Here is a 72,089-nt window from a genome sequence, read left to right as displayed (position 1 = left end):
CGGACTCTCAGCCGCACCGCATGCTGCCCTCGAAGCGGCTGCGGGGGGGGGCGGGAGTGATGAGACTGTAACACACCTCCTTCAGAAATGTGCCTACGCAGAAGAAGTCTGGAGAGGAATGCAATAGTGTTTATCAAGTTTCATACCGAACAGAGTCATGACAAGGGACTCCATGCTCTATGGTCTGTTTCCCAGGACGCAATCCGAGACGAACATCAACTGCGCCTCAAGGATCATCAAATCGGTGAAGGACGCTCTCTGGGAGGTCAGAAACCTGTTGATCTTACAGCTGAAGGAGTTGATCCCGAATGAGTGTCACAGACTTGCACATTCCAAGGTCCAAGAATATGTGTTGAGGGACGCACTGAAGCTTAGGGCAGCTGCCGCCAAGGCGCGGTGGGGAAAGACCACCATGTAACATCTGCCTGCCAAAAAGAACAGGGGGCCCACGCAGTCATGTAGACTCCGCTGACGCCTCAGCTAAATATATGAATATATGATTGATAAATGTACAGACCTTTATTTTCAAATGACAAATTCTGATCTCTGTGTGCAAATGTTACGTATGTATGGCATGACCATCTGTACAGACCATCCAATTATTTTATGACTAAAGTATATTTTTGAAATAAAAAAAAGCTGTGTCAAATTTGTGCTTGGCGACCACAACCAGTCCCCATCAAGCAGCTGTTTCCTTTCGAGGCTGAGAAGATGGACAAACACCAAGAGGAAGATCTACACAACACGTGAACAGAAGACTGTTACCACAAACTACACCGGTCAACATGCTGATATTTTTTCCAAGAGCAGTAAACTCCTCACAACTGGCACAGATCATACATTTTTCCTCTACCCATCATAACTGAGCAGTATCTTTGTCACGAACATAAAAAGCTTACTTAAAATGACTTACGAGTTCTCAGTCGTTTGCTCTGTGACTCCTAAATTTTCCTTTCACACACCACTCTCACTCCTACTCCTTTGCTCCCATATGCATCCAATCTCTATCGCTCTCAAGGTAGCCTCCCTCCTTCTCTCCAGTGACTTAGAAATACTCCACAACCACATCAACAGCAGTCCTTCAAAGGGCAAGCACCTGTATGGAGATAGTTACAGTCATCCACTGACTGTGTCACAGCCTCACCCGGCTCGCTAAATCCCTGGCCCCAGCCCACAACTTGGCCATGTTTCTATCATCCTCCCAGACCTCCCCCTCACTGAGGATGAACGATCAGTCCTCAGTAAAGATTTCATGTTCATCCTACTATGTTCTCGTGTCTACAAATTCCATATGCATTGCTATTGAAGCTTTCTGCCACCACTTCCCTGCTTACTTTTTCACTGTGACTCACACCCACCCTCTGAGGACCACTTTCACTTAAACACCTCATCCTGATCTGTAACCCTCCCCCCAACCTCTATGTCAAACTGCTGCTGTAACAAAGACCACCTCAATCTGTCCACCTCACCTCACCTACTCCAACCTCTCACCCTCGCAAAGCGCAACCCTCTGCTCAAACTCCAATTGTAACATCAAACCAGTGGACAAGGAGTGGGGGGAGGGGGCAGTGGACAGTAGTAGCTTGGCGCACCAGCGTCTACACCGCTGAAGCCAGGCAACAACTTATGGACACCTCTCTTTACTGTTCCCTCGACCACGACCTCCTCTCCATCACCAAACCATCATCTCCAAATTCATCCACAACCTCCTCATCTCAGGGGATCTCCCATGATGCCCTCAGGTAATTAATTTGGGGGTGTTAATAAATTCACTTCCTGACGGAGCGAGAGCTCATGTGGATGAGCAGAGAGTGAAAACGGCAAGATTAGCAGCTGAAATGGCTGATGGTTATGAGTTGATACATAAATCAAAGTTTGGCTTCCAACATTAACTTCAATCCGTGAGGGATAGAACTTAGGGAAAAGAGACACCCTCATGCAGTAAAGGAATATTAGATCTTGATGAAGATCATAAAGATAACTTCCCACAGGGTAAAAAGGAAACCCTTGAAGGGGAAAGAGAAGTTAAAAATCTCTGGTGTTTTCATTGCAATAAACTGGGTCACATGAAATCACAGTGCTGGTGGGTTAGGCAAAGCACTGGGAAGACGGACGTGGGATAATAGAATAAGTCAGTGAATTGTGTTGGAGTGTTAATAAAAAGCACATTGGAGGGTAAAAGGCTGCACCAGAATGTACAACCTGGTCAGCGGTTGGTTAAGGTGAATATGCCAGATCTTAACAAATTTCCTTGCAAAGTTAAAGAATACTCGCATAGCTCAGGAGCAGTAGGTAAAGAGGTTAGAGTATTAAGAGATACAGAGTCATGTCAATCTTTGACGTTGAGAGATGAGGAGATATGTAATTCAGACTATAGCCAGAAAAAGTGCTAAGAAGTGGAATTCAATTATGTCGAGTGAGGCTAGCTTGTCCAGTGAAAAGTGGAGAAGTGGTGATGGGAGTAGTGGAAGGACCCACGGCACCAGCAATATAATCTGTCCTTGATAACGATACAGCTGGGTCACAGGTCCAAGTGCTCCCTACTGTGGTTGAAAAGCCAGTGTGGAATCAGGCATCTGAGGTATTGCAGGAAGCATATCCTGGGATTTTTCATGATGGTGCGGTAACAAGATCACAAAATCACCAGCTGAAACCGGAGGAGAAATCACAGAATGCAGATAAGTGAGTTGAAGTAGAATTATCAGAGACAGTGTTTGATCAAATGGTTGATACAAAACAGGTTATTGGGGAGTTACCCATCCTATGCTTCCTGGGACTGAGTGGATTTTGCCGGAAGTTCATACTGAAATTTTGCAGTTGGCTAAGTTTTTGAATTACTGCAGAAATGAAGGAAGTTTCAGTGGAAGGCAGACTGTCAGAAAGCAGCGCACACCATTAACGCTGTGTCAACCATTGCCCCAGTATTTGCCATACATAATTACGCAAAGCCATTCAAGGTAGCGTTTGATGTAAGGGACGTGGATGTACTCTTACAAGATATGACAGGAAGATAGAAAGATCTATCGATGTTTCTCCAGGAAACTGAACATTCATCAAAAGAAGTATTCAACAACTGATAAGGAGACATTTAGATTGGTGTTGGCATTACAGCATTTCAACACTTACATCGCCAGTAATGTATCTGAGACAAGCATATATCCTGATCATAACCCACTAAAGATTTGTAGAAATTTAAGGACAAAAGTTTAAGGACAAAACGTATCCTTGGATTTGTTATTGCATCCATTCAAATTGAAAATTATATATTTGGCAGGATGAGAAATAAAGTAATTTCTGACACATTGTGTAGACATCAAGGCGTTCAGTGGCAGGAGAAAACAGACTGAAATAGAATGTAGTAGGGCATGTTTGCATGGTTATAGTCAACATAATGTTGTGTACTAACAGAGTAAAACAAAGTGGTTTAAGATGAAGCTATCTTTGTATTGGAGGTGTGACGATGCTGTCACTTAAAAAAGGTTATTTTGTCCTTTGTTTCCAAGAGAGGGCGTAAAAACATAGGCGCCAATATATCTGGGTTGGTGTCTAGTTTAACAATGGCATGGGAGTTCTTCTATTTCTAGGTTCGTTTAGTTGTAACAGTAAGAAGCTGCCTGCAATATCAGAAAATTTCCATGTTTCACCCAAATGGTTCCTTACTGTCTTCCTCTCTGAAATCTCTCTTGCTTGTGAGAACCTGTGTTTGAATATACCTTTTGCCAAAGGCTGTGTTTATGGGAGGTTGTGGGAATTGGACCAGTTCCTCAGTTAAGTCGCTGCATCGAGTTGGATGGTTTACAGATTGTTAAGTTCTTCTAAATTCTGTTTTCCTTTGTTCGTCTTTCAACTGTATTGTTTAATTAAATAGTGTTTTGCTTAAAGCCAAGCGGTTTGACAAGCTGCATCACCTGGAATATCCGCTTCCCATGTACCTTTAAAATAAGTGAAAGTAAGGATCCAGGCTAGCTATTTGAAATATTTTGACGGGGCCTGGCTTGATAAGGATTCCCAGAGGTATGGACCAACTATACCCATGAGGGTTAATAGCAATATATGATCCCTCCATTTGGAGTATCATCCGCCTGCGCCATGTTTCAGTAGATAATGGAGAATTCTGCCGTTTCTCGAGTAGTAGCATCTACTTATTGATCGAGGAAGTTTTCTTGAGCACAATGAACAAATTCCTCCACATTGAAGCCCTAAATACTTTGATAATTCCAGTCTATATTTGGACTGTTAATTTCCCAGACTATTACAACACGATTCTTCTTACAGCTGTCTGCGATCTCCCTACATAGTTACTTCTTAATTTCCCACAGACTATTGGTGGGAGCTTTAGTACAACCCCGTCAAAGTGATCACCACCTTCTTTTGTTTCAGCTTGACGCAGATATCTTCACCGTTTTGTCAATAGAGCGATTAAAAACATTATTTCTCTTTCCTTATGGGGCATTACTGAAGCAGCTGGGTTGTTACGACAATTGTTGATAGTTTTCTGGTTGACAATAGAGTCATAATTCTGTATATTTATTAAGTTGAAGTTCTGTCATGGTTGGATTTTTCCTGGGTCCACAATAATACTTCGCAAGTGTCTTGATGTGGAGGTGATTCAGTGACTGGCTTGCTGGCTATTTAATAATCCCAGATAAGATTTCTGCTCCAATTACCCGATAAACCTTAATTTTTTCACTTATTATTTAGTCAAATACTAATTTGTCTCTGTTTGGTCCTTAGAAAATGGGAATACAGACAGGCGACGTGAGAGTGGTCGACCATGTTAATTTGAAATCACTGATAAATTATAAGATCATCCAGTTTGCTTGAGATGGGGACGGGTTAGAACATGCTCTAAGGGAACATTGAAGGAACTATGTATGAGCAGAGTCAATTGTGTCTCCAAGCAAGGGAAGGAATTCTCATAAAAGGTTTAAAAATTATTTACAGGTGTGTGTGTCTATCTGTGCTTTGTGTGTGTGTGTGTGTGTGTGTCTGAACTGCATGTTTGTGTATACTGCGTGTGTCTGTGTCTGTGTGTACAATGTGTGTGTGGCTGTGTTTGTGTGTCTGTGTGAACTGCGTGTGTGTGTTTTGTGTGAATGCGTGTATGTCTCTGTGTGTGTGTGTGTGATTGAATGTGTGTGTGTGTTTATAGAGCTCTGTAAGGTCAGCCCTCAGTCTTTTAATCTCCAGTGAAGAAAAGGCCCAGCCCATTTAACGCTTCCTTATAATGCAAACCTTTGAGTCCATACAGCTTTCTAGGAAATCTTTTCTGCACTCTTTCCAGTTTAATCATTTCATTCATATAGTAAGGCATACAGAACTCTATGTAATATTCCAAATGTGGACTCACCAATATCTTGTACAGCTGCAACAAGACATCCCAAATACTCAATGTTCTAACCATTGAAAGAAAACTCTTTGTTCTGTCACACTCCCCAAGGCCCTACCACTGACTGTCTAAGTCCTACCAAGATATCTGAATTAATCTCAATCTGTCTCTCCTCAGCCCAATGGCCCAGTTGTTGAAGATATGATTAGATTAGCTACAGTGTGGAAACAGGACCTTCGGCCCAACAAATCCACAACGAACCGTACCCACCCAGACCCATTCCCCTAAATTTATCCAGGCAATTTAGCATGGTAAATTCACGTAACCTGCACATTTTTGTACTGTGGGAGGAAACCGGAGAAAACCCACGCAGACACGTGGAGAATATGCAAACTCCCCACAGTCAGTCGCCTGAGGTGGGAATTGAACGCACGTCTCTGGCACTGTGAGGCAGCAGAGCTAACCACTGTGCTACCGTGCTGCCCACAAATACGTCTGCATTTCCAGATAACTTTCTTCACTGCCCATTGTACCATCAAGTTTGGTGCTATTCACAAACCTACAAATGGTGCCTCTGAAGTTCTCATCCAAATCATTGATATAAATGATAAATAACAGTGAACCCCAGAACCTGTTGTACATGGCTGGTCAGAGGCCTCCAGTTTTAAAAACAATCATGTCACACCAACCTTTGACTCTTCCATCCAATTGTCTAGCTCTCCTGGATCCTGTGAGATTTAGAGTCCAGAGTATAGTGCTGGAAAAGCACAGCAGGTTAGACAGCAACCGAGGAGCAGGAATGTCGACAATTTGAGCGAAAGCACTACATTCTCTACTTTGATCTCCATCACCTGCAGTCCTCATTTTCTCCCTGTGAGATATAACCTTACTCAGTAACCTACCCATGCGATACCTTGTCAAAGATCTTGCTAAAGTCCATGCAGACAATGGCTATCCCACTGGCCTCATCTACCTTCTTGGTTCCAACTTCAAACAACTAAATCAATCAGGGCTTTGTTTAGGCCAGATTTGGAGAACTGGATGCAGTTCTGGTTACTGCACCAGAGGATTGATGTGATTGGACTTGAGGGAGTGCAAAGGAGATTCACCCAGAATGTAGCTGGAGGGCTTGTAGTGCAGCTGTGAAAAGGGTGGCTCATAAACTCAGGCTGCTTTCTTTAGATCAGCAATCAGGGTATATAATACTATGAGGGACATAGACAGTGCGGGTAAACAGTAGCTGTTTCTCCTTTGTCGAAGGGCCAATAACAAGGTGGTATAATTTTAAATTGAAAGGCTAAGAGGGGACATGAGGAAAACACTTCTCTCCTCGCCGATGGAAGAGGCCTGCAATAAACTGACCGGGAGGGTAAGTGAGATGGGAAACCTCACAACCTTTAAATAATACTTGATGACCACTTGAAATGTCGTAACATTCAAGGCTATGGGCGAAGTGCTAGAAAATAGGATGAATGGAGATTAAGTGCAATTTTGTTGGGACAAACATAATGGGTCTCCCAGCTTCTTCTGTTCTATGTGATTCACTTTCTCTATTATTCTGAAGGGAAGGATCTGAATTAGTTTCTTTTCTCATATTTGTTTGGTTATCAGTTCCAGTTCTTGTTGTGATCAGTATCAGCTTCAAGTTCTGTGTTAGGGTACTCTTTCACAGATAGAATTTCCCACATGAGTTGAAAAATTGAATGAGCAATTATATCAGTGGGATAACAGTGTGGAGAAGAACAGCTCTCAATGAGCTTGACAGCATGAGATACTGAAAGACTGAATAACCTCAGCAAAACGAAAAGCATCTTGGTAAAAATATCAGAAGATATTTAGATATTTATGACATTCTTAGAATGTGGAATACTACAAGTATTATCATTTGAAGACAAATTGAAATTAACTTTCATGCCTAATAGGATCGGATCTTTGGGGTATTCAATTACAGAGGAAAATCTTAATGATATCACATCATTAAAATAAACCTATCGACATAATTTGTTTGTTGAAAACGATGTTAAAAATTTGAAGATATAACCATAGTATCCCAGTGGAGATGCCATACAGTATATTAAAAACAAAATCACTGGAACTGTGTCAGTTCCAATTTCGAGAAAATTCACCCGTTCGGACAGATTGCTAGCAGCAGCGACAGGTTGTTTCACAAGCAACAAAATGCATCTTCCAATACAAATGGTCTCCAAAGTATACCACACAATCCTTGCTGTTGTCGGTATTCCTGGTAAGTCTTGTAACAACTTAGGTTGTACACATCTCTGCATTGAATCAAACTTATTCCACTCCGACACTTAATCAATTTATTTCCATTTGCCAAGGCAAATGCTGATGCCAGATGCCAGTATCCTCACGTACTGAGCTTAAAGGAAATAGTTGTTTGATTAGGAGGTTCCTCAGTAATGTGCAGCATTGTCTGTTTCTCTATACTGTGCAGAATGGGTTTGCCCTGAGGCCACACTGATGGGGTTTGGCTGCGTACCGGCCCTGGTTGGTCTAGAAAGTGTTTAACAAGACGACACTCTCGCTGTGGGAGTTCAAAGCCCACTATTGATCAGATGGGTTTTGTAAAAACCCATCTCTTAGTGATACTTGGTTTTTCCCATTTCTTGATGTGAAAGAATTGCATTGGTGGGTCTTGCTCAGGCAGCTGGCTCCAAATGGGAGCCCAGATACAACAGGAGGGCAATGATCGAGTTGAGCAAGTCATTACAGAGTGAGAAGTGAATGTCAGCACGGATAGTTTTGACCATCATGTCTGTTTACTTCAGTCAGTGGTTGTGTGGAGGCATGATATTTGTGAGGACGGTTCACTGGAACTGGTGTTGAAAACAAGATTCCAATTATGATGCGTAATGTTGAATTATTTGATTGTCAAAAAGGTGAGAGAGTTGTCCCTTTGTAAAACTTTGGATAGTGCTGTGGTGTTGAGTGCATTCGGACAGACATTGAGATCTGGAATATATTGGTAGCAGCTCTAACACAGAGGATCAAACAACTTCGTCCACTGGGATGTTTCGCATGTTGCCCTTTCTTGCTGTTACCTTTGATGCTCCTGGAAAAATATTGGTGAATGTGAAGAAGTTCCCATGAGCATTTGTTTGGGACTGTTATTTCGTCTTTGACGACAGGATTGGATAATTATTATCGGTATTGTTATTAGTTTGACTGTTGCAACTACTGCTATTGCTATTTTGTTGGTACTGACAGATAGATCATCTGGAAAAAATTTAAAACTGATTCACGATAAGGCCATAGTGTTACATCATGGAGCGCAGTACTCCATCAAATTTGTGAGACCTCTGTTCTTCTACATGCACAGCAGGGCTCAGAACAGTGTGGCACAATAGGATTTTTCACTGATGAAAGACAACTTGGTTTGGGGTGACGGGTGTTTGATTTAGGATATTTGATATTGTTGTGTTGCTCCGAGTGTCTAATCGGGATCAAGGACACCTGGTGATATGGACTGATAGTTAACCCTACTGTTGGGATGTCCAGTTGACCTGCTGTTCAGGACTCAGGAACTCGGTGATTTGTATAATATATCTGGGTCACCAGTTGATTTGTGACCATCATTAACACACTGCTAAAACGATAGAAATTATGATGTGTATTGCTAAATTTCATGTGGTATCCGATAAGACTGGAAGATTCAGAAAACATAACTGCCATAGTGCCAGTGGTTAATGCAATACAAAAAACTGACTCAACAACAATACCGACAGAAAAAAAAACAGATGCTACTGGAAAAAGTCAGCAGGTCTGGCAGCATCTGTGGAGAGAAATCAGATATATGTTTCAGATCCACTATCTGTAGCTGAAAGTTTTACTGCGATTTCTCTAAACAGATGTAGCCAGACAAGCTGATGTTTTCCCGAGATTTCTTTTTCTGAATCTCATTTCAAGCATCCGCAATTCTTTCAGCATTTTTTAGTAGACAGAGTGTTCTGTAGCACAAGAATTCTGTCATGGGCTGTACTTGGAGATTTTTTTTATTCTTCTCTTGATGTTCAGTCTTTACTTCCCCAGAGGATCCTCCTTACTGATATCGGGTGCTGAATGATTCAGTTGTCTGCATGATGGATACATTTAAACGTTTACTTACGGAGTACTGGACTGGGGCAGTGTTGAGCGTGTTGTGCTGGAAAAGCACAGACAGTCAGGCAGCATCCGAGGATCAGGATAATCGACATTTCAGGCATAAGCCCTACATCAGGAATGAGGCTTGGGGGCCAAGGGGGCAGAGAGATAAATGGGAGGGGTGTGGGGATGGGGGTAATGTAGCTGGGAATATCATAGGTAAATGAAGTTGGGAGTGAAAGTGATAGGTCGGAGCGAAGGGTGGAGCAGATAAGTGGGAAGGAAGATGGACAGGTAGGACAGGTCACAAGGGCGCTGTCGCGTTGAAGGGTTGAGACTGGGATAAGGTGGAGAGAGGGAAAATGGGGAAACTGTTCAAATCCACATTGATTCTTTGTGGTTGGAGGGACCCAAGGTGGAAGATGAGGGGTTCTTCCTCCAGGCGTCGGGTGGTAAAGTTTTGATGATGGAGGGTGCCCAGGACCTGCATGTTCTTGGAGGAGAGGGAGCGGGAGTAGAAGTGTTCAGCCACAAGGCGGTGGGGTTGGTTGGTGTAGATATCCCAGAGATGTTCTCTGAATTGATCTGCAAGTTGGCGTCCTGCCTCCCTGATTTGGAGGAAACCACATTGGGTGCAACAGATAAAGTAGATGATCATTGGTGGAAGGACAGCTAATTTATTGTCGGTTGTGGAAGGATCCAATGCAGCCTTGGATGCAGGTGAGGAGGGAGGTGTGGGCACAGGATTTGCACTTCACACCTCTGAGACACTTGTACTCACCAATCCCACTGCCACGTGGTTGAATACTTCAACTCCCCCTCCCACATGCAGGTCCTAGACTTCCTCCATCTCCAAACCCTAACCACACGACGTCTGGAGGATGAACGCCTCATCCTCCTCCAATTCTTGCTTTTTTGAAGTTGGTTCAAATTTGGAGTTGATCATTTCATATTTATGAGAATGGTCTCAGCGTGTGTATATCCAACCCCAGAGAAAGCTCTTAAAAGGGAGCGAAAGCTGCAGCAGGGAGTTGGCTGTGCATGGGGAGCTCCATTTTCTTCTTTTCCTTGAAGGGATGTGGGTGTTGCTGGATAGGTTACCATATACCAACGTTCCATAATTGCCCAGTAGGCAGATAACAGTTAATGAGGTTGTCATGGGTCTGGAGTCATATGTAGGGTAGATGAGGTAAGGAAGACAGATTGCCTTCCCTGAAGGACATTAGTGAACAAGATGGTTTTTCTTCTTTCCAACCTTCAACAGTTTCATCATTAGACTCAGCTCCCCAGACCATTACCTAAGTCTATGAATTGATAGTCTTGTGATAGGTCCATTAGGCCATCGACCTCCAACGTCTTTAGTAATGTTGTGAATCCGCAGAGATTTAAGGGTGGCACGGTAGCACAGTTGTTGACTTTGCGGCCTCACAGTGCCAAGAACCTGAGTTTGATTCCACCCTTGAATGACTGTCTATGTGGAGCTTGCATATTCTCCCCGTGTCTCTGGTTTCCTCCCATAATCGAAAGCATGTACATTAGATGCTAAATTGCCCTACAGTGTCAAGGATATCAGTTCAGGTGAGTTAGTCATGATTGGGTGGGGTCTGGGTAGGATGATCTTCAGTGGTTTGCTGCAGACTCAATGGGGTGAACGACCCCTTTCTGCACGGTACGGTTTCTATGATCCTATGCAGAAACAGTCTCTGATAATTGCCATGGAGAATGCTGGTTAGTTGATGCAGATTGCTTGAACAGTGTGTTTTCTGAATCTGAGAGGATGATTTCTATTTACAAGGAGTGGAGTTTGGGATCATGGGACTGGACATCAACTAGGAAGCTTTGCTTAAACTCTGACGAAATATGTGATTTCTAAACCAGCAAGTTGCGATGAACAATGCGGCATGGATTCAGGTTGTATTTGGGTCCGGGATGTGGTGCACGGACATGAGGAGCGTCCACGTCAAATGTTGCAGAACTTATGGTTTCAATGGGTATGCAGCTTGGGACATGTTGGTTGGATTCATTACTGAGTACTTCCATGGTACGGATGGTCAGGATGTTCAATCCTGTCAATGTGGAAGGGACTCAATGCACATTTTCCTTTTCATCCACATTGTGGAGTGCATTCACTCCTGAACACGGTGGAGTGATTCAATGGCCTCTATTGTCGTTCAAATAGTGTGGATGTAAAATGCTGGGGGAAATCCAGCTGTGGAGGCTACAAAGCCAAAGACATAAATTTTGCAATCAACGTCTGTGCTAGGTGCCTCCTATTCATTGTTTTACTGATTCGAGGTGTCATTGTGTGAATATTGTGGTCTTAGGGTGCTCTTCAGCTGGTCTGAGTAACCGAAAAAGCAGATGAAATCAAACGCTGCCAATCCCAAAAAATCATTGAATACATGACATATTTAAGTGAGCAATCTGCTGCTCATGTTCTTATTAAAAGTACAAATGATTCATTTAGAGCGGGATTGCTGCTGTGGTTCACATCTTTATATAACATGGAGCAACAATTATCATTGCGCCAATATTGAAGTCTGGGCTCAGGCATCAGCACGTTTGATCAGGAATTTCAAGTCTGTTTATTCATTTCTCTCTCTTTTACAGTCAGTATAATGGTGATTGTAATCTTAGTTCGATGGAATTGTGGCCTTTCTACATGCACCACTCGCTATCTGGTGGCCATGGCAACATCTGATCTGCTGTTCATTGTTTTCGACGTTGTACTTCACCGATTCCCATATTATTATTACCCACAGTGTTTCCTGGACATTACTCCTGTTTGTAGTGTTATCTATGTCCTGGTCTGCTTGACCATTGATTGCTCTGTCTGGTTCACTGTTGCTTTTTCTTTTGATCGATTTGTTGCCATTTGTTTTCATCAGATGAAAACTAAGTATTGTACAGAAAAAACTGCAGTCAGGATTCTAGCAACAATCGGCATTTTCTTTTCTTTAAAGAACATTCCCAACTACTTCAGATATAAACCTGATAAGTTTATCAACAATATTCCATGGTACTGTAAAACGAGGTCCAGTTATTCTGATGACCGGTGGGTTCGTTTTAAATTCTTTGAACGTCTTTTAACACCAATGTTACCATTCACTTCTATTCTCTTTCTCAACATTCTGACAGCCAGACACATCTTTGAAGATTTGAAGATGCGTAAGGGACTGAGGGCTCAGAGAAAGATAAAGGATGACCCAGAGACAGACAACAGAAAGAATTCTGTGATTTTGCTGTTTTCCATTACCACCAGCTTTATCCTGTTGTGGTTTCTGTATGTCTTAAAATTCTTTCGAGTTAGCGATTCCTTGGATAAAGCTGATTATTATCTCTTTAAAGAAGTCGCATATATGCTGCGGAACCTAAGTTGCTCCACCAATGCAGTGATTTATGTGGTGACGCAGAAAAACATCAGACACCATTTAAAGTATGCAGTGAAATATCCAGTTTTAAAAATACTTCAATTGGTGAATAATTCCAAGCAACTGAGAGTAAACGTTAGCTGCAGCAGATAATGGAACGAGGAGTCTACGTGAGGAATGGCCCGAAAGGAGAAGGAGCAGTAACATGATAACACTCCTTTGCTCATGGGCAAGGAATGACTCTATCTGAGGAATAAATTGAAAGGGACTGCAGGAGTAAAGCCAGTGTAAAGTGCTGTTAGCAAGGAGCAACAGTTAGTAGAAAGCAGAACAGCAAAAATGAAAGAGGAGTTAGACATATACGATAAATACATTCATTCCAATCAGTTCCCAGGAAGTGATACGGATAAATAAATGGGCTAGAGGAAAGGATCGTTGTTGACTGCAGGTCCAGATTGGGAAATGCAGCGACAGAGTCCTCTCCACTCTTCTTCACTGAATTCACTTTTCCACACAGCTTGACAAAACAACAACAAAAAAAATCAGCTTCTGTGATAAACAGTAAATAATGAATGCCCTGTAATAAAAATTCTGTATCTTTTGATTGCAAATTTACTTTTTACAGTAATTTACTTCATTTCCATTCAATCCCTGGTGCCATTCTGTTTCTTTCTTTCTTCCATTCCATGAATCAGCTAAGGGGTTGGACATGAATCCAAGCCCAACCAGGGAGACACATGGACTCTCTGTCTGCACCATCCAATGATGAGCTACCCCTCCAATTTAAGATGCTCCTTCAAGTCTGCCTCTTTATATCAGTAACTGTCAGCTGACCTAATATCACCTTCGGTGGGTGAACATCAGCTCTGTTTAATTCGTCATGATAAAGGTCTTTATAAAATGTGTTTGCGGATTATGTTAAAAATCACACAACACCAGGTTATAGTCCAACAGGTTTAATTGGAAGCACACTAGCTTTCGGACGACACTTCTTCATTAGGTGATTGTGGAGGGCTCACAGAATTTATAGCAAAAATTTGCAATGTGATGTAACTGAAATCATACATTGAAAAATTGATTGTCTGTTAAGCCTTTCATCTGTTAGCGGATTATGTTGAGTTAAAGTGGAAAGTGATGGTACTACCGTGGTAAGTACAGCTGCTTTCCAAACAGGAGACATTGGTTTGATTCCCGGCAATAGCACGTTATGATTTTGATATTGATCAGTCGGAAAACCCAAAGACAAAAGGAATTTGATCAGGCTGAGAACATATACAGCTTTCATTCCAAGACAGTAAAATGCTAAGCAGAACTCGACAGAGGGCCGTCTCGACTAATATATTTACCTGCTGCATTCTTGCACACCTTCCCAATTTCCTCCCCACCAAAATGACTCTGGCTGTATTCCATCTCTGGGGGAGGTTTGCCGCAGGGAGAGGAAACTGGGAGCTGACTGGATGAGCTGGGATCTTGGTGGAATGGGCGTCTAAGAGTGACAGATCTGGGGGTAAATCAAGCAGGTTCTGGCAGCCACTGTCCCTTTCACAGTGTGCACTGAGCAGGGAGTGAGTATCTGTGTTGTTCTTTCTGCCTCTGTGTGAGAGAGTGTGGGGATTGTTTGAATCTAAATACCCGTTTCATCCTCTAATACCCTCCATTCTCTCCCAGGAGCAGCCCTGCAAAAAGCAAGGCCCTGGAGCAGGATCTGTCCCCAATGGGAAAGAGGATGTGTGAGACCATCTAGGGAGCTGGAACCAATTTGAACGTAGAATATCACCACTTTAATCTCATTATGTCTTTCCTTAACTCCTGTTTATCTTCTCTGAGCTTTTCACTTTCCTCTCTCATCCCCATCTCTCTCACACTCCACATCTCTCTCTCAATCTTTTTTTTTCTCTCTCACACTATCTCTGTATTTCTTACTGATTGCCTTGCTTTTTGTCTTTTTCTCTCCTATTTCTTCTTTCAAATTTGTGGATATTTTTCTCACTCTCTTCCCTTCATTCTTCTTGTTTCACTTTCTCTCTTTCTTTCTTTCCTTCCCTATTTCTGTCTTTCAATCCTGAAAATGCAGCCCTCCTATGCCAATTTTACACACCCCACCCTGGCAAATTTGCAGTCTCACAAAATTAGCACCTTCCCCTTCCATGGCGCCTCCCTGTGTGTCTTCATCTCCCCTAATCCGCCCATTCTGTCGTTCGTCCATTACACATCCACTCTAGATAAGAGACCATATGTGTCTCTATCCATCGACAATACTCCCCATGCCGTGTCCCCGCCACTGGGATAGACGACAAAGGGAGCATTGCAGAGACTGACCTGTCTTCTGACTGCTGACTGTAATTTCATCGAGTCACAGAGTCGTAGAGCACAGAAACACACCCTTCGGGCCAACCTGTCCACTCTAACCACCTTGAGAAACTAAATGTCACACCTGCCTAGAACAAAGAACAAAGAACATTTACAGCCCAGGAACATGCCCTTCGGCCCTCCAAGCCTGAACCGATCCACATCTACTGTCTAAACCTGTCGCCCAATTCCAAAGCATCTGTATCCCTCTGCCTCCGACCTACTCATGCATCTGTCCAGACGCCTCTGAAATTAAACTACCATGCCTGCCTCTACTACCTCTGCTGCCATTGCGTTCCAGGCATTTACCACACTCTGTGTAAAGTTCTTGCCCCCTTAAACTTTCCACCTCTCACCTTGAAAGAGTGATCTCTGGATACTGAATGCTTCACCCTGGGAAAAAAATGTCTCTATCCATCCGGTCTGTAACCTTCACGATTTTGTAAACCTCAATCGGGTCCCCACCCCCATCTCCTTATTTTCCTAATTAAAACAAACCTAACCTCCTTTTTTTCCTAATTAAAACAAACATAACCTACTCAACCTCTCTTCACAGCTAGCACCTTCCATACCAGGCGATACCTTGTTAACCTTCTCTGCACCCTCTCGAAAATGTCCACATCCTTTTGGTAATGTGGCGAACTGAATTGTACACAGTATTCTAAATGCGGCCTTACTAAAGTCTTGTCCAATTTTAACATGACCTGCCAGCTCTCATACTCAAAACCCCGTCAATGAATGCAAGCATAACAATTGCCTTCTTGATCAGTCTATCCACCTATGCGGTAACCTTCAGGGTAAAATGGACCTGAACTCCCTGATCTCTCTGGTCATCAACTGTTCCAAAAACGTTTCTGTTTACTGAGTAATTCGCTCGAGATTTCGACATCCCAAAATGCATCACCACACATTTGCCTGGAATAAAGTCCATTTGCCACTTCTCCGCCCAACTCTCCCGTCTATCTGTATTCTCCCACATTCTTTGACTGTCCCCAGTGCTTTCTGCTACTCCACAAATATTCTTGTAATCTGCAAAATTGCTGATCATACCAACAATACCCTCTTCCAAACCATTTATGTATATCACAAATAAAAGTGGCACTGGCATTGATGCCTGTGGAAGACCACTGATCACCTTCCTCTACGTCGAGTCCCTTCAACTACTACAGTTTCTCTCCTGCTGCTCAAACAGTTCTTTATTCACCTGTGTAGAACACCTTGCACACCAGGTGGCTTCACTCTCTCTATTAGAATACCTTGTGGAATCTTATCAATCGCCTTACAATCCATCTATATGACATCCACAGTCGTTCCTTCATTTATCAACTTGGTCATTTCCTCAAAGAACTCTATTAAATTGGTAAGGCACAATCCCCGCGCAACCCCCGCTCAAAACCATGCAGGCTATCACTGATAAGCACGTTCTTTTCCAAATACAAATAGATTTTATACTTCAGTACCTTCTCCAGTAATTGTTTCACCACTGACGTCAGGCTGACTGTTCTATAGTTACTCGGAATATCCATACAACCCTTCTTGTGCAGGGGGACAACATGAACAACCCTGCAGTTCTCCAGCATCTCTGTACTTGGCCCGTATCCCTCCAAACCTATCCTGTTCATGAACATTGCTAAATGTGACTTTTCAGTCTATTTTTATATCTTAAACCCTCTATTCCTGGCAACATCTTGGGAAATCTGTCCTGAACTATCTCCAGTTTAATCCTTTCTATAACAGGGCAACCACAATTGCGCACATTAAAGCAGAAGAGGTCTCCCCAACACTCTGTAAAACCTCATCAAAACATCTCAACTGCTATATTCTGTGGTCTGAGCAAAGTAGGCAAGCATACTAAATGTCTTCCTAACCATCCTGTATACCTCTAACACATATTTCAAAGAATGATGTAAGTGAACCCCGAGGCCTCCCTGCTCTGCAATACGATCCAAGGCCCGATCATTAAATTCTATCCTTGCATATTTTACCAAAATACAATCACTCACACATTTCCAAATTAAACTCCATCTGACACTCCTCAGTCCAATGATCCAATTGATCAAGATCTCTTTGTAATCTGAGGTAACATTCTTCATTGACCACTTCATTGTCAATCTTGGTGTCATCCGATAACTTACTAACTGTACCTTTTAGAGTCTCATCAAAATCATGTATATAAATGACAAACAAAACTGGATCACGTACTGATCCCTGTGGAATGCCTCACAGGTCTTCAGTCCAAAACATAGATCTCTACCATCCCTGTCTGTTTCCTGCCATGAAGCCAATGTTGTATCCAATTGACAATCTCACCCTCAATCCCATGTGATCTAATTCTCAACAATAAAAACTAATGCAAAATACTCATCTCCTGACTTTCAACATAAAAATAACCTTGTTAATCCTTAACGGGTCTTTCTCTCTCTGGAGTTACTTATGGCTCTAAATGTCATTGTAGAATCTTTTCGGAATATCCTGAACATTATCTGCCAGGGCTATCGCACATCGGTTTTTGCCTTCCTGATTTCTGTCCTAAGAATGCCCCAATACTCTTTAGAACCTTCAACAGATTCAGTTGATCCCAATTGTCTGTATCTAACATTTAGGTAAAAACAAGGACTACAGTTACTGGAATCCAAAGTCTCGATTAGAGTGGTTCTGGAAAAGCACAGCATTTGTGGAGCTGGAAAATAGTCGTTTCTGGCAAAAGCTCTTCATCAGGAATAGAGGCAGTATGCCTGTAGAGTGAAGAGATAAATGAGAGGGGGTGGGGGTGGGGAGAAAGTAGCATAGAGTACAATAGGTGAATGGGGTGAAGATGATGATCCTGCTCGTCATGAGAACTCTGAACTACCCTGTCACCTTTCCATACAGTCAATTATCTATCTGATTGATCTTGCTGTGTAATCCCTTCTCTAAATCTACTCGGATGTCGGGGAGCTGGTGTTGAACTGGGTAGACAAGGTTAAAAATTACACAACCCCGGTTATAGTCCAAGAGGTTTATTTGGAAGCATTAGCTTTCGGAACCCCGGTTCTTCATCAGGTAGCTGTGGACCACAATCATAAGATAGAGAATTTATTGCAAGAGATTAGTGTCATGCAACCGAATTGATATATTGAACAAACCTACTTGCCTGTTAAGTTATTCACCTTTTAAAGTTATTTCGGGAATGTGACGTAAAAGAAGCTCTGGGATTTACATATTAATGAACTGAAACTTCCAATCAATTCTAAAAGGCAGTATCTCACTCCTGGGTATTTGTTATTCTATATATAAACTACCCTGAAATTATATCCCAACCTGGATCTCTCTCCTGAGTGTCCGTTATTCTATAAATAAATGCTTCAAACCCCTTGACAAAATTTTGATCTCTAACTGATTTTAATTTACCTGTAATTCTGTACAGAACACCAGTCTCCGAAACTCTCCATTAGATTCCAGTCCATATTTCACTCCTGAGTACCTGAGATTCCATGTCTAAACACCCTAAACTCCTCAGTTAGATTGCAGTCTGTACCTCACTCCCCAGCATTGGTGAAACACGCCATATCTTTCGACTATACTCCTATCTGTAACTTATTCCCTGGTACTTGTTACTTTGTATATTAATCTCCCATCCCCCAATTAGATTTCAGACTTAAACTCACTCTGCGCTGAATTATGCAAGTTATAAACGCGCTGACACCATCGATTAGATTCCAGTCCCTAACTCAGTATAAACCAAGTGGCTAAGTATTAAATTGGGAGCAGAAACAGAGCTAGATGTAAATTTGTGCTACATTTTGTTTCTCTAAAAATATTAGTTTGTTGGAGTGCAGTGGTTCAAGAAGGCAGCTCACTGCCAACCTCTCAAGGGCTGATGGGAATGGGGGATAAATGCTGGGCCTAGCTAGTGATGCTCACATCCCGTGAACCAATGAGAAAGAACAATTTCTTTGTCTTGCTGATCACTCGCTGCTCTGGTAGACTAAATCTGCAGATGAAGCAAGGCTTCATCACTTCTCTAGTCCCATGCCCTCGGAATAATCATCAAACCAGCCTAATACTTGGTGGCACTAGCACATTAGATTATTGTGATTTGTAAACAAGGATGCAGGAAATAATTTTTAATACTAGGTATTGGAGTGAACGAGGACTTGACTCAATATTGCACGGCCCGCGTAACAGGCAGTCAGACTGACAGACACACACATGCTCACTCTCACACACAAATACACACACACACACACACGTACACACTTGCGCGCGCGCGCACACACACACACACAGATATGCACACAGATACACACACTCACTCGCACGCACACTCACACAGACACACACGTGCTTGCACACAGGCAGATATGCACACAGATGTACACACACTTACAAACACAGATGCACACACACACGCACACGCACTCACACACATACTCACTCAAACACACACACGCTGATATACACATGCAGGCAAACACAGATACACACATAGACATATACGCACACACACACACAAACACAGATGCACACACAAACATACAAACACACACATGCACACATACACAGACATACACGCGCTCCCAAAGTTACACAGGGACACAGAATGATAAAATAATATTGGCATTGTCAAATATTAAAACTCCATTAAATGATCCCTGGGTGTCAGATGAACACAGGACATTGACCCACCTTGTTCAGGCTCAAGACTCACCACCTTCTGATACTGAGAGGCTCCTGTATCATACTCCAGATTGGAATCAGATGCTGTGTTCGGGAGCAGGACGTGGCGCTATGGGATTAGGACGACTGACCATGAGGATATTCAGAACCAGCAATCTAAAGAAATCAGAACAGATCAGAGAATCAAACAAAGACATTGGTTTTGAATTTGTTGAGTAGTTGGGCAGTGAATCCCAATTTCCAAGAATACAGATTTACAAATATGAATGCATACAGCAGCTTCAGAACATCTAATGCATTGCTGAAACCATGTTGCTTGGCATTTTATGGACAATGTCTATTCAGCGAAATGATCTTCCCTGGAATCTACCAGCTCTGCATGATTTTCACTAGTATCCAGCTACTCAGCATGATCTTCTTAAGAGTTCACGTTTTCAACCAGATCTTATCGAGAATTTACCTGATCCGCCTGATCTTCCCTGGAATCTATTTGCTCCCCTTTAGCTTTCCTGGAATCTACCTGCTACCTCTGAACTTCCCTAGAACCTATCTGCTCTACCTGATCTTCCCTGGAATCGACATGCTTCCCCTGATCATCCCTGGAGTCTACCTGCTCCCCGGATCTTCCCTGGAATTTACCTGCTCCACCTGATCTTCGCAGGAATCTACCTGCTCCCTCTGATCTTCCCTGGAAACTACCTGATCCCCCGATCTTCCCTGGAATCTACCTGCTCCTCCTGATCTTCCCTCGAATCTACCTGATACCCCAGTTCTTCCCTGGAATCTACCTGTTCCACATGATCTTCCATGGAATCTACCTGCTTCCCCGATCTTCTCTGGAATCTATTTGATTCCCCATCTTCCATCATGTCCACCTGTACCCACTTATTTTCTCTGGAATCTACCTGCTCCCCCTGATATTCACTGGAATTTATGTGCTCCACCTGAACTTCCCTGGAGTGTACCTCCTCCTCCTGATCTTCTCTGGAATCTACTGCTCCCCCCGATCTTCCCCAGAATTTACCTATTCCACCTGATCTTCCCTGGAATCTACCTGCTTCGCCTGATCTTCCCTCAAATCTACCTGCTCCCCCTGATATTCCCTGGAAACTACCTGCTCCGCATGATCTTCCCTGGAATCTACCAGCACTCCGATCTTCACTGGAATTTATCTGATTCCCTTGATCTTCCCTCGAATCTACCTGCTCCCCCGATCTCCCCTGGAATGTACCTGCTCCACCTGTTTTCCCTGGAATCTACCTGGTCCCTGATATTCCCTGAAATCTATCTGCTTCGCTTGATCTTCCCTCGAATCTACCTGCTCCTCCTGATCTTCCCTGGAATCGACCTGCTCCGCCTGATCATCCCTGGAATCTACCTGTTCCCCCTGATCTTCCCTGGAATCTACCTGTTCCCCCTGATCTTGACTGGAATCGAGATGGGATAATCATCTGAAGTTGTTGAATTCAATGTTGAGACTGGCAGACTGCAACGTGCCCTATCGGAAGATGTGATTCTGTTCCTCCAGTTCGCGTTGAGCTTCACTGGAACATTGGAGAAGGCCCCAGACATTCATTTCAGATTAAGCAGCGTTTCACTTGTACCTCTTTCAATTTGGTCTATTGCATTCGTTGCTCACAAAGTGGTCTCCTCTATATCACCAACTGGGTGATCGCTTTGCTGAGTACCTTCGGTCTGTTCGCAACCAGGATCTTGACCTTCCCATGGCTTGCCACTTCAACACACAATCCTGCTCCCATGCCCATATGTCTGTCCTTGGCCTGCTGCAATATTCCAGTGAAGCTCAATGCAAACTGGAGGAACAGCATCTCATCTTCTGACTAGGCACGTTACAGTTGGACTGAAGGTCTGTTTCTGTGCTGCACATCTCTCTGACTATTGCCTTAAATATACCAAATCTTTGCCTGCATCACATTGTTCTCAAAATCCGAACTGTTGATTTCTTCAATAGCTTCAGCTTTTACATTTTGTTTCCTGAAATGCCGTTTGCCATTAGGTAGAGCTGGTTGTCAACTTTGTTTTACTTTTGTTGTTCGGAATTGGAGCTGGTGGGAAGGGGCGGCATGGACCAGGGATGAAGTGACAACATTGAGAGCGAGTGCTGAACATGCAGAAAGAAACAAATGAATCGGATTGTAGAACAAGTTGATTTGCACGAAGGCAAGTCCGACTTGACTAACCAAATACTGTCCGTATTCGGATCAGAAGAAATCAGGCAGAAACACTGAATACGACGATGCGCAAAATTAGTGGAGCAAGCTCCTGACACAACTCCTTCCTGAAATAATCAGCTAAATATTCAATCCCTAAAGCAGAGACATATCAGATATTAAAACTGACACGATCAGAACATTTTTTAAAATTTCAAAAAATATACTTAATTCATAAAATATTTTGATGGTCTGTACAGTTAGTCATACCGTACATATGTAAACATTTGCACTCAGAGACCAAAATTTATAATTTATATATACAGCTCTGTTCATTTATCAATTGCATTTTCATATATTTAGCTGAGGTGTCAGCGGAGCCCATATGACTGCGTGGGCACCCTGTCCTTCTTCGGCAAGCAGATGTTGCACGGTGGTCTTACCCCACTGAGCCTTGGCAGTAACTGCCCCAACCGTTAGCACGTCCCTCAGTACGTAGTCCTGACCTTGGAATGCGCCAGTCTGCAACACTCAGTCGTGGTCAACTCCTTCATCTGGAAGGTAACAGGTTTTGGACTGCCCAGAGAACGTCCTTCACCGAGTTGATGGTCCTCCAGGCACAGTTAATGATAGTCTCAGTGTGCGTACCAGGGAACAGACCGTAGACCACGGGGTCCTGCGTTACAGCGCTGCTCGAACGAACCTCGACAAACACCACAGCCTTCCTCTCCAGACTTCTTCTGCACAGGCACATTCCAGAAGGAGGTGTTTGACACTCTCGTCCCCCACCCCTCGCAGCCGCCTCGAGGGGAGCTTGGGGTGCGGCTGAGAGTCCAGGCGTGCATAATGGATCCCACAGGCAGAGCCTTTCTCACCACCAGCCAATGCATGTCTTGGTGCTTGCTGGAAAGTTCTGGCGATGAGGCATTCTGCCAAATGGCTTTGACAGACTGCTCAGAGAACCGCTCGATAGGATCCGTCCTCTCCTTTTCCCGAAGGGTCTCAAGGACACTCCGTGCTGACCACTTACTGATGTACATGTGGTCAAATGTGTTTTACTTCATAAAATTCTACACGAAGGACAGATGTCATGGAACGGTTCAACTACTCGGATCATTCCGCCGCAGAGGGGCCAGGCACATACTTCACAACACTGGAGACAGGTAGAATCTCAGTACGTAGTGACACTTGGTGTTTGCGTACTGGGTATACATGCATTGCCTGATACAGCCACTCACAAAGGTGGACATCAGGGTGAGGGTGGCATTGCGTGAACTGTATCCCCCGTTGCAGAGATCTTTATACACTGAGTCCCTTTGGACCTGGACCATCTTTGATTTCCATATAAATTGGAAGAAGGCCCGCTTGACTGCGGCAGCACAGGTTCTGGGAAGAGGCCAGACCTGTGCCACGTATAATAGCAATGACAGTGCCTCACACTTGATGAACAACATTTTTCACACGATGGACAGCGACCAGAGCTTCCATCTGCCCAGTTTGTACTTCTCTTTGCTGATTCTTGGCAAGACTTGGTGCACGCCCCCGCCCCCCCCCCCCCCACCCTCCCCCACCCCGAACCAAATACCCGGTACCTTCAGGTGGTCAATCCTGATGGTGAAAGGGATCGAGGATTGGTTGACCCAGTTTCCAATGAGCATGGCCTCGCTCTTGCTTCGGTTTACCTTAGCACCCGAGGCGCATTCGAACTGGTCAAATATGCACATGAGTCTGTGCACGGACAGCGGATCTGAGCAAAAAGCGGCGATGTCATCCATGTACAGGGAGGCCTTGACCTGCAGGACCCCATTTTAGGAATAGTCAACCCTCTCAGGCTCGCATCCTTCCTGATGGACTCGGCAAATGCATCTATTCTGCACACAAACAAGGCAGGAGAGAGAGGGCAGCCCTGCCTGACTCCAGATCTGACTGGGAAGCTGTCTGAGTTCCACCCATTGATTGAGACTGGACTGAATGTTGGTGTAGAGCAGTCTAATTCAATTGCAGATACATTTCCCAAAGCCCATTTTGCAAATAACACCTCTCCTATATGTGTGTGATATCCTGTCAAAAGCTTTCTCCTGGTCCAGGCTGATCAGGCAGGTTTCCAACCCTTTGTCCTGCACGTAGGGGATTGGATCCATGAAGAGTGCGAGATTGTCAGCGATCATCCTGCCTGGTACAGCACAGGTTTGGTCAGGGTGAATCACCGAGCCCAGCGCAGACCTGACCCGGTTGGCGATTACCTTTGATAGAATTTTAGTAATCCGCATTCAGTAGGGAGACTGGTCGCCAGTTTCTGATTTCTGCCCTCTCCTGCTTCTGCTGGTAGATGAGGGTGATGATGCCTTTTCTCATGGATTCACTCATGGTACCTTGCAGAAGCATACTGACATACACCTCCAGCAGGTCTTGGCCAATCACGTCCAACAGAGCAAAATAGAGTTCTACCAGTAATCCGTCGGTTCCGGGAGTTTTATTCTTTTCAAAGGACATGAGGGCCTTGGCCAGCTCGTCCAGAGATAGCGGCTGCTCCAGGCTCTCCCATGTTCTGTCGTCTAAGACCTCCGTGATCGAGGACGGGAACGACTGGGAGGCCGCGCTGTCGGCTGGCTTCGCGTCATACAGACTGGCATAGGAGGATTTTCTGATCCTCATGACGTCAACCTGAGATGACCGTATCGAGCCATCTTCTTTCTTCAGGTTGCTGAGTACCGAGCTCGCGTTGTGTACCTACTGGAAGAAGAAACGTGAGCACATCTCGTCCTGCTCCACCGAGCGGACTCTGGACTGGAAGATTATGTTGGCGGCCTCCAAGGCAAAGAACGAGGCTGACTGGCCCTTCATCTCCTGGAGGTCCTCTGTGACATCGACCCCCTTTGTCTTCAGCACGAGCAGGTTCTGCATACTTTCCTGTAGCTGGGACAGTTTTCCCCGCCTCCCTCTTACCTCCTGAACACCTTTGAGGATGAAGAACCTCTTAATATTTCCTTTTACTGCTTCCCACTACCAGTCTGCTGGGGACTCAAAGAGGGGCTTCATGGTTCTCCAAATTGCATAGTCCCTCTTGAGCTCCTCAATATTTCCCCGGGGTCAACAGCTATGTGTTCAGCTTCCACGTTCCCTTACCAGCCCGATGCTTGTCCTGTAGGTAACAGTCCGCCAGCAGGAGGCAGTGGTCAGAGAAGAACACAGCCTTGACGTTGATGGGCCTGACCGAGAGTGCTTGGGAAACAAACAGGTAATCTATCCTTGAGCAGATAGACCCGTCTGCCCGTGACCAGGTGTATCTACGCTGCACTTCGTCTGCAGTGGCGCTGACGACGTCGTGCAGCTTGTCATCTTTTACTGTGTCCATCAGGGCTCTGGACGTGGCGTCCAATTTACTGTTCCCCCGCGAGAATCGTCCACCTGCAGCAATAATACAGTTGAAGTCTCCGGTCAGAATGACTGACCTGGACGTAGCCAGCAACAGTGGAAGCTGCTGCAGGATGGCCAGCCGTTCGCTCTTACGCACTGGGGCGGACACATTAATCAGTCTCAGGGAGCATTCCTGTACATGATGAGGAGGCGCCCGCCCACCACCTCCTTAACCTCAGAGATGGTGAAGTTGCCAACTCGCCATAGGATTCCCAGGTCGGAGGCGTGGCTATCGTTGCCCCCGACCATTCTGACGGGCCATTGGGCCCACAAGCTCGACCATCTTGTGTAGCTGCTAAGGTGCGGTATCCCACACTCCTGCAGAAACAGGATGTCGGCTTTAACGCTGGCCAGAAAGGCCATCATAGAAACACATCGCATAGCTGATTTGATGCTACGCACATTGGTGCTGGCAATTCTTATCCCCAGTTAAACAGTTTACGCAGTTACCAGTATCCATTTGCTGCTGGTCTTGCCTCTCTGGGGCAGCTATGTGCACCCCCGTGGTGACGGCAAACTGGTGGAGCCTCTCAGGGCTGATGTACCTGCCAGGCTCCATGCTGGGGCCATTTCCCCACTCTGATGTCTTCGGCTCGGGCCCATGGTCGGGACTAGGGTCTGTCCGACAGCGGGGCTGTCATAGGACTGCTGCTCCCAGTTACGTGGAGTTGTGAGACGGTGGGTATCTCGTGGTTATCACTGAGTTGGGGGCGTGGTCTTTGCCTATCCCCCCAGAGGGATTGTCTTTCCCTGCATGGGTGGTGCTGCCCTCCTCTTTCCCCATGGAACTCTGTCTCTTCCTCTGGTGACAACCTTCCTTTTGCCTGACCTCACCATCGGTAGAGTTGCCTGCATCCTCATCGTGTAGGTGTCGCTTGCCCCTTTGCTGGGTGGCTTTGGGGACCTGGAGAGGTTTTCTCTTCCATTTTTTGACAGTCATCCAATCCTCTGCCTTGTTTGCTCCCTCCTCCTCCATTTCCTCCATCTGTCTGCAAGGAGCTCAGATCGGCTGCTGCACCTCACCGCGGTCTGCTGTCTGCTCAGTTACAGCCTGCCCTTCCTTCTGGGTGCCACCAGCCACCGTTACCAAGCTGTTTTGTGGTAGCTTGCTGGTCTTACACTGTCCACGGCTCGTGTTACCAACTCCAACCATTTACGCATAGGTGACGGCCCAACATCTTGGGCAAGCCTTGTATATGTGGCCTGCCTCTCCGCACAGATTACAGTTCTTGGCCTCTTTACACTCCTTGGTCAGCTGGCCTTCCTGCTTGCAGTTTCGACAGACGGTCACCTTACAATCCACTGCCATGCGGCCTGACCTCCCGCACGTTCAGCACATGTTCAGATGCTCTGCAGATAAATTCTGCTTCCTCTGATGGCAAAGCTGTAGGGTGGGTGAAGAATGTTGCCACTGGCATCGACTCTCAGGGCTGCCTTGACCTGCCGTTTGCTGTCCAGATCCTGAAATGAGCGACCAAATCGGTGCTTTCTCCCTTGACTTGGATGTATCTTCTCAGGTCGGGACATCCGCTGCTAGGACGTGAGGGTTGTACATATGGATTGTAACAACCCGACTCTACTGTGCAGGAAACACACACAACCGGAGACTCTACGGTGCAGGAAACACACACAACCGGACCACCAACACGATGGAGATCAGAGGTTCCCCTTCCTTCTCCTTGAAGATCTTCAGGAGCTGCTTGCAATTCTTCACTCTCCTGGAGGTCACATCGAAATACCTGGCCACAAGGAAATCTTGCAGGCAGTACACGTCTACTGCTTTGGACTCCAGCAAAATCTTCTTAACAACCACCTTCCCATCGTCCGGTGAACGCTCGTCCACTTCACAGTCACTCTGACTGTGTTGCAAATGCCCTGGCCTGGGCTGTGGGCTGCGAGCGGCTGCTCTGAGGTTGGCTGGTATCTGAATTGGCGTTAGGCCGAAGCCTGCTTAAAATCCAGCAAGGGCAGGTCAGCACAACCAAACGAACCACCAACATCCAATCACGATCCAGCGATGCTCTCCAGCAGGTCCGACGACTTGCAACATGACTCCCGTGGTATGTTGCCTGCCAGCACACGCCTTGTGCGTCGAAACCGCAGCACTCGAGCAGAATCTCTTCTTCTGGTCCTCAAGGAAATACACACATTCGGAGCTAAAAGGCCGAGAAGCGATACTAATCTCCTGAGTTACTACTTTCCTGATGAAGGGCTTATGCCCGAAACGTCGAATTTCCTATTCCTTGGATGCTGTCTAACCTGCTGTGCTTTAATCAGCAACACATTTTCAGCTTCCTACTTTCGAAGGCAGTTGCTTCCTATATTTTCTATCAGCCTGACTGTGACCAAAGACTTATAGCTCATGGCTGACAGTTTCGTTGCTGCTTCGTCGTTTCTAGATGTCCTAACCAGAGTAAACGATCCGTTTATCCACTTGGACTCATGTAATCTTTTCTGTGACCATGTTTGATAGTGAATGTCGATGTCCAGTAATGTACCAACCAGATGTGCTGGGGCTGAGTGTACGTCCCGAACAAGCCGGTAGTGTCTCTCTGACAGAGTGTAAATGGGATTGCAGCAACCCACTGTGACAGAGCTGTACACAGAGAACGGTGCAGCACAGAGGGAGGCACTGCAGCCTCTCATTGTCTGCATCAGCTGTCTGTCTGAATAGGCTCCTTCTTGAGTCCCACACGCCATTCTTTTGCCCATGCATGCCCTGCAAATCTCTCTGCACATAATTATTCGAATCTCTCCTGAAAGCCTTGATTCAATCTGGCTCCAGTTCCCCTTAAGCAGTGCACAGCCAATAGTAACCACTCAACGAAGATGGTAGGGATTACCTACATAGCTTGATGAAATGTGACAGTTCGTTAAAAACAATTGACCCCTACCCCCGCCTCACCTCCATGTATTCCCTTGGTATATGCAATTGCCTGGAGTTTGTACTGTTCCAATCTCTAGTCTTTACAAACTGAACTGTTATCAATGCGAACAATTCCTGCCTCTCCACAAGGCAAATCAAGACAAACAATTGAAACTGCTCCTAATTATGCCTGGAAATATTAGGTGACTGTTCTGAACGCAAAGTCTTAGACGAATCCTTCCATTTTGTATGATGTTAACTCTGATCTCCAAACCATGAAACTCTACCAACCCCGCCAATTGAAATGAACAGAACCACGGTGGACCTGAAGTTCGATCGAGTGAATCAGCCACGAATGATTTGGCTTTGACTGAAAATATTTCACTTGCAATTTGTGACCTTAGAATTACAAATCAAAATTCATAGAGCCATGGAGTTGTACAGCATGGAAATACAGTCTTTCTTTAAGTGGCTGGCATCCATCAGATAACTTCCATAAACTTAGTCCCACTTGCCAGCGTTTGGCCAATATCCCTCTGAATCACCCCTATTCATATACCCATCCAGATGGTTTTCAAATGTTGTAATTGTACCCTCCTCCACCACCTCCTCTGGCAACTCATTCCATACATACACCATCCTCTGCAAAAAAAAGGTTGCCCCTTAGGTCACTTTAAAATCTATCCTCTCTCAAATTAAACTGGTGGCTTCTTCCTTTGAACTCCTCTACCCTGGGGAAAAATGCCCCTCATGATTTTATAAACGTCTCGAAGGTCACCTCTCAGCCTTCAACACCCCATACAGAACATTGTCACTCACCTTGCTGAAGTCCATGTAGACAACGTTTGCTGCTCTGCCTTCATCAATCCTCATTGTCACCTCTTCAAAGACCCCAATCAAGTTAATGCGAGATGATTTTCCACACAAAAAGCCATGTTAAATATCCCAAAACAGTCCTTGCATTTCCAAGTGCACATAAATCCTGATCCTCAACACACCCTCCAGTAACTTACTTATCAGTGATGTCTGGCTCACCAGAATTATATTCTTGTTATTGTGCAGGCAGCACTTTATTAAAATAAATAGTTTATTATTATCTTTGCAATCAGAAAGAAAAGTCTAAAGTGCAAAATAAATCAAAGAACTGCCTCACCAGCTCTACTCCTTATAGTATTAATGAAATTTGTCCAATTCAGGTTATGGTCAAGTCTTGCTTCCTTGATATTGATAGCAGTGGATTAACGGAAATAGCAAGTGGAACCATTTGGATTATTCCTTACTGGGGATGCTCATTGCCAGGCAGGGTTATGTCTTTTATAACCATTGCCACTTTTCACCCCAAGCCTGAACTTCTTTGAATGTTGTCATGGATTGCGTCAGTGTCTGAGTAGCTGAAAATTATGTTGCACGTAAAGCAATCAATTGGGTACACCAACACTTCAGGTATCAGGGCTGATAGAAAATGATTCACCAAACCAAGCGTTGACCATGGTGAGGTGTTTGAGATGATTGTGAGGAGCCCCGATGGAAATGTTCTACTGCTGAGATGATACGCTTATGGTCACCAGAAACATTTTGCTTTGTGGTATGGAGACCTCTAACCAGTGGAGAATGTATTCCTTGATTCCCATTGACTTCTGTCCCAGGCGCTCGCTCAACTATATTAGACAAAACGCTGCTAAGAGTTCGTGCTCCCTCTCACCTTTGCTGTTCAGTTTCTTTGTCCATTCTCCGATGTAACAGTACAGTAGAGTAGAATAGAGTAACTTTCATTTGTCATTTCTGTAATATACAACTGATCCAGTAAAAACTAGACAGTATTCTTCCAGTACAGAGGGTGCGATATGAACGGCACAAACTACATAATCGTACACGGCATAAGAAATGCAAAACTCACAAGTTAGAGTGTAACAGAAGTATGATGAATATTAAACACCTCCCTAGCAGCAATATGTAAGAATTTCATATTGGAAAGAGCCCAATCATTCAGGAATCTAATGGCTTGGGGATGGAAACTGTTGCACAGTCTGGCCGTGGGAGATCGTACATCCTGGTATCTTCTGTCAGATGGCAGGTGGGAGAAGAGTTTGAGTGAGGGGTCTGTGGGGTCTTCCACAATTGTCTTAGCCTTTCAGATGCAGTCCGTGGTGTACGTGTCTGTAATGGAGGGAAGAGAGACCCCAATGATCCTTTCAGACTGAATTGAGTACTGGCCCTCTGTGGATACAGTGTCCTCAATATGAGAGTGTGTTATGTAAGTTGCTGTGAAATATTTCCCTCTTGATATTTACCTCTTAACTCTCCCAATGTTGGAACAAACCTGGAGCAGCTTGATGAGCCGCAGGTCTGATTTTTCAGGACAAAAATTTTTGACTTTCTGAAGCGTCTCTGACATTAACATAGGTTTTGAATTGATTTTGATAGATTTCATTGTCAACACAATTCAAAACCCACTTTGTTAGTGATGCTGCAGGAAATCAAGACACTCAGTTCACTGTGCCTACAAAACCATTCATTCCTGATATGACTGAATACAGAAAGACAAACCCAAACGATGTAGTGCATGAAAGAGAGCAAAGGCAGACAGGCTCCCAAAACATTTTATATCGTTACTAGAGAATCAGGACAACTGAAACCGGGAGGGACAGGAAAATGAGTGAAATACCGATCAGATTTTTAAAATTAATTTGTGCTCCGCCTCATTGTTCAATTCTCAATTGTGAACAAAAGACACATATTAATTACTATAAAAGCCGACTCTCCGTTCTTTAACTGAATATAAGGATTTAAATACACTGTGTGGGAGACACATCAATGGAGACATGGCTGAAAGGGGATCGGCACTGGGAGCTAAATACTGGATTTAGTATTATGTAATGAAGCAGATTTGATAAGGGATCTTAAGGTGAAGGGACCCTGAGGTGGCAGTGACCATAATATGATTTTATTTACTCTGCAGTTTAAGAGGGAGAAGGAGGAATCAGATGTAACAGTATTACAGTTGAATAAAGGCAACTACAGAGGCATGAGGGAGAAGCTGACTGGAATGGATTGGGAGAGGAGCCCAACAGGACACACAGTGAAACAGCAATGGCAGGGGTTTCTGAGAGTCATTCGAGAAACACAGCAACAATTCATTCCAAGGATAAAGAAGCGTACTGAATAGGGAGAAAATGCAACGTGGCTGACAGTAAAAAAGTCAGGAACAGTATAAAAGCAAAAGGAAAAGCATAAAATGTGGCAAATCATAATAGGAAGCCAGACGGCAACAGACCAACAGAGGGCAATGCAGAAAGAAATAAGGGGGGACAAGATTAAATATGAGGGTAAACCAACCGTTAATATTACGAAATATTGCAAGAGTTTTTTCAGATATATAAAGGGCAGAAGAGAGAAATAGTGGACACTGGGCCCATGGCAATATTATCTGTAGAAATTGTTGTGGGGAACAAGGTAATGCCAGCGAAACTGAATAAGTACTTTGTGTCAGTCTTCATGGGGAAGACACAAATCATATCACAAAAATTCAAGAGAGTCAGCGGGAGAGATGAGCATGGTAGTCATCACCAAGGAGAAGGTGCCAGAAAAATCGAAAGGTCTGAAAGTAGATAAATCACCAGGACCAGAAGAAGAACAGCCCAGAGTTCTCAGAGGAAGTTGAAGAGCTTATCGAGATTTTAGCAGTGATCTTTCAGTTATGACTGGACTCAGGGAGGATCCCGAGGGACTGGAAAATTCCTTACTTTGAAACAGTGAGAGAGTCCAGCAGGTGGTATATTATGAATGGTTTCTATGTGTGAGAGAGTGATACAGAATGAGAAGAGGAGAGGAGAGAGTATTAAATATTTGTGTGTGAGCGATAGAGAGAAAGTGCCACAAAGGATACATTGCTAAAGATTTGTGCGTATGAGTGCAGCACAGGGGAACTAGTAAAGTGCCTGTGTGAGAGAGACAACACGATGCACAGTACATCGAGGGATGGGGAGAAATAGTTAATTTAGAGATTTGTGTGTGACACAGAGAAAGTACAGCAGAGGGTAATTTATTAAAGATTTGTGTGAGTATGGCAGAGTGATATGGAGATAGTCCAGCAGGGGAGAGATAATGAAATATTTTTGTCTGAACAAGTGTTTGACAGAGAGAAAGTGAAGCAGAGAGGACATTATTAAACATTTGTGTGTGTGTGAGAGAGAGATCGAGAGAGAGAGAGAGAGAGAGAGAGAGAGAGAGAGAGAGAGAGAGAGAGAGAGGGAATGCAATACAGACAGAGTGCAGAGGAGGGATGCACTTTATTCAAGATTTGTCTGCCATCAGTGTACAGGGAGGCTTAGACCTGCAGGCCCTTGCTGCCTGGAATAGTTCCCCTCTCAGGCTCACATCCTTCCTCAATGACTCAGCAAAAGGTTCTCGAGAACACACAGACAAGGCAGGAGAGTGTGGGTAGTGCTGCCTGACTCTGGATCTGATCGAGAAGCTTTCTGATTCCCATTCGTTGATTGAGACTGTGCTGACAATGTTGGTGGAGAGCATTCGGATCTAATTACAAATTCCCTCCCCCCAACCCATTTTGGAGACCACGATCCACATGGAGGAGTGCGATATCCTGTCAAAGGCCTTCCCCTGCCTCAGAATGATGAGGCCATCCCTCGGGCCCTGCATGTAGGCGATCATATCCCTGGGGTGGTCCTGCCTTGTACAGCACAGGTTTGGTTGGGGTGAATCCAAGAGCAGTTCGCCAGTTGGTAATAATGTATGAACATTTCTCTTGTATAACAAAAATTGCCCCGTAGATTTAACAAAGTTGATTTAACGAAGTATAAATGTTGGCATGTGTCAGATGCGACATGTTAAATGCCAGTAGCCACGGACATGGGGTGCAATTAGCTGTCAACCATTGGACATACCCTTAGATGTTAATGCCATGTATCCAAGATAGACGTGTGTAAGAGCAAGCAGCGATCAAATGTTGCAGTTACTCTCTTGTGCTGAGAGTTTTCTGTCCTTCATTGATTTTTGGCAGGTGGTAGAATAGGAACATATACATTAAATGAGTCGAGATAAGTAATATTGAGCCTGAATGGGCACCTTACCATAATGTCATGTTAGCCTCCTGGATTTGCTTGGTAAATTTGACCTGCAGATCTCAACGACAAGAAAGGCCTCATTTGACATCTAACACAATTCTTCCAACTTTATCACTATCAATAACGTTTTTTTGCCAGTGTACCGTTGTGAGGAGGAAGAGAGTTCCTTTGGCTATGGAGATGTTTAAAGAAAAGGCAGTCAATAATGCCCAAGTAACTTACTCATGGTTTATTGAGTTTGCAAAGAAGCATCAGTTTAAGCATGTCACATTAGTTAATTAGATAAACAAATTATACAACCGTGAAAATTGGTATCAGTGACTGATACAAGAGGACAAATAAACAGACGGCACAAAATGTTTTAATCTTGTTAAAGTGGTGGGGTTGCATTCTGCTCTCTCATGGAGACGATAGTGAACTCTTGCCGTGACTTTCCTCCTCTTCTTCTGGTCCATCATTCATCTGCCTGATGAGAACTGCTAAATGAAAAGTGCTGTCTGGGGACAGTCGAGGGAGATCTGCTATCAACGAGATCTGCTTGCTGAGATGTACCCACAGAAGTTCTTTGCCCCAACACACTTTTCAATCATATTTCCAGAGGCAAGTCAATACTGTGTCAATCAATTGTCGAAACTCTTTTGGTCACTGGTCATGGGGCAGCTGCATTGGAACTACTGGAAATAGCAGCTTATAATCTTTGGGATGCAGGTACTTGTGGGATGGAAAGCGAGGATCAAAGGTATCTTGTCAGCGTTGTGGGAGGGAAGAGAAGGGGTGGTGAAGGTAGAGGTGTGGGAAATGGTTGGGACCATGTTTTTCCCAGTAAGGGCATCAAATATTTTATCTCAAGTGAGGATTCCACCAGTCTTCACTTTCCACTGGCCAGCTTCTTTTCTTTGATTATTGTCACATATACCTAGATACAGTGAAAAGTTCTATTTGCCAGGTAGTTTGCACTATAAAAAATGCATTAGGTAATACGACAAACCAAATAATAAAATGTTACAACTGCAGAGAGAAGGTGCACAGACATCAAGATCCAAATTATAAATAAATTCAATGGCCCATTCAGAAGTATTATAATGCATCTAATGATCTTCAGATCATTCAGGTGCGCAGAGGAGGTTATTGAGGCTTTTCAAGGAGGTAATCACACCTCAGGAACAACAAAGAGGCATTGGATAAAAGCAAATTACTGAGGATGCTGTAATGTGAATCCAAAAGAGAAAATGCTGGAAAATCTCAGCAGGTCTGGCAGCATCTGTAAGGAGACAAAAGAGCTGACGTTTCCTGTTTAACTGACCTTTTTTCAAAGCTTTGACAAAGGGTCAGTGAGACTCGCAACGTCAGCTCTTTTCTCTCCTTACAGATGCTGCCAGACGTGATGAGATTTTCCAGCATTTTCTGTTTTGACAACAAAGAGGCAGGTGGTTTAGACAGGGAATGGAAAGGGAACTAGCAGACAGTGCAGGGATCCTCTGAAGCCATTCCCCACAAAGGGTATATCGTTGTGGATAGTGTTGGGGTGGTGGGGGGGTGTGTGTGTGAAAGGACTTACCAGGGCCTCTGGCACAGAGTCTGTCCTTATTGCTCACTAGAAAAGTATTTGGGGTTGGGGTGGGGATAGAAGATGAGCAGAGAATTGTCACCAGGGATTTCCGAGTTAGGGGGTCATAAAGGAGGGAATGAGAAAGACTTACATTTGAGATCTTGCCTCTCAGGTGCCAAAGTTCGTGATGTCTCAGATCGTGTTTCGGGATCCTTGGATGGACGAAGCAGCTCCAAATTGTGGTCAATGTAGGCACTAATGACATAGTTAAGAAAAGGGATTTGGATTTAAGGCAGAAAGTCAGGGAACTAGGGTAGAAGCATAAAGCGACAACAAACATTTGTTATTACTGCTTTGTCACCCGTGCCACATGCTGGAGAGGCGAGGAATAGAGAGAGAGAGGAGTTGAACACGTGGCTGCAGGGATGGTGCAGGGGGTAAAATTTTCGGATAGCTGGAGAATTATGGCTCATTGTGGGGTAGGTGGGACCTCTACAAACAGCATGGTCTGCACCTGAACCAGAGGGTCCCAATATCCTGGTGGTGCTCTTTGGCAGGGTTTAAACTAATTCATCAGGGGGATGGAAACTAAATTGTAGTTCCAGTGTCCGGGATATTGAGGTCAGAAATATGGTTTCATGGTTGTGAGAGTGCACCAGCAAGCAGGAAGGTGGCATTAAGTGTGTCTACTTCAACACCAGGCGCTTCCGGAATAAGTTGAGTGAACTTGCAGCATGGATTGGTACCTGGGACTTCAATGTTGTGGTCATGTCAGAGCCATGGATAGAGCAGAGACAGGAATAGTTGTTGCAGGTTCCGGGATTTAAATGTTTCAGTAAGAACAGAGAAGATGGCAAAAGAAATAGTGGGGGGAGGGGGGGGGGCGGATTGGCATTGTTAGTCAAGGACAGTATTACTATGACAGAAAGGATATTTGAAGACTCGTCTACTGAGAGAGTATGGACTGAGATTAGAAATAGGAAAGGACAAGTCACCCTTTTGGGAGTTTTCAATCAGCCTCCGGATTAGTTCTAAAGGGAGAGAAAAGGATTGCAAAGATGATTCTGGAACTGAGCAATTGTAACAAGGAAGTTATGGGGGGAAAGAGCGCTTGAGGGTTACAATCTAGCCAGGAAACACCTGAAAAGAGAACTAAGAAGAGCTAGGAGAGGACATGAGAAGTTGTTGGCAGATAGGATCAAGGAAAACCCAAAAGCTTTTGATAGGTATATTCAGGAATAAATGATTAGGGCCAAACAAGAATGGTAGTGGGAAGTTATGCGTGGAGTTTGAGGAGACAGGAAAAGTGCTGAATGAATATGTTTTGTCAGTATTCACACTGGAAGGAGACAATGTTATCAAGGAAAATACTGAGATGGAGGCTACTAGACAAGACAGGTTTGAGGTTCAGCAGGAGGAGGTGTTAGCAATTCTGGAAAGTGTGAAAATAAATAAGTCCCCTGGGTGAGATGGGATTTATCCCAGGATTCTCTAGGAAGCCAGGGAGGATATTGCAGAGCCTTTGTCTTTGATCTTCATGTCGTCATAGTCTACAGGAATAGCGCCAGAAGACTGGAGGATAGCAAATGTCCCCTTGTCAAGAAGGGGAGTAGAGACAACCCTGGTAATTATGGAGCAATGAGCCTTACTTCAGTTGTGGGTAAAGCGTTGGGATGGGTAATAAAGAGATAAAATTTATAATCATATAGAAAGGAATACATTGATTCGGGGAAGTCAATGCGGTTTTGTGAAGGGTGCATCGTGCCTCACGAACCTTATTGAGTTCTTTGAAATGGTATCTAGATTAGAGTGGTGCTGGAAAAGCACAGCAGGTAAGGCCGCATCCATGGAGCCAGAAAATTGACATTTCGGGCAAACGGCCTTCATCAGGAACCTGCTTCTCGGATGCTGTCTGACCTACTGGGCTTTTCCAGCACCACTCTAATCTAGACTCTGGTTTCCAGCATCGACAGTCCTTGTTTTTACCTCTTTGAAATGGTGACCAAACAGGTGGATGAGTGTAAAGCGGTTGATGTGATGTTTATGAAGTTCAGTAAGGTGTCTGATGAGGTTCAACTAGATAGTGTATTGCACAAAGTACAAAGGCATGGGATTGAGGGTGATTTAGCAGTTTGGATCAGAAATTGACTAGATGAAAGAAGACAGAGAGTGGTGGTTGATGGGAAATGCTCATCCTGGAGTTCTATTGTTGGTGCAAGGATCTGGTTTGGGTACTCTGGCGTTTTTCATTTCATAAATGACCTCGATGAGGGCGTGGAAGTATGGGTTAGTAAGTTTGCGGATGACAGTAATGTTGGTGGAGTTGTGAACAGTGCCGAAGGATGTTACGGGTTACAGAGGGACACCGAGGTTGTCACCCAGGTTGATAGGGTTGTTAAGGCGTACGGTGTGTTAGCTTTTATTGATAGAAGGATTGAGTTTCGGAGCCACGAGGTCATGCTGCAGAGGTATAAAAGTCTGATGCAGCCTCCCTTGAGTATTGCGTACACTTATAGTCACCACATTATAGGAAGGATGTGGAAACTTTGGAAAGTGTTCAAATGAATTTACTAGGATGTTGCCTTGTATGGAGGGAAGGTCTTGTGAGGAATGGCCAAATCGTCCATGCCACCCAGATTTTCTAAATTGATCTAGACCCATTTGTCAGCGCTTGACCCATATCCCTCTCAACGCTTCCAATTCATTTAGCCACCTCAATGCTTTTTACTTGTTGTAATTGTACTTGACTTCCTCTGGCAGCTCAATCCATACATGCACAACCTTTTGCATCAAAACATTGCTCCTTAGGACCTCTGTAAATGTTTCTCCTCTCACCCTAAACCTACACCTTCTCGTTCCAGACTCCTCACCCAAGGGAAAAGCCCTTATCTATCCATGTCCCTCAAGATTTTATAAATCTTATAAAGGTCACCTTTCAGCCTCTGCCACTGCAGAGGAAACAACCACAGCCTATTCAGTCTCTCCCTAGAGGTCAAACTTTCCAACCCTGGCAACAGCCTTATAATTATCTTTTCTGAACTCTTCCAAATTCACAACATTCCTCCTTTAGGAGGAAGGTTAGAATTGCCCACAATATACCAATGCCCTGTACAGCTGCAACATAACCTATAACCTCTGACAATCGATTATCTGACTAATAAAATAAAGCATACCAAATGCCTTCTTCACGAAACTATCTACCTGTGATTCCACTTTCAAGGAACTATGAACCTGGACTCCAAGTTCTCTGTTCAGCAACATTTCCCCAGACCTGACTATTAAGTAATGCGCCACCCGCTACTCTTCCTGCAGTCAGCCCTGCCCCAGCTCAGGGCCATACTCTCCAAGACCTGCAAAGGACCTCTGTTCTGCATACTGAGAATAGATCCACACCCTCCCACAGCTGTGTGGATGACACCTCCTACTAGTCGTCCTGTGAAAATGTGATCCTAACACCTAATTCCTCCAGCTCAGCCGGATCTATACCCAGGAAACAACAGTTCAACTTCAAGACATCCCAGGTGGCCTCCTATGTCAATGACTGCAATTTCTCCTCCCACATGATCAAGAATGTCCTCCAGCACATCTCCTCCATTTCCTGCACCTCCAACCTTGAACACCACCTCTCCAATAAGGACTCAAATACCCCCACCCCTCCAGTCGTTACTTTCCAAACCAATAATTTCCAGGTCCAATATATTATCCTCCACCACCTACAATCAGACCCCAATCCCAGAGATATATTTCCCTCCTATCTCTCTCTGTGTTCAGCGGAAACCATTCCTCCACGACTCCCTCATTAGATCCACGCACCCCGCCCCCTCCACTCCTTAAACACACCTTGCACCACCTTCCCTTGCCATTGCAAGCATCGTAAAACCTGCACTCAAACGTCCTCCACTCACCTTTGACCAAGGCCGCAATAGATCTTTTCACAACCGGCAGAGATTTTCCTGCACATCCAAACACCTCATCTACTGTATCCGCTGCTCTTGATGAGGTCCCCTCTACATAGAACAAAGAACAAATAAAACTTACGTCCCAGGGTCATGCCTTTCGGCCCTCCAAGCCCGAGTCGATCCAAATGTACAGCCTAAACCTCGGTCAATTCCTAACCATCTGTATCCCTCTGCTCTCCAGCCACTCATGCATTTGTCCCGAAGCACCTTAACTGAATCTACCGTGTCTTCCTCTAGCACCTCTGCTGGCACCCTGTACCAAATGCCCACCACCCTTTGCGTGAAGCACTTTCCGCGTGTATCCCCCTTCAACTTCCCACCTCTCAACTGGAAATCGTGACCTTGCGTCATTGTATCCTTCACACTGGGAAAAAAGCTTGTCTCTGTCTACCCAGTCTATACCCTTCATGATTTTGTAAACCTCAACATGGGATTAATCAAACTTCTATTTCTAATCTCAACAGTCATCATATTCGGGAGATGGGGCAACAATTCATGGAACATTTCAGGGAATATCTCTTGGACATGCACCAAACAACTCCCCCACACATGCTACCAAGGACAGTCAAGTTAAGGGCCTCCTCCACTGCCAAATCCAAGCCATCCAATTGCTGAAGGAAGAAAGTCTCATCTTCTGCCTTGGCACCCTTCAAACCAAAAGCACCAATGCCAATTTAATGAGTTCCCTTATCTCCCCTCATCACAATGCATCCCTGACCAACCTTTGGCACTGCCCTCTTGAACTGTCCGTCATGTCCATGTTCCTTCCCACCTATCGTCTCCACCCACACAATCACTATCACCCCTCCACCTGCATCGACCTATCGTCTTTCCCCCCTCACGCCCACATTTATTTCTCAGAACCATTTCATGCCCCACATTCCTGAAGAAGTGCTTATGCCTGAAACGTGGATTCTCCTGACCCTCGGATATTGCCCCGTCAATCATTTCCCTAGCTTCCCACAGACGTCCAGGGTGAACAGCTGATCAAATCCAGGGGGCTTATCCATCTTCATGGGTCGAAAGACATCCAGCACCTTCTCCGTGTAATATGGAGATTTTTCAAGATGTCACTATCTATTTCCCCAAATTCTACATCTTCCATGTCCATCTCCACAGTAAACACTGATGCCAATATTCATTTCGTATCCCACCCATCTCCTGCAATTCCACACATACTACCCCTCACAGATCAAAAAGACAACCCATTCTCTCCCGAGTTACTCTTTTGTCCTTAATGTATTTCCAAATATCTTTCGATTCCCCTGAACTCTATCTGTCCAAGCTATCTCTTATTCCCTTTTAACCTTCTTTATTTTCTACTTACGTATACTCTTCTCAGGAATCACTCGATCTCTGCTGTCTGCACCTGACAAATGATTCATTTTTCTGAACCAAAACCGCAATTTCTCTAGTTATTCAGCATTCCCTCCAACTACCAGCTTTGCCTTTCACCCCAACATGAACATATTGCCTCTGGACTCATTATCTCATTTTTGAAGGCTTCCCATTATTGAGCCATCATTTCACAAGCAAACATCTGCCCCCCAATCAACATTTGCATGTTCTTGCCCAATACCATCATAATGGGCCTTCCGACAATTTGGAACTGGAACTTTAAAATCCAATCTATCCCCCATTTCCATCAGGAACTTAATAGGACAGGAATTATGGTTTCTGGCCCCAAAGTGCTCCCCCACTGACACTTCTGTCACTTGCCTGCCTTCTTTCCCAAGAGATGGTGCAAAACCTGACCTGCGCTAGCAGGTACATCCACATACAGCTGAATTTTTAAAAAGATCTTGCATATCCTTAACAAATTCCTCTCCATCTAAACCCTTAACATTGTGCAGTCCCAGTCTACATTTGAAAAGTTAAACTCCCCGTCCGCAACCACCGCATTATTTTTACCGATAACTGAGACAGGACATGCAACAGTACAGCACAGTGCATGCCCTTTAACCCTCAATTTTGTGCCTATCTCTTATTCAATTCCACGATCAAACTAACCTACACACTTCGTTCTACTCACCCATCATCCATGTGCCTATCCACAAGTTGCTTAAATGTCCCTAATATACCTTACTCTACTACGACACTGACAGTGCATTCCAGCACCACTTCCTGTCAAAGAACCGACCTGTGACACCCCCACCCCCACCTTTCTCCAATCATCTTCAAATTATGCCCTCTCCTGATAACCATTTTTGCCCTCGGAAAAATCTGACTACTCACGATCTTTGCCTCTTATCTTGTACACCTCTGTCAAGGGCCTCTCACCCTTTTTCTCTCCAATGGAAAAATCCCTAGCTCCCACAACCTTCTTTCACAAACCATGCACTCCAGTCCAGGGAGCGTCCTGGTAAATCTCCTCTACACCCTCTCTGAAGCACCCACATCCTTTGTATAATGAAACAACCAAAACTGAACACAGTATTCCAAGAGTGGTCTAACCAGGACGCTACAGACCTGAAGCATAACCTTGCAGCACTTAAACTCAATGCCCTTGTTAATGAAAGCCAATACACCATACACTATCTTAATAATACTACAATTCCACACTTATGGATTCTTGAGGATGTATCAAAACACTTTGAAAAGATGGATCAGTGAGTATAGTGTTTAATGATTTCAGCCAGGCATTTGATAAATATCCCCATGGTAGGCTCATCTTTTCCTTTTTTGTTCTTTTCCAGTCGGGGCTGGGGGTAGAGCTAAGGCCCGCCCTGAGGGCTCACGGGGAGCCTCGATACGCGTCAGTTAAACCATCTCTGTGCGAGCTCACGGGGAGAGTGGGCATGGCTGTTGTAATTGCGTCATTGTTCAAATCGGTCACCGCGAGTTGGGGCCACTGCACTTTCTCTGTGGGGTTTCCGCTGGGACACATTGAGAGGGTTTTATTAAAATCCTTCCAGAGAGGCTGAGAAAATAGTTTCGGTGTAAGTCAACAAACCGTTAACGTGCAGATATACTGAGGAGGAAGTCACATATGTTTGAAATGGGGAACGACGGAGTGAGTGGATCAAACTCACTGGTAGGAGGTGTCAGGAGACTGGATGATTCACATTACAGTCTCCCCTGGACTGGGAGGAGGTGTCAGGGTACTGCGGGATTGACATTACAGTCTCCGTTGGACTGGGGGGAGGTGTCAGGGGACTGGAGGATTGACATTACAATCTGCCCTGGACTGAGAGGGGGTGTCAGGAGACTGGAAGATTGACATTACAGTCTCCCCTGGACTGGGAGGTGGTGTCAGGAGACTGGAGGATTTGCATTACAGTTTCTCCTGGACTGGGAAGGGGTGTCAGGAGACTGGAGGATTGACATTGCAATCTCTATGGACTGGGAGAAGTTGTCAGGAAACTGGAGGATTGACATTATAATTTCCCTCTGGATTGAGAGGAAGTGTCAAGTGACTGGAGGATTGATATTACAGTCTCCCTGGACTGGGAGGATGTATCAGAGACTGGAGGATTGACATTCCAAGCTTGTTCTAAGTAGGGTTGTGAGGTCATTCTTGGCAGTCCCATCCCTGTCATTTTAACTCTGGTGATGGGAGAGCTCTTGGCAACTTTTATTTAGGATAAAGCTCGTGGTGATGCAGAAAAAGGTGAGACGATTAGGAAAAGTCAATGGGAAATTGTGCACTGGTAACTTGCTGAAAGTTTATGAATTAATAGAAAGAGTAGACGTGGGCCGCGTTAGTGATGTGATACATATGCGTTTCCATAAGATTAGCGAGGAAGGTTACAGGTCATAGTACAAGCAGCAGTGGCAAACTGGAGACAAAATTAACTTGAGTGTTAGGAAAGAGAAAGCCATGGTCAATGGATATTTTTGCAGCTGAAGCAATGTTTAGAGTGGCGTTCCCAGGGTTTTTATATTGAGACAAGCAAGTTCCAGAAAAGAGAAAGGATAAGGATGGCAAGGTAAGGGGGGAGGGGCGTGACTGACAGGGAATTGGGAATTTCGTCAAAAGAGAACACAGAAACATGTATAAAGTTTAAGAAGTTAAAATTGCACAGTGCCTGTGAGGAATATAAAGAAAAAAAGGACAAAATACTCAAACAGGGAATGAGGAGATCAACGGGGGTGGGGGGGGGGGGGTGGGAGCATGAAATTACTTTGGCAATTAGAGTGAAAGAGAATCCCAAGCCATTCTGTACATACATTAAAAAAATAAGAGATAACTTGGGAGAAGGTATAACCAATGACCACTCAAGGATAAAGGAGGAAACGTGTGCTTGGAGGCAGAGGATGTGGTTAAGATCTTAAATGAGTATTTTGTATCAGTTTTCACCCAGGAGAAGAGTGTGGGGAATAGTGAGAGTTGTGTTGAGCATGCTAATATGCTGCAGCATTTTGAGATCAAGAAAGAAGTAGTGCTGGGTCGCCTGAAGAGCGTAAAGGTGAAAAAGTCCCCAGGTCCTGATGGAATCTACCCCAGGTTATTGAGTGAGGCAAGAGATTGCTGGGGTCTTGACTATGGTCTTGGTATCCTCATTAGTCGCTGCAGAGGTCCCGAGGCCTGGTGAGAAGATAATATTGTTCCTCTGTTAGAGTATTGTGTTCAATTCTGGTTGCCACATAAGAAGAATAAGGAGGCTTTGGAAAGGGTGCAGAAGAGAGTGACCAGTATGCTGCCTGGATTAGAGCATATAAGTTATAAGGACAGGCCTCCACTGTAGTGCAGTGGAGGCAGAGGGGAGGCTTGCTGGAAGTCTGTTCAATTGAGATATAGTTGACAGTAAGAACCCTTTTCGCCATTGATATGTTCAATACTAGGGGGCATGAATTAACATGAGAGAGGGTAAGTTCAGAGGAGATATGGGGGGGCAAGTTTTTTTACACTGAGTGGTAGGTGTCTCGAACTCAGTGTGAGGTGTAGTGGTGCAGGCAGTTATGATAGGAGCGGTTGAGATCCATATGGTTGATTAATGTTGACTGCTGAGCAGGAAGAATTAAACCACAGATTCACAAGGTTCTACTCCCTTTATTTTGGCTAAAAACAGCTGTTTGAAAAACACCTAGCTGCAGCAGTTATTTGAACATTCCACCGTGCTTTTAAATGAACTTCAGACTCATGTTATGTAAACATGTTTGATAAAATTTACTTCTCATGTCAGTTTTAGAGTTTTTTTCTGTTCTTCATTGACTCTGAACTGTAGGTGAAAGGCATGGAGATGGTCTAGAAGAGGAGTGAAGATAGCACATGAGATTAGATTTATGGTTAACCTACACTTAGTAAAAGTAGGGGCTTTTTGGCACAGTTGTAGTGTCCGTACCTCTGACCCAGAAGGCATAGGTTCAAGCTCCACCAATTCCTCAGATGCATAGTAACATCTATGAACAGGTTACTTACAAAATATCTTTAAATAGTAAATTATCGGAAAGAGTGGGAACAAGGTAGTGTTTATCATGTGAAGAATGAGGACATGGCTGAAATAATAAATGAGAACAGTACAACATTTCACTTAAGTAGGAGTATACTTAAGAGGAACATAAGAAGGTGGTCAAAAATGGGTCATGAGATTGCTTTGACAAATATAATTAAGGAGAATCCAAACAGTTTTTGCAAATACATTACGGACAAAGAGCTGACTATGGAGAGAACAGCAAGGCGGCCTTTGTGTAGAGCCGCAGGAGATGGGGAGATACTAAATGAGTATCTTGCATCAGTATTTACTGTGGAAAAGGACCGACCTGGAATGTAGCGAAATAGGTGGTGACATCTTGAACAATGTCCATATTACAGAGGAGGAAGTACTGGATGTCTTGAAACGCATAAAAATGAGTAAATCCCGAGGATCTGATCAGGTGTATCCAGGAACTCTGTGTGAAACCAGGGAAGTGATTGCTGGGCCTCTTGCTGAGAAATTTGCATCATTGATAGTGAGAGTGAGGTACTCGAAGAATGGAGGCTGTCTAACATGGTGCCACTGTTTAAGAAGGGTGGTAAGGACAATCCAGGGAACTATAGACCAGTGAGCATTACATCGGTGGTGGGCAAGCTGTAGGAGGGAATGCTGAGGGAGAGGACGACCATGTATTTGGAAAGGCAACGACTGATTAGGGATAGTCGACATGGCTTTGTGAGTTGGTAATCATGTCTCACAAGTATAGACCCGTTACGGAACCGCTCAGCTAATAACGTAAGTTAGACTCATAGAACATTACAGCACAGTGTAGGCCCTTTATGGAACCGCTCAGCTAATACAGGAAGTTAGACACATAGAATATTACAGCGCAGTACATGACCTTTACGGAAAAGATCAGCTAATAAAGGAAGTTAGACTCATAGAATATAGAACATTACAACGCAGAACAGGCCCTTTATGGAACCGCTCGATTAATCCAGGAAGTTAGACTCATAGAACAGAGAAAATTACAGCACATTACATGTCCTTTATGGAATCGCTCTGCTAATAAATGAAGTCAGATACATAGAACACAGAACATGACAGCGCATAACATGATCTTTCTGGAACGACTCGGCTAATAAAGGAAGTTAAACTCATAGAACATAGAACATGACAGCTCAGTACAGGCCGTTGATGGAAATGCGCAGCTAATAAAGGAAGTTAGATTCATAGCAGACAGAGCAGACATAGCAGACTCATAGCGGAACAGGCGCTGTATGGAACCACTCCTCTAATAAAGGAAGTTCGACTAATGCAACACGCAAAATTGGAGTGCAGTGCAGGTCCTTCATGGAACTGCTCGTCTAATAAATAAAGTTACACTCCTAGAATATTAAAATCATGCCATCGCAGTACAGTAACTTCATGGAACGGCTCAGATAATAAAGGGAGCGAGACAACTACAACATTGAACATTATAGCACAGTCCAGCCTTTATAGAACCATTTGGTTAATAAAGAAAGTTAGACTCAGACGACCTAGTACATCACAGCGCAGTATAGTCCCTTTGTGGAACCAGTCAGCTAATAAAGGAAGTTAGACTCATTGAATGTCGAAAATTACAGCGCAGTAAAGCCCCTTTCTGGCATCATTCGGCTAATACTGGACGTTAGACTTATCGAACAGAGAATATTACTGCACAGTACATACTCGTGGAGGAACCACTCGGCTAATAATGGACGTTAGACTCATTGAACATAGAAAATTGGCGGGTTCTCTGGTTCCCTCCCACAGTCCAAAGATGAGCAGGTCAGGTGAATTGGCCATGCTCAGTTGCCCGTAGTGTTAGGTGCTTTAGTCAGAGGGAAATGGGTCTGGATGGGTTACTCTTCGGAGGGTCGGTGTGGACGGGTTGGACCGAAGGGCCTGTTTCCACACTTTTGGGAATTTAATCTAATCCAATCTAAACTAATTACAGCGCAGTACAGGACCTTCATGGAACCACTCGGCTAGTAATGGACATTAGACTTAAAGAACATAGAAAATTACAATGCAGTACAGGCCCTTTATGGCAATGCTCAGCTAATAAAGGAAGTTAGACTAATGCAACATATAACATGACAGCGCAGTATAGTCCCTTAATGAACCGCTCCGCTAATAAAGAAAGTTAGTCTCATAGAACATACATTACAGCATAGTACATGCCCTTTCTGGAACCGCTCAGCTAATAAAGGATGCTAGACTCATAGGACATATTACATTGCAGCCTAATACGGTCCCTTTATGTAACCACTCGTTTAATACAAGAAGTTAGGCTAATACAACATAGAACATTACAGAGCACTACAGGCGCTTTATGGAACCGCTTGGCTAATAAAGGAAGTTAAACTAATATAACATAGTCAATTACAACGCAGTACAGCCCTTTGTGGAAACGCTTGGCTAATAAAGGAAGTTAGACTAATACACCATAGAAATTTACAATTCGGTACAGAGCCTTTATGGAACCATTCATCTCATAAAGGAAGTTAGACTGATGCAACAGAGAACATGACAGCGCAGTAGAAGCCTTTTATAGAACCACTCGGCTAATAAAGGAAGTTAGACTCATAGAACTCAGAACATCACATGGCAGTACAAGCCCTTTATGGACCCGCTCGACTCATAATGGAAGTTAGATACAGAGAACATGGAACATTACAGTGCAGCACAGGCCCTTTATGGAACCACTCGGCTAATAAAGGAAGTTAGATTAAAACAACATAGAATATGACAGCACAGCGCAGGCCCTTTATAGAACTGCTCAGCTCATAAAGCAAGTTAGACACATAGACCATAGACCATTACAGCACAGTACCAGCCCTTTGTGGATCCGCTCGGCCAGTAAGGAAGTTAGTGTTATAGAACAGAGAACAATACAGTACAGTCCAGGCCCTTTATGGAACCACACGGCGAATAAAGACAGTTAGACTCATCAGACATAGAGCACTGCGGTGCAGTACAGGCCCTTTTTGGAAACGCTCAGCGAACAACAGTTGTCAGACGAATGCAGCATAGAGCATTGCAGCGCAGTACAGGCCCTTTATGGAACTACTTGTCTAATAAAGGAAGTTTGACTCATAGAACATAGAGCATTATAGACCTTTTCGGGAACCGCTTGGCTGATAAAGGAAGCTAGATTACTACAACATATAACATTACAGTGCAGTACAGGCTCGTTGAGTAACCATTCAGCTGGTAAAGGAAGCTAGACTCATACAACATACAACATATCACATTACAGCGCAGTACAGGCCCTTTATGAAACCGCTCGGTTGATAAAGGAAGTTAGACTGATTCAACATGGAATACGACAGTGCAGTGCAGGCCTGTTATGGAACCGCTCGGCTAACACAGAAAGTTTGACTCATAGAACACAGCATATTACAGCGCATTACAGCCCTTTATGGCACCCTTCGGCTAATATAGGAAGCTAGACTACTACAACATATAACATTACAGCAGAGTACATGCCCTTTATGTAACCATTCGTCTGATTCGACTAATACAGCATATAACATTGCAACGCAGTTCATGCCCTTTATGGAACCTCTTAGCTAACTTAGTTACACTGACAGAACATAGCACATGACAGCGCAGTTCATGGAACCGCTTGGCTGAGTAAGGAATTTAGACTCATAGAACAAGAAATGAATCAGCGCAATACAGGCCTTTTCATGCAACCACACATCAAATAAAGGAAGTTAAACTAAGGCTCCATGACAGCGCAGTACAGGCCCTTAATAGAACCACTCGGCTAATAAAGGAAGTCACACTCCTCGAACATATAACATTACAGTGGAGTTCTGCGCAGTCATGTTCTATGTTCTATGAGTCTAACTTCCGTTATCAGCCGAGTGGGTCCATAATGGGCCTGCGCTGCACTGAAATGTTGTATGGTCTGTGAGTCTAACAGACGCTTTATTGAACCACTCGGCTAATAAAGAAAGTTACCCTCATAGAGCACAGAACATTACAGCGCAGTGCAAGCCTTTTATGGAAACGCTCATCTGATGAAGGAATTTAGACTCATAGAACATAAAATGTTTCAGCGCAGGACAGGCCCTTTTATGGAACGACTCAGAAAATATAGTAAGTTACATTAATACACATAGAGTATGACAGCGCAGTAAAGGCCCTTTATGGAACCGTTTGGCTGATTAAGGAGGTTAGACTTATAGAACATAAAATGTTTCAGCACAGTACAGGCCCTTTGTGGAACCGCTCGGCAAATAAACTTCGTTAGACTCACAGAACATGTAACATTTCAGTGCAGTACAGGCCCATTATGGAACCACTCAGCTGAGAACGGACGTTACACTCATCGAACATAGAACATTACAGCGCAGGACAGGCGCTGCAGAGAAGCACTCAGCTAATAAAGAAAGTTACATTCATAGAGCACAGAACATTGCAGGGCACTACAGGCCCTTTATGGAAATGCACAGCTAATAACAGACGTTAGACACATAAAACATAGAACATTACAGCACAGTACACGCCCTTCATGGAACTGCTCGGCTAATGCTGGATACTAGACTAATATAACATATCATATTTTAGCGCAGGACAGGTCCTTTATGGAACTGCTCGGTTGATTAAGAAATTTAGACTCAATGCATATAAAATGTTTCAGCGCAGTACAGGCCGTCTTATGGAAACACTCGGCAAATAGAGCAAGTCAGACTAATGCACAGTAGAGTATGACAGCGCAGTACAGGCCCTTCATGGAACTGCTCGGCTAATAAAGGAAGTTACACTCCTAGAACATAGAACATGACAGCGCTGTACAGGCCCTTTATGGAATCATTCGGCTATTAATGGAAGTTAGACACATAGAACATTGAACATAAATTCCCTTCATGGAAATGCTCGGTTGTTAAAGAAAGTTAGATACATAGAACATGACAGGGCAAAACAAGCTCTTTCGGGAACCACATGGCTAATAATGAAAGTAACACCAATAGAGCATAGAATATTACAGCACAGTTCAGGTTCTGTATTGAACCACTTGGCTAATAAATGAAATTAGACTCAACGAGCAATGACCATTGCAGATCAGTACAGGCCCTTTGTGGAACTGTTCAGCTAGCATCGGAACTTAGACTAATGAAAGTTTGAATATGATGGCGCAGCACAGGCGCTTTATGGAATCTCTTGTCTAATAAAGGAAGTTAGAATCATAGAACATAGAACATCACGGCATAGTGCAGGCCCTTTATAGACACACTCAGCTCATAAAGAATGTCTACTCATAGGGCATATTACATAACAGAGCAACACAATCCCTTTATGGAACCGGTCAGTTAATAAAACAGGTTAGACCACTACAACACAGAACAGGACAGTGCAGTACAGGCCCTTTATGGAACCGCTTGGCCAATGAATGAAGCTAGACTAATACAACATAGACCATTACAGCGCAGTGCAGGCCCTTTATGGAAACAGTTGGCTGATTCAGGATGTTAGACTTATCCAACATAAATAATTACAGCACAGTACAGGTCAGTTATGGAACCGCCCGGCTAATTATGACAGTTACACTCATAGAACAGAGAACATTTCAGTGCAGTACAGGCCCTTTATGGATCCATTAGGATGATGTAGGAAGTTAGACTCCTATTTCATAGAACATCACAACACAGTACAGGCCCTTTATTAACGGGTCGGAAAATGGATGAAGTTAGACTCATAGAACATGGAACATTCCAGCGCATTACAGGCTCTTTATTGAACTGCTCAGCTGATAAAGGAAGTTAGACTAATACAACTTAGAAAATGACAGGGCAGTCCAGGCGTTTTATGGAACTGCTTAGCAAATAAAAAGCATTGCATCGTGGCTCAAGCCCTTTATGGAATCACAGGGTAATAACGGAAGATAGACTCATAGAACATTACAGCGCAGTACTGGCCATTTATGGAATCGCTTGGCTGATAATGAAAGTTACAATTTTAGAACACGTAGAACACAACGGTGCAATACAGTCTATTCTGGAATCCCACAGCTAACAGAGGAACTTAGATTAATACAATACAGATCAATTCAGAGCAGCACAGGCCCTTCATGGAACTGCTCAGAAAATACAGCAAGTTAGACTCATAGAACATAACAGCGCACTACATACTCTTTATGGAACCATTCATCTAATGAAGGAATTTAGATTCATACAACATAGAACATTATAGCGCAATATAGGCCCCTTATGGAACCACTCGACTGATAAAAGGAAGTTAGACTAGGGCAACATAAATAATTACAGCGCAGTACAGGCCTTTTACTGAAACGCTCTGCTAATAAAGGAAGTATGACAAATACAACTTTGAACAAGACAGCTCAGTACAGGCCCTTTATGGAACCGCTCAGCCAATAACTGACATTAGACTAATACAACACAGAACATCACAGCGCAGTCCAGGCTGCTTATGGAACCGCTTGGCAAATAAAGGAAGTTAGACTCATAGAGCATAGAACATTACAGCGAAGTGCAGGCCATTTCTGGACCCGCTGAGCTCATAAAGGAAGTTAGACTCGTACAACGTAGAGCATTACAGCACATTACAGGCCCTTTATGTAACCACTAGACTCATAATGAACATTAGACGAACACAACCTACACTATGACAGCGCAATACAGACCGTTTTTTGAACCGCTTGGCTAACAAAGGAGGTTGAGTTCATAGAACATAGAACATTACAGCACACTACACGCCATTTATGGAACCGCTCGGCAAATAAAGGAAGTTAGACTCAAAGAGCAGAGAACATTGCAACTTCGAACATGACAGGGCTGTACAGGCCCTTTATGGAAACGCTTGGTTAATAACGGACCTTAGACATAGAACATCACAGTGTAGTACTGGGCCCTTATGGAATCTCTCAGCTAATAGAGAAAGTTACACTCATAGAATATAGAACATTACAGCATATTACAGGTCCTTTGTATAACCGTTTGACTAATAAAGGACATTAGACTAATACAATATACAAGATTATAGCGCAGTACAGTCCTTTATAGAACCGCTCGGATAATAAAGGAAGTTAAACTCAAAGAACATAGAGCGTGATAGCGCAGTACAGGTCCTTTATGAGATTGCTCAGCTGACTATGGAAGTTAGACTAATACAACATAGACTATAGCAGCGCAGTACATGCCCTTCTTTGTCACCCCTTGACTAATAACAGACATTCAACTAATACAAAATTGAACATTAACCACAGTACAGTCTTTGATTGAACCGCTTGGCTAATAGAGGAAGTTATCCTAATTGAATATAGAACATTACAGTGCAGTACAGGCCCTTTATGGAATCGCTTGACTAATAAAGGAAGTTAGACACATAGAACATAAAACATTACAATGCAGTACACACCCTTAATGGAACCGCTCGGTGGGTGTAGGAAGTTAGGCTAATACAACATATGACATTACAGTGCAGGACAGGCACTTTACAGACACATTTGGCTAATAACTGATGCTAGACTCATCGAACAAAGAGCATTACCACGCAGCACAGGCCCTTTATGGAACCGCTCAGCTCGTGGAGAACGTTACACTCATACATCATAGAACATTACAGCGCAGTACAGGCCGTTTATGGAACCGCTGTTATTAATGTATGTTAGACTCACAGAACATAGAACATAACAGCACAATACAGGCCCTTTGTGGGACAACTTGGCTAGTAATGGACGTTAGACTCATAGAACATAAAGCATTACAGCGCAGTACAGGTCCTTTATGGAACCGTTCGGCTAATAAAGAAAATTTTACTCTTGAACATTAAGAACATGACAGCTCAGTGCTTGCTCTTTATGGAATTGCTCAGCTGACAAAGGAAGTTAGACTAATAGAACAGAGAGCATCACGGCGCAGTAGAGGCCCTTTACAGAACCGCTTGGCGAATAGAGGCGGTTAGACTCATCGAACATAGAGCATTAAAGCGCAGTACAGGCCATTTATGGAACCCTTCAGCTCATCAATGAAGTTAGACTAATACAACATATAAAGTTCCATCACTTCATGGAATCGCTCGACTAATAGATGAAGTTTGACTCGTAGAACATAGCACAGTACATGCCCTTTATGGAACTGCTCGGCTCATAAAGGAAGTGAGACTAATAAAAATTCCAACATGAATGTGCAGCACAGGACCTTTACGGAAACACGTGCCTAATAAAGGAAGTTAGACTCATAGAACATAAAAGAAGTTAGACTAATACAACAGAGCATTTTGCAGAGCAGTACATGCCCTTTATGGAACCACTCGGATAATAACGGATGTTAAACTAATACAACATAGAACATTACAACGCAGTTCAGGGCCTTTATGGAACTGGTCGGCTAGTACCAGGCGTTAAATTAATACAACTTAGATTATGACAAAACAGCACAGACCGTTTATGGAACCATTCGGCTAATAACGCAGGTTGCACACGTGGAACATGAAGAACGTGACAGTGCTCAGCTAACAAAGTACGTGAGACTAATACAACATAGAACACCACAGTGCAGTACAGGCATTTTACAGATTCGCTTGAATAATAACGGAAGTTAGACTCATAGAACACAGAGAATCGACGTTTCTGGCATAAACGTCGATTATGCCTGAATCGTCGGTTCTCTGCTCCTCGGATTCTGCCTGGCCTGCTATGTTTTTCCAGCAACACATTTTTCAACTCTGGTACACCAGTATTTGCGGTCCTCACTTTCTCCTCATAGAACATATGAGACTTTATGGGACTGCTTGGCTGATAAAGGAAGTATGGCTAATGCAACACAGATCATGACAGCACAGTACAGGCCATTTATAGAAACGCATGGCTAATAAAACAACTTCGACTCATAGAACACAGATAATGACAGCGCATTACAAGTCCTCAACTAATACATGAAGTTAGACTAATACAACATACAACGTTACATCATTTTATTGATTCGCTCGAAAAATAAACAAAGTTTGACACATACAACATAGCACGTTACAGCCCAGTACAGGCCCTTTATTGAACCACTCGACTAATTAAAGAAGTTAGATTAATACAACTTCGAACATGACAGCACAATACGGCCCTTTAGGGAACTACTCGGCTAATACTGGACATGAGACTAATACAACATAGAACATGACAGTGCAGTATAGGCCTTTTATGGAACTGCTTGGCTAATAAAGAGTAGAGTCATAGAGTCATAGAGATGTACAGCATGGAAACAGACCCTTCGGTCCATGCTGACCAGATATCCCAACACAATCTACTCCCACCTGCCAGCACCTGGCCCATATTCCTCCAAACGCTTCCTATTCATATACCCATCCAAATGCCTATTAAATGTTGGAATTGTATCAGCCTCCACCACATTCTCTGGCAGCTCATTCCATACACGTACTACCCTCTGCATGAAAAAGTTGCCCCTTAGTTCTCTTTTATATCTTTCCCCTCTCACCCTAAACCTATGCCTTCTAGTTCTTAACTCCTCGACCACAAGGTAAAGACTTTGTCCATTTATCCTATCCATGCCTCCCATAATTTTTTAAACCTCGATAAGGTCACCCCTCAGCCTTCGACGCTCTAGGGAAAACAGCGCCAGCCTGTTCCGCCTCTCCCTGCAGCTCATATCCTCCAACCCTGGCAACATCCTTGTAAATCTTTTCTGAATCCTCTCAAGTTTCACAACATCTTTTGATAGGAAAGAGACCAGAATTGCACGCAATATTCCAACAGTGGCGTAACCAATGTCCTGTACAGCCGCAACATGACCTTCCAACTCCTGTACTCAATACTCTGACCAATAAAGGAAAGTAAACCAAACGCCTTCTTCACTATCCTATCTACCTGTGATTCCACTTTCAAGGAGCTATGAATCTGCACTCCAAGGTCTCTTTGTTCACCAACACTCCCTAGGACCTTACCATTCAGTGTATAAATCCTGCAAAGATTTGCTTTCCCAAAATGCAGCACCTCACATTTATCTGAATTAAACTCCATCTGCCACTTCTCAGCACATTGGCCCATCTGGTCAAGATTCTGTTGTAATCTCAGGTAACCCTCTTCGCTGTCCACTACACCTCCAATTTTGGTGTCATCTACAAACTTACTAACTCTACCTCTTATGCTCGCATCCACATCATTTATGTAAATTGCGAAAAGCAGAGGACCTAGCACCGATCCTTGTGGCACTCCACTGGTCACAGGCCTCCAGTCTGAAAAACAACCCTCCACCACCACCCTCTGCCTTTTACCTTTGAGCAAGTTCTCTCTCTGAATGGCTGTTTTCCCCTGTATTCCATGAGATCTAACCTTGCTAATCAGTCTCCCATAGGGAACCTTGTCGAACGCCTTACTGAAGTCACATCTACTGCTCTGCCCTCATCTATCTTCTTTGTTACTTCATCAAAAAACTCAATCAAGTTTGTGAGACATGATTTCGCACGTACAAAGCTATGTTGACTACCCAGAATCAGTCCTTGCCTTTCCAAATACATTTACATCCTGTCCCTCAGGATTCTCTCCAACAACTTGTCCACCACCGAACTCAGGCTCACTGGTCTATAGAAGCCTGGCTTGTCCTTACCACACTTCTTAAACAGTGGCACCACATTTGCCAACCTCCAATCTTCCGTCACCTCACCTGTGACTATGGCTGATACAAATATCTCAGCAAGAGGCCCAGCAATCACTTCTCTAGCTTTCCACAGAGTTCTTGGGTACACCTGATCAGGTCCTGGGGATTTATCTACCTTTAAACCGTTTCAAGAATCCAGCATTTCCTCCCCTGTAATTTGTACAGTTTGCAAGATGTCACCATCTATTTCCTTACAGTCTATGTCTTCCATATCTCTTTCCACAGTAAATACTTATGCAAAATATTCATTTAGTATCTCCCCCATTTTCTGTGGCTCCACACAAAGGCCGCCTTGTTGATCTTTGAGGGGCCCTGTTCTCTCCCTAGTTACCCTTTTTTACGTAATATATTTGTAAAACCCCTTTGGATTCTCCTTAATTCTATTTGCCAAAGCTATCTCATGTACCGGTTTTGACCTCCTGATTTCCCTCTTAAGTGTACTCCTACTTTCTTTATACTCTTCTAAGGATTCACTCGATCTATTCTGTCTATACCCGACATATGCTTCCTTCTTTTTCTTAACCAAACCCCCAAATTCTTTAGTCATCTAGCATTCCCTATAGTTAACAGCCTTCCCTTTCACCATGACAGTAATATACTTTCTCTGGATCCTTGTTATCTCATTTCTGAAGGCTTTCCATTTTCCATCCGTCCCTTTACCTACGAACATCTGCCTCCAATCAGCTTTTGAAAGTTCTTGCCTAATACCGTCAAAATTGGCCTTTCTCCAATTTAGAATGTCAACTTTTAGATCTGGTCTACCCTTTTCCAACACTATTTCAAAACGAAAAGAATTATTGTCACTGGCCTCCAAAGTGCTCCCTCACTGACACCTCAGTCACCTGACCTGCCTTATTTCCCATGAATAGGTCAGGTTTTGCACCTTCTCTAGTAGGTACATCCACATACTGAATCAGAAAACTGTCTTGTACCCATTTAAGAAATTCCACTGCATCTAAATCTTTAACATTATGGCAGTTCCAGTTGATGTTTGGAAAGTTCAAAAATCCCCAACCATAACTACCCTATTATTCTTTCAGATAGCTGAGATCTTCTTACAAGTTTATTTCTCAATTTCCCTCTGACTATTGGAGGGTCTATAATACAATCCCAATAAGGTGATCATCCCTTTTTTATTTCTCAGTTCTCCCCAAACAACTTCCCTGGATGTATTTCCGGGAACATCCTCCCTTAGCACAGAGGTAATGCTATCCCTTCTCAAAAATGCCACTCCCCCTCCTCCTTTTCCTCCCTTTCTATCCTTCCTGTAGCTTTTGTATCCTGGAACAGTTAGCTGCCAGTCCTGCCCATCCCTGAGCGATGTTTCCGCAATTGCTATGATATATTCCTATATTCCAATATGCCAGTCCCATATTCCTAACCATGCCCTGGGTTCATCTGCCTTCCCTGTTAGGTCCCTTGCATTCAAATAAATGCATTTTAATTTATTAGTCCTACCTTGTCCCTGCCTGCCTTGACTGCTTGTCTCACTTGTGTTCTCAGCCATACCCGTCTCAGGTCGATCTCTTTCCTCACTATCTCGCTGGGTCGCACCCCACCTCCCCTTTTGACTCATAGAACATAGAGCATTACAGACAGTTGAGGCTCTTTTATCGAACCACTTGGATAATAAAACAAGTTAGACTCATAGAAAGTAGAACATTACAGCGTAGGACAAGACCTGAATGGAACTGCTCGGCTGATTAAGGAAGTTAGTCTATTGCAACATAGATTACAACAGCGCAGTACAGGCCTTTTTACGGAGTTGCCCGGCTAATAATGAAAGTTACACCGACAGAACGTAAAACAATACAGTGCAGTACAGGCCCTTTATGGAATTGCTCATCATGAGAGTTACATTCATAGAACATAGAACATGACAGCACAGAACAGACACTTTATGGAACGCCTTGGCAAATGCTGGAAGTCGGACTAATACAGCATGCAACATTACCACACCATACTAGCCCTTTATGGAACCCTTGGGCTAATAAAGGAAGTTTGACTCATAGAACATAGGCCACCACAGCGCAGTACAGGCCGTTTATGGAACCGCTTGGATTATAAAGCAAGTTAGACTCATAGACCTCAATACATTGCAGCCCAGTACAGACCCTCTGTGGAATCGTTCTGCTGATAACAGAACTATGACTAATACAACATAGAACATTACTGCGCAGTACAGGCCCTTTATGAAACCGCTCGGCTAATAAAGGACGTTTGACACATAGAGCATAACATATCACAACGCAGTACAGGGCCTTTATGGAACCGATTGGCTAATAAAGGAAATTAGACTCATAGAACTTAGAATATGACAGGACAGCACAGGCCCTTAATGGAAACACTCGCATAATAAAGGATGTAACACTCGTAGAACTTTGCGAATATTACAGCACAGTGCAGGCACTTTATGGAACTGTTCAGCTAATAAAGACAGTTGGACTCATCGAGCTTAGAACATTACAACGTATTACAAGCCCTTGATGAAACTGCTCGGCTGATTAAGGAAGCTAGACTATTATAACATAGACTATAACAGCGCAGAAAAGTCCCTTTATGGAAATGCTCGACTAATGATGAAAGTTACACTCATAGAATGTCGAACATTACAGCACAATACAAGCCCTTTATGGAACACCTCGGTAAATACAGGAGTCAGACAAATACAACACGCAACATTACAGCGTTGTATGGACCGTTTATGGAATTGCTCGGCTCATTAAGAAGGTTAGACTCATAGAACATAGAATATGAAAGCTTATCACAGACCCTGTATGGAACCGCTCGCATAATAAAGGAAGTAACACTTACAGAACATTAAGAATATTACAGTGCGGTACAGGACCTTTATGGAACCGCTTGGCTGATAAAGGAAGTTAGACTCATAGAACATACAGCATGACAGCACAGTATAGGCCCTTTATGGATCCACTTCGCTAATACTGCACACGAGACAAATACAGCATAGAACATTACAGTGCATTACACACCCTTTATGGAACCGCTTGACTAGCAAAGGAAGTTAGACTCATAGAACATAGAACATTACAGAGCAGTACTGAGCTTTATGGACTGCGCTGCTAATAAAGGAAGTTAAATTCACAGAAGGCAGAACAGTACAGGCCCTTTATGCAACCGTTTGGCTAATAAAGAAAGTTACACTCATAGAACATTAAGAGCATCATAGCGCAGTACAGGCCCTTTATGGAACCGCTTGGATAATAAAGCAAGTTAGACTCATCGAGCATACAAAATTACAGGGCACGACAGACCCATAATGCAATGGCTAATAATGCGAGTTACACTCAGAGAACATAGAACATTACCACGCAGGCGAGGACCTTTATGAAACCACTCGGCTATTACAGGAAGTTAGACAAATAGAACATAGAACAGTACAACGCAGTACAGTCCTTTTGTGGAATTGCTCAGCTAATAAGGGAAGTGACACTCATAGAACATAGAACATTACAGCGTAGTACAGAACCTTTTAGGAAGCGCTCGGCTAATAAAGAGAAGTTGAACTAATACAACATAGAGAAAAGGGCTTTTGCCCGAAACGTCGATTCTCCTGTTACTTTGATGCTGCCTAACCTGCTGCGCTTTTCCAGCAAGCTCTAATGCAACATAGAACATTTCAGCGTAGCAGAGGACCTTTATGGAACCATTCAGCTAATGAAAGAAGTTAGACAAATGCAAAATAGAGCATTACAGCGTAGTACAGGTCCTTTATGGAACCCCTTGGCTAATAAAGGAAATTTGACTCAGAACACAGCACACCACAGCACACCACCAGTACCGGCCTTTTGTGGAAAGACTCGGCTAATCAAGGAAGTTTGACACATAAAACACAGAACATCACAGCTCAGTACAGGGCGTTTATGGAACCGGTCAGTTAATAACGGACGTTTGACTCATGCAATATAGAATATGAAAGCGCAGCACACGCCCTTTTATGGAACCACTTGGCTAGGAGAGAAACTTACACTAATAGAACATAGAATATGACAGCACAGTACAGACCCTTTATGGAATCGTTCGATTAATAAAAGAAGTTAGATTCATAGAACTTAGAACATGACAGCGCACTACAGGCCCTTGATGGAACTGCTCGGCTGATTAAGAAAGTTAGATTAATACAACATAGACTATGACAACGCAGTACAGGCCTTTATGGAACCGCTAGGCTAATAAAGGAAGTTAGATTCATAGAACACAGAACATGACAGCGAAGTACAGGCCATTTAGGGAACCGTTTGGCTAATAAAAGAGGTTAGATTTATAGAATGTAGAGCATTAAAGTGCAGTACAGGCCCTTGATGGAACTGCTCTGCTGATTAAGGAAGTTTGACTATTACAACATAGACTATTACAGCGCAGTTTAGATTAGAGCGATGCTGGAAAAGCACAGCAGGTCAGACAGCATCCGAAGAGAAGGAAAGTCGACGTTTCGGGCAAAATCCCTTCTTCTGGAATAGAGGCAGGGAGCCTGCAGAGTGGAGAGATAAATGAGAGGGAGGTGGGATGGGGAGAAAGTGAAATAGAGTACAATAGGTTAATGGGGGTGAGGATGGAGGTGATAGGTCATATGGTGGGAGAAGGTGGCAAAGAGTACAATGAGCGAATGGGGCGGGGGTGAAGGTGAAAGGTCAGAGGGGAGGGAGGAATGGATAGGTGGAAAGGAAGATAGGCAGGTAGGACAGGTTATGAGGACGGTGTTGAGCTGGTAGATTGGAGCTGGTGTGAGGTGGGAAAGGGGTAATGAGGAAACTGTGAAGTCCACAATGATGCCCTGAGGTTGAAGTGTTCTGAGGTGGAAAATGAGGCGTTCTTCCTCCAGGCGTCGTGTGGTGAGGGAGTGGCGGTGGAGGAGGGCCAGGACCTGCATGTCCTCGGCAGAGTGGGACGGGGAGTTGAACTGTTGGGCCACAGGGCGGTGGGGATAATTGGTGCGGCTGTCCCGGAGATGTTCCCTAAAGTGCTCTGCTAGGAGGCGTCCAGTCTCCCCAATGTAAAAGAGACTGCATCAGGAACAACGGATACAAGAAATGACATTGGTGGATGTACAGGTAACAATTTGATTGATGTGAAAGGCTCCTTTGGGGCCCTGGATGGAGGTGAGGGGGGAGGTGTGAACACAGGTTTTGCAATTCCTGCGGTGGCAGGGGAGGGTGCCAGGAAGGGAAGGTGAATTGTTGGGGGTGTGGATCTGACCAGGCAGTAACGGAGGGAATGGTCTTTGCGGAAAGCGGAAATTGGTGGGGAATGAAATATATCCCTGGTGGTGGTGCAAATGTCCCCGGATGTTGTGGTTTATGCGAAGGTTGGTATGGTGGAAGGTGAGCACTAGGGGGTTCTGTCCTTGTTATGGTTGGAGAGGTCGGGTTTGAGTGTGGAGGGGCAGGATGTGGTCGAGATGCGTTGGAGGGCATCTTTAACCACGTAGGAAGGCAAATTATGGTCTTTAAATAAGGAGGCCATCTGGTGTGTTCTGTGGTGGAACTAGCCCTCCTGGGAGCAGATATGGCGGAGGCGGACGAATTGGAATTAGGGGATAGCATTTTTGCAGGAGGTAGGGTGGGAAGAGCTGTAATCCAGGTACCTTGAGGAGTTGGTGGGTTTGTAAAATATGTCAGTGTCAAGTCGGTCGTCATTAATGGAGATGGAGAGGTCCAGGAAGGGGAGGGAGGTGTCAGAGATGGGTCAGATGAATTTCAGGTTGGGATGGAATGTGTTGGTGAATTTGATCAACTGCTCAACCTCCTCATGGGAGTACGAGGTGGCGCCAATGCAGTCATCAATGTAACGGAGGAAGAGGAGGGGAGTGGTGCCATTGTAACTATGGAAGGTGGACTGTTCTACGTAGCCAACAAAGAGTCAGGCAAAGCTGGGGACCATACAGGTTCCCATGGCTACCGCTTTGGTCTGGGCAAAGTGGGACGATTCGAAGGAGAAACGGTTAAGGGTGAGGACCAGTTCAGCCCAACGAGTTAAAGTGTCAGTGTACAGGCCCTTTACGGAACCACTTGGCTAATAATGAAGATTACACTCAGAGATTATAGAACATTACAGCGCAGTACAGGCCATTTATGGAATGGCTCATAATCAATGTTAGACTCAGAGAACGCAGCAATTTACAGCACGGGCCCTTTATGGCCCTTTAAGAAACGTCGAATCTCCTGCTCCTTGGATGCTGCCTGACCTGCTGCGCTTTTCCAGCAACACATTTTCAGCTCTTGGATAATAAAGCATGTTAGATTCATAGAACGGAGGTTAGATCAGACTGGTGCTGGAAAAGCGCTGCAGGTCATGCAGCTTGCGAGGAGCAGGAAAGTCGACTATTCGGGCTAAAGCCCTTCATCAGGAAACCTCCAGGGTGGAGAGATAAATCGTGAGTGGGGGTGGTGGGGCTCGGTAGAAGGAAGGAAAGTGTACAATAAGTGAATGGGGTGGGGATGGAGGTGCTAGGACAGAGAGGAGGGTGGACTGGATAGGTGGAAAGGAAGATTGGCAGGTAGGATAGGTCATGAGGACGGTGCTGAGCTGGAAGGTTGGAACTGAGGTAAGATGGAGGTGAGGAAATGAGAAAACTGGTGAAGTCCACATTGATGCGCTGGGGTTGAAGTATTCCAAGGTGGAAAGTGATGCATTCTTCCTCCAGATGCCGGGTGGTGAGGGAAGGGCAGTACAGAAAGCCAAGTAGCTGCCCTGTCCTCGGCAGAGTGGGACAGGCAATTGAAATGTTGGGCCACGGGGTGGTGGGGTTGATTGCTGTGGATGTCCTGCAAGCGCGCTGCGAGGAGGAGTCTCGTCTGCCCAATGCAGAGGAAACCGCATCAGGAGCAACGGATACAGTAAATGACATTGATGGATGTGTAGGTGAAAGTTTGACGGATGTTGAAGAGTCTTTTGAGACCTTGGATGTTGGTGGGAGAGGAGGTGTGGGCGCAGGTTTTGCAACTCCTGCAGTGGCAGGGCTATGAGCCAGAAAGGGAAGGTGGGTTGTTGGGGGGAGTGGACCTGACCAGGTGGTCATGGAGGGAACGGTCTTTGCGGAAAGCGGAAAGGTGTGGGAAGGGAAATCGATCCCTGGTGGTGGGGTGAATTTGGAGGAGGCAGAAATGTTGGTGGATGATATGGTTAATGCGAAGGTTGGTAGGGTGGAAAGTGTGGACCAGGGGTTTTCTGTCCTTGTTATGTTTGGGGAGGGGATGTTGAGGGTGGAGGTGCGGGATGTGGATGAGGGCATCTTCAACCACGTGAGAAGGGAATTTACGATCTCGAAAGAAGGAGGACATCTGGTGCATTTTGTGGTGGAACTGGTCCTCCTGGGAACAGATCGAGCAGAGGTAGCGGAATTGGGAATACGAGATGGCATTTTTGCAGGAGGTGGGGTTGAAAGAGGTATAACTCGGGTAGCTGTGGATGTTGGTGGATTTGTAACATAGAACGTACAACATTACAGTGCTGTACAGGTCCTCTATGGAACGGCTAATAATGAGAATTATACTCAGAAAACATAGAACATTACTGCGCAGTAGAGAACCTTTGTGAAATCTCTCGGCTATAACAGGAAGTTAGACACATAGAACATAGAACATTGCAGTGGAGCACAGGCCTTTTATGAAACTGCTCGGCTAATGCAGGAAGTCAGACTGGGAGTAATGGCCATTTATGGAACCACTTGGCTCATAAGGGAAGTTAGAGTCACAGAAGAAATCACATTACAGCGCAATACAGTTCCTTTCTGGAAACACTTGGGTAATAAAGGAAGTTAGACTGATACAACATAGATCATTACACCGCAGTACAGGACTATTATGAAACAGCTCAGCTAACACAGGATGTTAGACTGGCAGAAATAGAACATTACAGCGCAGTACAGGCTCCTTATGGAACCGCTTGGCTAATAATGAAAGTTTCAGTGACAAAAAATAGAACATTTCGGGCCATTTATGGAATGGCTAATAATGAGAGTTACACTCATAAAACATAGAACATTACAGCACAGTACAGGCACTTTATGGAATACCTTGGCAAATACAAGAAGTCAGCCTAATACAACATGCAGCAGGTCAGGCCGCATCCAATAAGCAGGAGAATCGACGTTTCGGGCATAAGCCCTTCTTCAGGTTTATGCCCTAAACGTCGATTCTCCTGCTCCTTGGATGTTGCCTGAAATGCTGCGCTTTTCCAGCAACACATTTTTCAGCTCTGATCTCCAACATCTGCAGTCCTCACTTTCTCCTAACGCAACATGCAACATTACAACACCATACATGCCTTTTATGGAACCCCTGGGCTAATAAAAGTAGTCTGGTTCATAGAACATCGCACATCACAGCACAGTATAGGTTCCTTATGGAAACCGATTGGATTAAAGAGCAAGTTAGACTCATAGAACTCAGAAGACTACAGCCCAGTACAGACCCCCTACGGAATCGATCGACTGATAAAGGAATTTAGCACAATACAACATAGAATATTGCAGAGAAGTACAGGCTCTCTATGGAACACTCGGTTAATAGAGAAATTTACACTCATATAACATAGAACATTACAGGGCATTACAGGTCCTTTATGGAACTACTCGGCAAATCAAGGAAGTTAGACACATAAAACACAGAACTTCACAGTGCAGTACAGGCCCTTTATGGAAACGGTCGGCTAATAACGGACGTTAGACTCATAAAATATAGAATATCACAGCGCAGTACAGGCCTCTTATGCAAACACTTCACCAATAAATGAAGTTAGACTCATAGAACAGAGAATATGACAGCACAGAACAGGCCCTTTATGGAACCGTTTGGCTAATAATGAATGTTACATTCATAGAACATACAAAACTACAGCGCAGTACAGGCCCTCTGTGGAACGGCTATTAATGAGGATTACACTCAGAGAACAAATAATATTACCGCGCAGTAGAGGCCTTTTATGAAATCTCACGGGTATTACAGGAGGTTGGACACACAGAACATAGAACATTCCAGCACAATACAGGACTTTTATTAACCCTCTTGGAGAAGACAGCAAGTTAGACTGGTAGACATAGAATATTACAACACATTATGAACCACCTCGCTCATAAAGGAAGTTAGACTCACATTTCAAACCACATTACTGCGCAATACAGTCACTTTATGGAACCTCTCAACTAATGAAGGAAGTTAGACTAAGACAACACAGATTATTTTAGTGCCGTACAGGCCTTTTATGAAACTGCTCGGCTAATACAGGAAGTTAGACTGGTCGAAATAGAACATTTCAGCACAGTACAAGCCCTTTATGGAACCACTTAGCTCATAAAGCAAGTTAGACTCCTAGAACAATCACATTACAACACAATACAGCCTCGATTAATAAAGGAAGTTACACTAATAGAACACAGAACATGACAGCGCAATAGATGCCCTTTATGGAAACGATCGGCTAATAACTTACGTGAGGCTCATAGAACATAGAACATGACAGCGCAATAGGGTCCCGTGATGGAACCACACAGCTAATAAAAAATGTCAGACTCATAAAACATAGAACATTACAGAACATTACAGGATCTTTATGGAAACGCTCGGCTAATAACGGACGTTAGATTCAAAAATCATAGTATATGACAGCGCTGTGCAGACTCTTTATGGAACTGCTCAGCTAATAAAGGAAGTTACACACATAGAACATTGAACATTACAGCGTAGTACAGGCCCTTTATGGAACCAATCAGCTAATAAAAGTTAGACAAGCACAACGTATAGCATTACAGTACAGTACACGTGTTTCACTGAACCCGCTCGGCTAATGACAGAAATTAGACACTTAGAACATAGAATATGACAGTGCAGTACAAATCCTTTATGGAACAGCTCGGCTATTAATTAAAATTAGTCTGAGCATAGAACATCACAGATCAGTACAAGCCCTTTATGGAACCGCTCGGCAACTAATGGAAGTTTGAATAATACAACATACAACATGACAGCGCAGTACAGACCCTTTATGGAAACGCTGGGCTACAAAAGGAAGTTAGACTCAAAGAATATAGCACACCACAGCACAGTACAGGCCCTTTATGCGATGGCTCGACTATTAACGCACGTTAGACTCATGGAACATAGAACATTACAGCGCAGTTTGGGCCCTTTATGGAACCACTCGGCGCATCAATGAAGTTAGACACATTAAACATAGGACATCACAGTGCAGTACAGGCCCTTTATGGAACAGCTTGGCTAATAAAGGAAGTTCGACTCATAGTACATACAGCATTTCAGCGCAGGACAAGCCCTTTATGAAACCACTCGGCTAATTCTGGTCATGAGACTAGTACAACATAGAACATTACAGTGGAAGAGACTCATAGAGCATCGAACATTACAGCGCATTGCAGGCTCTTTATGTAACCGCTAGGCTCATAAAGGACATTAGACTAAGACAACATGGACGATGACAGCGCAGTACAAGCACTTTATGGAACCGCTCGAACGATGAAGGAAGTTAGACTATTACAATATAGACTATGACAGCGCAGCACAGGCATTTTATAGAACTGCTAATAATGAGAGTTACACTCATAGAACACAGAATATTACAGCACAGTACAAGCCCTTTATAGAATGACTTGGCAACTGCAGAAATCTGAACTAATACAACATACAACATGACAGCGCCACACAGGTCCGTTATGGAACCCCGGGGCTACTGAAGGAAGTTTGACTCATAGAACATGGATTTAGTAAGGGGAGGCCGTGCCTGACAAACCTGTTGAGATTCTTTGAAGAGGTGACAAGTAGGTTAGACCAGGGAAACCCAGTGGATGTGGTCTATCTAGACTTCCAAAAGCCTTTGATAAAGTGCCACACGGGAGGTTGCTAAGCAAGGTGACGGCCCATGGGGTTCGAGTTGGCCTACTGGTATGGATTGAGGATTGGCTGTCCGACAGAAGGCAGAGAGTTGAGATAAAAGGTTCTTTTTCGGAATAGCAGCTGGTGACAAGTGGTGTCCCGCAGGGTTCAGTGTTCGGGCCGCAGCTGTCCACGTTATATATTAATGATCTGGATGAAGGGACTAGGGGCATTTGCCGATGATACAAAGTTAGGTGGACAGGCAGGTAGTACTCAGGAAGTGGGGAGGCTGCAGAAGGATCTAGACAGTTTAGGAGAGTGGTCCAGGAAATGGCTGATGGAATTCAATGTGAGCAAATGCGATGTCTTGCACTTTGGAAAAAAAATACAAGCATGGACTACTTTCTAAACGGTGAGAAAATTCGCAAAACCAAAGTACATAGGGATCTAGGAGTTCTAGTCGAGAATTCTCTAAATGTAACCATGCGGGTTGAGTCCATGATTAAGAAAGCGAATGCAATGTTGTCATTTATCTCAAGAGGTTTGGAATATAAAAGCACCCTTGTGCTGCTGAGATTTTATAAAGCTCTGGTTAAGCCCCATTTGTAGTACTGTGACCAGTTTTGGTCCCCACACCTCAGGAAGGACATACTGGCACTGCAGCGTGTCTAGTGGAGGTTCACACGCATGATGCCTGGAATGGTAGATCTAACATACGAGGAACGGCTGAGGATCCTGGAATTGTATACATTGGAGGTTAGAAGATTAAGGGGATATCTAATAGAAACTTACAAGATAATTCATGGCTTGGAAAGGGTGGACGCTAGGAAATTGTTTCTGTTAGGCGAGGAGACTAGGGCCCGTGGACACAGCCTGAGAATTAGAGGGGGTAAAGTCAGAACAGAAATGCGGAGACATTTCTTGAGCCAGAGCGTAGTGGGCCTGTGGAATTCATTGCCGCAGAGTGCAGTGGAGGCCGGGACGCTGAATGCTTTCAAGGCCGAGATTAATAAATTCTTGATGTCACAAGGAATTAAGGGCTTCGGGGAGAATGCGGGTAAGTGGAGTTGAAATGCCCATCAGCAATGATTGAATGGAGGAGTGGACTCGATGTGCCGAATGGCCTTACTTCCACTCCTATGTCTAATGGTCTTGTGGTCTTAAACTTTCACATCACAGCACAGTACAGGTCCTTGATAGAATGACTAATAATGAGGTTACACTCATAGAATGGAGCACATTACATCGCAGAACAGCCCCTTTATGGACTCGCTCGGCTGGTAGAGGAAGTTAGCCTAATACAACATAGAACGTTACAGCGCAGTACAGGCCCTTTATGGAACTGTTCAGCTTATAATGGATGCTAGACTCATAGAAAATAGCACATCACAGCTCAGTAGAAGTCCTTTATGGAACCACTCGGCAAATCATGGAAGTTAGACACATTAAACCCAGAACATCACAGCGCAGTACAGGCCCTTTATGGAACCAATTGGCGAATCAAGGAAGTTAGACACATTAAAAACAGGACATAACAACGTAGTACAATCCCTTTATGGAACCGCTCAGCTAATAAAGAAAGTTACACATAGAGAACAGTAAGAACATGACAGCACAGTACAGGTCCTTTATGAAACCGCTCGGCTCATCAAGGAAGTTAGACACATAACACTCATAAAACATAGAATATGACATCACAGTGTAGTACTGGTACATTATAGAACCGCTCGGCTAATAAAGGAAGTTAGACTCATAGAAAGTAAAGCATTATAGCGCAGTGCAGGAGCTGTATGGAACGCCTCAGCTCATAAAGGAAGTTAGACTCAGAACGTAGAACATGACAGCGCAGTGCATGAGCTTTATGTAATTGCTCAGATAATAAAGGAAATTACATATATAGAACATTAAGGACATGACAGCGCAGTACAGGCCCTTTATGGAACCGCTTAGCTAACTAAGCAGGTTAGACTGATAGAACATAAAACATCACAGCATATTAATGTCCCATTATGGAACCGCTCAGCTAAGAAAGGAAGTTTGACTCATAGATCATAGCACAGTACAGGCCCGTTATGGAACCGTTCAGCTCATAAAGAAAGTTACGCACAGAGAACATTAAAAACATGGCAGCGCAGCACAGGTCCTTTATGGAACCACTCGTCTGATAAAGTAATTTAGAGTCATAGAACATAGAACATGCCAGCACAATATACTCACTTTATGGAACTTCTCGACTAATAATGGAATTTAGACTATTACAATATAGATTATGACAGTGCAGTACAGATCCTTTATGGAAACGCTCAGCCAGTAATGAAAGTTACACTCATAGAACATAGAACATTACAACGCAGTACAAAACTTTTACGAAACTGCTCTGCTAATACAGAAAGTCAGACTGGTAGAAATAAAACATTACAACACAGTACAGGCCCTTTATGGAACCACTTGGCTCATAAAGGAGGTTAGACTCGCAGAACAAATCACATTACAGCACAATACCGTCTCTAAATGGAATCCCTCGACGAATAAAGGAAGTTACACTAATACAACATTGAATGTTACAGCGCAATAGAGGCCCTTTATGGAACTGCTGGACTAATAAAGGAAATTAGACTCGTAGAATATAGAATATGACAGCGCAGTACAGGCCCTTTGTGGAACTGCTTGGCGAATAAAGGAAATTAGACTCATAAAATTTCGAACAGTTCAACAGAGTACAGGCCCTTTATGAAACTTCTCGGCTAATAACGGACATTAGACTAATACAACATCGAACATTACAGTGCAGTACACACCTATTATTGAACCGTTCGACTCATGAAGGAAGTTAGATTCATAGAACATGGAACATGACAGCGCAGTACAGACCGCTTGGCAAATAACGGAAATAAGATCATATAACATAGAACATTACAGCGCAATACAGTTCCTTTATGGAACCCCTTGACTAATGAAGGAAGTCAGACTCATACAACATGCAACATTAGAGCACCGCATAGGCCCTCTGTGGAACCCCTGGGCTAATAAAGGAAGTTAGACTCATAGAACATCGGCCATCACAGCGCACCCTTTCTGGAACCACTTGGCTCATAAAGCAAGTTAGACTCACAGATCGAATCACATTAGAATACAGTCTCTAAATGGATCCCATCGACTAATAAGGGAAGTTACATTAATACAAGATAGAACATTACAGCGCAATAGAGGCCCTTCATGTAAATGCTGGGCTAATAACTGACCTTAGATTAAAAGAACATAGAACTTGGCAGCGCTGAAGAGGCCCTTTATGGAACTACACAGCAAATACAGGAAGTTAGACTCATAAAACATTGAACATTACAGCACATTACAGGCCGTTTATGAAAATACTCGGCTAATAACCGATGTTGGATTCAAAGAACATAGAATATGACAGCGCTGTACAGGCCCTTTATGGAACTGCTTAGGTAATAAAAAGCAGTTAGACAAATACAACATAGATCATTACAGTGCAGTACACGTAGATCATCGAACTGAACGTCTAATTAAGTTAAACTCATAAGACATAGAATATGACAGCGCATCACAGGCCCTTGATGGAACTGCTCGCACAATGAAGGAAGTAACACTCATGGAACATTAAGAATACGACAGCGCAGTACTGGCCCTTTATGGAACCGCTCAGCTAATAAAGGAAGTTAGACTCATAGAACAAAGAGCTTTCCTGCGCAGTACAGACCCTTTATAGAACCCCTTGGCTGGTAAAGGAAGTTGGAGTAATATAACATAGAATATGACAGCGCAGCACACACCCTTTATGGAACCGCTCGTTTCAGAAAGGAAGTTAGACCAATGCAACACAGAATATGACAGCATAGTACACGCCCTTTAAGGAACGGCGAATGATGAGAGTCAGACTCAGAGAATGTAGAAATTTACAGCACAACACAAGCCCATTATGGAACCACTCGGCTAGTAGAGGTAGTCAGACTAATGCAACATGCAATGTTACAGCACCATGCAGGCCCTTTATAGAACTCCTCGGCTAATAAAGGAAGTTTGACTCAGAACAAAACACTTTACTGCCCAGTACCATCTCTTAATGGAATCGCTCAGATCAGAAAGGAAGTTAGACCAATGAAACCTAGAACATTACAGCACAGTACAGGCCTTATTGCTCGACTACTAAATAAAGTTAGACTCAGAACGTAGAACATTATCGATCAGCACAGGCCCATATTGAACCGCTTAGATAATAATGGACGTTAGACTCATAGAATATAGCGCAGTACAGGCCGTTTATGGAACTGCACGGCTACTAAAGGAACTTTACTTCATAGAACAAAACAAATTACAGCGCACTACAGGCCCTTTATGGAATCCTTGGCTGATAAAAGAAGTTAGACTAATGCAACATCGAACATAAGGCCACATTATAGGCTCTTAATGGAGCCGCTCGGTTAATAATGGATGTTAGACTAATACAACATACAACATGACAGGCCTTTTTGAGTAACTGTTAGGTTAATAAATGAAGTTTGACTCAGAACATAGAACATTACAGATCAGTACATGCCCTTTATAGAAGCACTCGGCTAATCAACGAAGCTAGACACATTAAACACAGAACATCACAGCGCAGTACGGGATCATTATGGGACTGGTCAGCTCGTACCAGGCGTTAAACTCATACAACATAGAATATGGCAGCGCAAAACAGGCCCTTTATGGAACCAGTCTGCCAATAAAGGAAGTTAGACTCATAGAACAAAGAATATAACAGGCCCTTTATGGAACCATTTGGCTAATAATGCAAGTTACACATGAAGAACATTAAGACCATGACAGCGCTCAGCTAACAATGGAAGTTAGACTGACAGAACATAGACCATCACAGCGCAGTACAGGCCCTTTACAGAACTGCTTGGTAAATAAATGAAGTTTGACTCATGGTACGTAGAGAATTTCAGCGCAATACAGGTCCTTTATGGAACCGCTTAGACGAAAAAGCAAGTGAGACTTAGGGAACATAGAACATTACAGCACAGAACAGGTCATTTATGGAATGCCTTGGGAAATAGTGGAAGTCAAAGTAGGAAGTTAGGTTAATACAACATAGAACATTACAGCGCAGCATAAGCCCTTTAAGGAAACACTCTTATAATAAAGTTAGTTAGACATATAAAACATAGGGCGGGTACTGCACTGTAAGTTCTTTATTAAACAGCTTCGCTAATAAATGAAGTTAGACTAAAGTAACATTGAATACGACAGTACAGTACAGGCCGTTTATGGAACCACTTGGCTATTAATGAGTTCTACTCATAGAACATAAACATTACGGCGTAGTACAAGCCCTTCAACGAACTGCTCTTCTAATAAAGTCAGATAGACACAAAGAACATAGGGCCTGTATTGCACTGTAATATTCTTTCCGAAACCGCTCGGCTAATAAAGGAAGTTAGACTAATATAGCACAGAATATGACAGCGCAGTACTGGCCCTTCGTGGAATCGCTCGGCCAATACTGAAAGTTAGACTCATAGAACAAAGAACATGGCAGCGTAGTACAGGCCCTTTATGGAAATGCGCGACAAATAAAGGAGGTTGAACTCATTGAGCATAGAACATTACAGGGCACTCCAGGCCCTTTATGGAACAGCTGGGCTAATAAAGGTCGTTAGACCATAGAACATAGAATATTACAGCACATTACAGGCCCTTTATAGAACCGCTCGGCTAATAATGAAAGTTGCACTCATGCAACATTGAATATTACAGCGCAGTATAGGCCCTTTAAGGAACTATAGTGCCTCAATGGTTAGCACTGCCTTACAGCGCCGGGGACCCTGGTTCGATTCCAGCTCTGGGCAACTGCTCATGTGGAGTTCACACATTCTCCCAGTGTCTGTGTGGATTTCCTCTGGGTGCTCCAGTTTCCTCCCACAGTACAACAATGTGCAGATTAGATGAAATAGTCATGTTATATTGCCCGTAGAGTTAGGTGCATTAGTGTGGGGGAATGGGTCTGTATGGGTTACTCTTCGAAGGGTCGGTATGGACTAGTTGGGCCGAAAGGTCTGTTTCCACACTGTAGGGAATCTAATCTAATATAACCACTCTTCGAAGAATGGAAGTTAAATATTTAGAACATTGAACATTACAGCGCAGTTCAGGCCCTTAATAGAACTGCTCGGCTAATAAAGGAATTTAGGCTAATACATCATAGAACATTACAGTGCAGTACAGGCCATTTGGTCCTCGATACTGCACCAACGTGGAAAACCAACCCAAACTCCAACTAATCTGCACTATTCCATTATCATCCATACTTTTGTCCAATAAGTATTTAAATGGCCTTACAGCTGGTGAGTCTACTACTGC

Source organism: Hemiscyllium ocellatum, chromosome 40 (assembly GCF_020745735.1).
Source record: "Hemiscyllium ocellatum isolate sHemOce1 chromosome 40, sHemOce1.pat.X.cur, whole genome shotgun sequence".
Classification (NCBI taxonomy): domain Eukaryota; kingdom Metazoa; phylum Chordata; class Chondrichthyes; order Orectolobiformes; family Hemiscylliidae; genus Hemiscyllium; species Hemiscyllium ocellatum.
The sequence above is the reverse complement of the archived record's forward strand: the minus strand, read 5'-3'. Positions refer to the sequence as shown.